Here is a 72,089-nt window from a genome sequence, read left to right on the forward strand (position 1 = left end):
CAAAATGTGTCTCAAGGAATTTTACAACCCATTTTTATAAAGCTTAACGAGATAAGCTATAATTAAATAAGTACTTTATTGTCACAGGGCAGGCTTGGCCCTCGTGATCTAGCCTAAGCAAGGCAAGATTTGAAAGACCAAATTCCTCTTTTGTACTCACTCTGCCTTTCTGATCTGTTCTTTTTTTAAAAAGCAAGAAAAAGGAAGGCAGTTTCAGATTAGAGGGAAAATGTTCCTAAAGAGGTCTTTACTGTAATCACCAAAGGTTCCCAAACACTTTAAAATGTCACTGAAAAAATATAGATAACGTCACTTCAGAAAACTAGCTTTTATGTAAAAAAAAAAAAAGAAATAAAGAATTCTTCAAGAAATCTATTGATTCCTCTTCTTTTAGGGGGAAGGGAATGTATTTGCTCTTTAAAAAAATTGCATCAAACAATGTCAGGCCAAAATTCAGAGCCCTAGAAAGATTATCCACACTAGTCATTTCAAGTTTACTGTATTCTGCTACTTTGTAACTCTCTTGTTTACCTAATTAGATTGTAAGAATCTCCGACAACAGGAATAGTCTTAGGCTTCTTTGCAGTCTCAGAAACCAGCACACTGAATTTTGTACATGACGTGTGCTCAGAAATACTAGTTACTGGATCTGAAATTGGGAGAGGTAAGATTAAATCCCAGTTCTACTCTTTACTAGTGGAGTGTGGGTTGGTTTAGTCACTTAAACTCTATGATCCTCAATTTCCTCATCTGTAAAATGAAGATGAAATAATATTTGTACTATGTGCCTGCCTTTATTAAGCACCTACTATAAACTGTAAACATGTTAGATTCTGGGGACATGAAGACAAATGTGAAGTTTTCCTCACCCTTAAGAAACTAGTATTTTCCTATGGGGAAAGAACAAGGGCACAGATAAATAAATACAAAAAATCATACAAAGTGCCAAAGAATTTGGAGGACAGAGGATGTAAGCACAAACAAGCAAAGGGAGAAGGAAATGCCTTCTGCAGGAGAGTTGACTCTTGAAAGGAGCTAAGAATTTCAAGAGGAAGAGATGAGAAAGGATTTTACAGACATGGGGAACTGGTTGTGCATAGGCACGGAGGCAGAAGATGGAGTCTTCTTTATGGTGAACAGCAAAGGGGCCAGTTTGACTTAAATCTAGAGTATGGGAGGGTGATCAGTTCAGAAAAATTGTTTGGAATCAGATTTTAAAGGAATTAGATGCCCAGGTCCTTTGTATTTTTCCTTAGAGAAAGGAAGGAATAAGCATTTATTAAGCACTATGCTAAGTGCTTTACAAATATTATCTTATTTGATCCTGACAACAATCCTGTGAGGTAGGTGCCATTATTATGCCCATATTACAGTTGAGGAAACTGAGGCAGAAGCAATTAAGTTACTTGCCCAGGATCACACAGCTGTTGAGTGTCTAAAGTTGGATTTACACCCAGGTCTTCATAACTTCAGGTTCAGTGCTCTATCCAGTGGGCCACCTAGCTGCCTTAGAAGCAACAGGAATTGTTAATAAATTTTTGAGCAATGAGAGTAATGTCAAGCCCTTGCTTTAGGAATATAATTTTGGCAGCTTTATGGAGGATGGCTTGGAAATGAGAAACTAAAAAGAGGGTGATCAATTATAAGACTATTGAAACAATACAGGGAAGACTTAATGAGTATCTGAACAATAGTGGTGATCATATGAGCAGATGAGAAGGCTCAGATGTGAGAAAGACTGCAGAAGCAGAGGAAGTGAGAGATGGCAACTGATTAAAGTTAAGCATGAGTACAGAGTTGAAGATGCTTGCATTGTTGCCAATCTGGGTGAATGGAAAAATAGTAGTATTTACCACTGAAAAAGAGAGATTAAAAGAGGAGTGGGTTTTGAGGGGTGGGTTATGTTTTGTACAACTCTTTGTTCTTTGATTGGTCTCTTGGAACCCATGGTTTTCTTCAAGACTTAGCTCAGTGATCTATGTAAGGCCTTTCCTAATTGCCCATCCCAACTCACATCCCTCATCATGCTGTGCATGTGTTTTGTATATATTTATATATGTTGGTTGCTCCATTAGGAAGTAAACTCCTTGAGGGTATGGGCACTGTTCTGCTTTTGTCTTTATATCCCTAACACCTAGCATTCTCTTCCAAAAGCTCAGAAATATTTTGAAGGTAAGTTTCTCTCAAACTGTGGCTACAGAACTCCATTCTCCTTAACTAGACTGTACTAAGTATAGAACTCTTTGCTGAGGTGTGTGCCTTTTGACCTCTTTTTAGAATAATTCTATTGATTACTTCTCTTTTTCTGAATTCTTTGCTGCTCTGTTAATTCTGTTGACTCTTCTCAGCTTTTTGGCTAAAGTGAGTCTCTCGGTTCAGTCAGCAACTAATTTGTGGCTAGAAATTAATTATAGGATGTATCATATACCTGGCTGAGGTAAATCTCTCTAGGGACTCATTTTATCAAATAGAAAAGGAATTAAGAGACATCATTAAGGCATCTTCTTTAACTTCAACCCAGCAGCCACTCTGTTTTATGCAGAAAAGAAGAGGTTGTGTTATGAAAGAAAATTCTACAAACTGTTCTGTCTAAAGTGGTAGGGTTGAGGAGGAGACTCCTGATTGATTTTCTCCTCCAGACTGGAGTGTGCTGGTAAATGTTTAACAACTGGCTCTTGTGGTGACAGTTGGGGAGGGCAAATTTATGTGACATACTATAATGTTTAATCTGCATTATTAATATTTTCTCCATTATTCTCTTAAGTCTAGACAGTCACCAAAAGAATAAGTCAATTCCTGATTTGTAACATTTGACAGTTTCTGAGATGTAAATGCCCACACTGAAAATTTTAAAATCCCATCTCAGAGCCAGTATGAACTGACTCCATCATCCTCTGTCCCCAGATTACTAGATTAAACTATAGGATGTAAGAAACAGGAAACAGTGACAACAAGGGGTTATGGTCTTCAAGAAAATGTAAGGAAATATTGACATCATATTGCTACTCTAGGAGGAGTGAAGAAGAATCAATCTCTTGATGGAATATTAGGATGACTAGGCATTGTTTGAATGAACCAGCCATGTCCCTGGAGGCTTTTAAAAAGTAACTCTCTAAGGCAAGATTTTTCATCTATTTTCTGTCATGGATTCCTTGGTAGTCTGGCAAAAACCTATAGATCTTTTCTCAGAATGATGTTTTTAAATGAATAAAACAAAATATATGGGATTCCAAAGGAAACCAATTATAATGTAAAGAAGTTGTCAAAATATTTTCAAAGACAAATTCATGGACCCCAGGCTAAGAACTTCTGCTTTAAGGAGTAAGTCAAGATAGCCGGCTTTTCATACTGTTTTCTCTCTCTCTCTCTCTTTTATTTTCTTTCTTTCTCATGGTTTTTCCATTTTGTTCTGATTCTTCTCTCACAATATGACTTAAATATGTTAAATTAAGTATGTATAATATGATTTGACATGTATAGCCTGTATTAGATTGATTGGGAGGTGGGGGGAAGGGGAGAAAAGGGGGAAATTTGAAACTTAAAGTCTTACAAAAATGAATGTTGAAAACTATCTTTACATGTAATTGGGGGAAAATACTATTAAGTAGAAAAATAAATAAAATAAAAAATAAACAGCTGGCTTTTAGAATGCTAAGGAAATTGGGGAGTTTCTTTCTCCTTCCCTTCCCTACCAAGATAGAGTTTAGATAAGTAGAATTGAAATGTGAGTCAAACAAGTTAGCAAGAGGAATTGCGAGAGCCCTGGGCATCAAGAACTGAACTGCAGAGAGAAGGCCCAGGGAGCCTAGCCAAATGACCCGCCTGGCAGAGATTCTGCATCCAGGGAAGTACCATGATGATATCACTACAAGAGAAAGAAAAGCGTTGGGAGAATGAGTTGCTTTGGCCACGTTTCCTAAATGTGTGCCCCTTTTCAAGAATGCTATGCGTATCTGTGGTAGACCACATCTCACATTTGAGAGGATGGGAAAGTTTTGTTGGGACTTGAGGTAAGTGTATCAACTGGCTGATTATTAAAGTTAAACTCACTGGTAGAGGCTCCTTTGCAAACGTCTTTGAACAGTAGATCCAACTTGAACCTAGAGTTGTTAACTTCTGGGAGACCCAACCTGTAATTGCAAATTAGGGTTATCATTATGCTGGCCAGAAATTCCAAGAGAGGCTATTTACGTTTTTCTGACTTTATCAACATGTCACAGTTTTCTCTGTCTCTTTTTTTTCTCTCTGTCTCTCACCTTTATCGAAGCACTAGAGAGCTTTATTCAGTCAGGAAGAATTAAAGAGTAACAGGCAAGCAGAGCTGAAAAGAACTCAGAAGAAAAATAGTTAACAGAAAAATTATAGGAAGAAATCAAATGACATGATGACCCAACAAGTATTTGTTAAGTCTGTACTATGAATCCAATACTGTGTTAGACACTGGGGATACAAATGCAAAGAATGAACCGGTTTCTATTGGTGATAAGCTTACATTGTTAGGGAAAAGACAAGTACATATAAAAATACGCATAGCATAAATAAAAAGTTTATACATAGGTGTATGTGTTTAAACATGTTTATAAAATATATAATATTCACATATTATATATAATAATATTGTTGTATTGCATATTACATATGCTTAATAGGATGTATACCACATAGAAACAAGTATACACACACATATATATACAAACACAACCCTATTAAACAGGAGATATTTGTGGGATAGTAAAGCCTTAATGCAAAAGATGGCACTTGAACTGCATCTCATAGGAAAAGAGGGACTCAGAGGCACAGATGAAGAGGGAGAAAGGCAATGAGATGAGAGATGGAATATCCTGAACGAGAAACAGCAGAAAGGCTTGTTTGAATAGATCACAAAATGCGAAAGAGGAAGCAATGTCCAATGAGGCTGGAAAGTTAGTTTGGGATCTACATGTTGAGTAAGGTTTTAAAAACTAAACATATTTCTTGATGCAACATGACTGAAGACCAAAAAAGCTTCATTGCAACTGGTTAAGAAAATTACATAGACTACAGAAAGTTTCATAGTTATTGGATGAGAATGCTATCTGAGAAGAGATATGGGAGTTCGCAGTCAGAGAGAGCATTACAAAGCATAGCCCTTCTCTTGATGCAGAGTTATAGCTAACTCACCTCAGCTATGCGAACAAATACAGAGAAGGGAAAAGCTGACAGAAAAGACAGAAGAGGCTTATAAAGTAGAAAAAACAGGATTTAGAATACTTCAAAGGACCAAGCTGCATTCACCGATGTAGTGCTTTTTAAAAAAAAAAAATCCATGTAGAAAATAGAGAGAGTAGAATGGACATTTTAATTTTTAAGTAAAAAAAAATATGCCATTTGATGTGCTTGGCTATTGTAGCATTAGCTACAATTTTTACCTTCCACCACCCAAATTCCCACCCAACCAATTAAGGAAAATTGAGGAAACTGAGGAGATTAGGATGGCAAATGGTTAAGTGTGGGAATTAAATGAACCACACTGACTCCATCTTGTTACTTAATTCTGGAGTCAGCTCTATTTCTATTTCTATTCAATTATAGGTCTAGTTCAAATTCTGTCCTGGGAGAAACTTTATTCAATTATGGGAAATTGGGAGAAATGAATATGGGAGACCTTATTGCATTGTTTGAACCTAGTCCTACATGGCTGAGAAACTGGAACACCTCTACCTGCAGTTTAGAGACTCTTAACTAAGAACCTTGGTTATACCGACCAGAGAAGCCCAATCAGACTCAAAGACTGATGAAAGAATTTTTTTTTTTACAGTTGTACATTTCAATCAACCTGTATGTCTTATCTGAAAACTAGCCTCATACTGATCAATCAGTTATTGTTCCCATGTTCCTTTGATTATTTACAGATACTTGAGAAAGTGGAACATCTCCTTTTCTAAAACCAGAGAATTACACCTGTTTGTTCTCCTCCTCCCAACTTGGAAAGTCCCTAATCTCTCATCCAACTAGAAATCAGATTACCTAATGTGGTATTTTTCTTTTTAATTAATTGACCTTATTTGATTGATTGCTTTTAATGTATAAAGGTCTATTTCCCCCAATATTCAGGGTCCAGCACTAACCTGAAGACATCTGGTTCCAATTTGTTGGGCCATTGACGTGCATTGCTTTAATAAATCGATAAGCCCAGAACATCGAACCCTTGTTTTTCTCAGCCAATGGAAGATGGACCTGTCCTTTAAAAGCTGGTTTAAAAAGAGTTGCAATCTGGCCTCTCTAGAAGCTGTTGTAAAGAATATTAGGCAATTCTGAAAAGTCAAGTCAACAAGCAGTTGTTAAACATCTGCTATTTGCCAAGCACTGGTGGTTCAAAGAAAAACAGAAGATAGTTCCTGCTCTCAAGGAGCACATACTCTAAAAGTGGAAACAACACGTAAATAACTGTAGACTAAATAGATGGAGATATGTGTGTATCTATATACACACATGTGTGTATATATTTACATACATATGTGTGTTTACAGAGGTGTATATGTTATATATTTACACACATACACATGTGTGTTTAGAGTTGTATATATTGTATGTGTACATATTTGCACAGTACACACACGTGTGTTTAGCTATAGGTGTGTGCGTATATGTTTACATGCATGCATACATGTGTATTTAGATGATAGATTAGATAGATAATTGATAGAGGGAATGCAGTTGTATTAAGGGCGATTGATAAAGACTTCCTGTGGAGGGTGAGAACTTATCTGGGACTTAAAGACAGCAAGGGAGGCCAGGAGGTAGAAATGAGGATGAAAATTCCTGGCATGGTGGGTGGGTGGGAATTCAGCTCCAAAAAATTCATAGAGTAGGGAAACAGAGTTGATGAACAACAAGAGCAGAGAGCAATGTTTGGCGGTGGCAGTGGTCAACAACTCTAGGTAGACAGCAGAAAAGACTCATTGCTGACAGAGAGCAATGGATAACAATTCCTGAAATAAAGAGCAATGCTTTGTGGGGAAATAGGCTGACAGATCAGTCAGGTAAAGACAATGCAAACCTTTGAAAATTCCCTGTGCACGTGATCTTGTCACATATGTCCTCTATTTGTGCATGTCTTTACATAGAAACACCTACTTTATCTCCATGTGGAGATATCCCATATAAAATTCCTATGAGTTGGTATAGTGGATAAAGTACTAGAATTGGAGTTATGACTGTCTTTGCTATTAACTGAGTATTTCATCTGGCTGACTGGTGAAAAGCAAAACACTTTGATGGGAGCTTGTGAGCCGTAGTCTGGAAGATTTAGTCCTCCAAATCATCTAGACTCTGGGAAAGGGGACATTAGAGGGCTGCAAGAGGTCAAATGAAAGTTGTTTTGTTTTTTTTTTAAATATATGAGAGAGGTCTGAGTATCTTTGTGGAAAGTGTGGGTGAAGTCAGTAGATTAAGAGATATTAAAAATTAGAAAGAGAATGGGGATGGTGAAAGAGGAAGACTGAGAGTTGTTCTAAGTTTCAAGTGAGATATAAAGGTAAGTAATCTATTTGTGACTTAGTATAGAAGTTTTATAGAGGGCTTGAAGGTCAGAGGATAGACAATGTGAATGGAGTTATACATTTTCTTAGTAACTTCCAGATTTAAACCCTGGCCTGGCAGATTCTAAGCCCAGATCTCTGTTACTACATCATGTTGCCTCTAGAAATTTCTACTCATTGGATTTAATGGATCATAGGTCTATAATGTTAAGAGGTAGAAGAACCTTAAAGATCATCCAGTACAATTTCTTCATTTTACAGATAAAGAAATTGAGGATCAGGATGATAAGGTTACAATGGTGGTAAGCAGCAAAGCTAGGGTCCCTGCTCAGAACTTGGATTGTGACTTAATGTTCATGTGTCCTCATCTGTAAAATGTGCAAGTGGGACTAGATGGGATAAAATGTCCCATCGAGTTTCAAATCTATGGTCTTATAATCTACTGAGAAGCCTAAAAAACATCAATGGAAATTAAAAATAACCAATCATTTCTCATAGACAGAATTACCACCCCCCACCCCCACCTAGGTATGGATAATGTTCACTCAGGAAAGTAAATGCAAACAATTTTACACAATTTTGTTCTTTTACTATTTCTTACAAGTTTATTTCTTTGAAAACATACTGAAGTACAAGACAGCTAAAATTATCGACTGAACTAGGCTGCACAGATCATACTACCCTTTTCAGGAGGTAGTGTGGTATAGTAGAGTAAGTATTAAACTTGGAGTCAGGAAGATATAGGTCCAAATCATGCCTCAGAAACTTAGTAACCTTGTGGCCTGGGCAAATCATCTAAAATTTTTTAGCTTCCATTTCCTTATCTGTAGTCATAAGATCATTGATACAGAGCTGGAAGGGACTTCCCCACTCATTTATTGAAGAGCCCAAAAACCTTCACTATATAGATGAAGAAACTAAGATCCAAAGAAGTTGTCCTTCTTCCTAGGTCAGACAGACAGCCAATGACAGATTCAAATCTGAGTTATTCGATTCCAGAACCAGAACCTCTTCCCTCCACACCCTGCAAGCAGCTTCTCTACTACTTAGCTCTAAAGGCTGTTGTAAGCAACAAATAAGATTGTGTAATGCAGATCTGGTGCACAAGGAGACTCACTCCTTTTGCTCAGACCCCTATTTTATTACATGTGTAAAGGAGTCTTGCAAACCTTGGAGCATTCCACAAATGTCAGTCATTATTTTAATTCCCACATGTCTCACGTGCTCTTTTGTTGCCATGAATGGGACTAGAAACTTTATGATATGGACACCTGGCTTGCTATATAGCGTTGGACTCTTCTGCAAACAGCCTCAGCAGATTCCCGTAATGCTAAGCCAGGAGGCAATGTTTCTAGGGGAAGATAGGTCACTGAGGCTCCATCTCAGGTTCTATAGATACACAAACTCACTTGACTTACTGACTCATTCATTGAGTTTGCTGGTTCCTTCATCTCCTACCATGTGCAAGGCTGAGGATAAAAAGATGAAAAGTAGTCCTTGCCCTCAAGGGGCTAACATTCCACTGGGTAGGAAAACACTTTCACATAGTTAAGTAAATAGAAGCTATTTTGGGATGAAAGGGAGTTCTAACACTTGGAGGGAGTGGGAGACTTTTCTATTGTTAGACTGGAAGCACTTTGCAAGTGAAAAATTTCACTTTCTCTGCTTTAAAAGAGCGCCTCAAACATAAAGCTTTTTTGGTGGTTTGCCTCCTAAGACATCTACTGTCATTTTTATGTTTGTGTTAAGTGAATTATTTCCTCTTTGGCATTTCACCCTTAATTATGGTAATTTACAAGCAGAAGAATAGCCGTGCTTTGGTTATACTGTCCAGAGTTGGAACAAGGCATGGGCTTTAATTCAAAGATTTGACTCAGATCAAATGCCATACTATTAATACCACAGACTACATTATTTTTTTAATTTTTTTATTCATTTTATTTATTACACAGACTAGATTATTAATAATGATAGCTGTCATTTACTTTTAGTGTTGAAAGTTTAAAAAGTGTTTTACATACATACCATTTCATTTGATCCTCAGAGCGACCCTGTGAGTTAGGTTATTGGTCAGTCCTATCCACTCTCTGTGACTTCATTTTTGGATTTTCTTGGCAAAGATACTGTAGTGGTTTGTCATTGCCATCTCTAGCTCATTTTAGAGAGAGGAATTGAGGCAGAGTTAAGTGACTTGCCCAGAGTCACACAGCTAATAACTATCTAAGGCTGGATTTGCACTCATGAAGATGAGTCTTCCTGATTCTCAGGTCAGTGCTTTATCTACTGTGCCATCTAATATTGTCTTTTTTACAGATGAGAAAACTGAGGCAAAGTAACTTTCTGAAAGCTACTCAGGAAATGTCAAAGGCAGGATTTGGACCCAGATTTCTCCTGATTCCAAGACCAGCAACCTTTCCACTAAGTAGTTCAGTGGATAGAGCACTTAGGCTGGAGGCAGGATGATTTCAAATCTATCCTCAGGTACTTAACTGTGTGATCCTGGACAAGTCACTTAATGTACCTCAGTTTTCCTTATCGATAAAATGAGGGTAATAAACAACAGCCCCTACCTTGCAGGTTGTTGTAAGAGGATCAAATGAGATTATGTTTGTAAAAGGCTTAGCACAATATAGAAATGCATATTTCCTTTTCTCCACATTACCATGCTCCTCATTACAAAGTTACAATCAAACTCCTCCTCTACTTGACCCTCTCCTTTCTGCCAAACTAGTGGCAGCCCAGGCTAATTGTACATAATATGTACCCTGGAGGAAATAAGCAGCCTCTAGAGTTCTTGAGTGCTGGCCCTGAAAATTCTAAACCTGTAAAATGAAAGTAAATGTCACATTTCCATACAGTTGGGAATGAACCGTGACATGTGCCAACCATCCATAAATCTGAGGGGAGCTGCTGAGATAAATTTAGCTGAAGAGCTGCTTGGAATCTTTCAAGGATTGTTTTCATTTGCAGGGTATGCTGTGCCCTCCCCAAACATTTTCAGGACAGGAAACCAGAAATGTAGCTGAAAAAGATGGGAAAGGCAAATTGGAATTAAATTAGTCTCAAATATCAGGTATTTGTAGAAGCTACTTACTGCACAGTCCATGAACCTATGAGGAATCTTTGAAGGCTCTTACTTTCCCTCATGGGAGGGGAAGGGGCAGTAAAGGACAATTTAATTTAATTCTATAAACATTTATTAAATTGTCACCTCAGTACAAGGCATTATGGGAGGTACTAGGAACACCAAGATTTGATTGTTTGCTTAAATAGTCTCTACCCTCAAAGAACTTATATTTTGGGGGAAGGGGGAAGAGAATGGGAAGAACAGACATTCCTAAAGCAAATGTAACTGAGTGACACCCCTCTGAGAGTTGTGCTCATGCATTGACACCTTACTGATTGGATTTTGTGGACTGGAATTGCCTCCTAATGATTTATTGACTAAGGCTCAGAAGATGTACTCAGTTATATCCTATCTGAGTACAGCTTCTCCTATGAAGGTACCAGAGTTTCCGTTCTCACAGGATCAATCAATAAACATTTATCAAGTCCCTGCTGTGTGCCAAGCACTGTCCTCAGTGCTAATAAGTAAGAGGCAGAAGACAGTCATTCTCCTCAAGGATCTTACAATCCTATGGGGAAGACAACATGCAAACAAATATGTATAAAGCAGGTTACACGGAGGATAAATGGGAAATAATTAAGAGGGGTTGGGGAAGGCTTCCTGCAGAAGAAATGTAAAGGAAACCGGGGAGGTCAGTAGTCAGAGAGGAGAAAGGAGAGCATTCCAGGCATGGGGGACTGTCAGAAAAAATGCCCAGAACCAAAAGAGATGGAGTCTCGTATTCCTGGAACAGCCAAGAGGCCAGTGTCAAGGTTCTGAAAGTATATGTCCAGAGAGTAAGATGTAAGACTGGAGAAGTAGGAGAGGGTTGGGTTATAAAGAGTGCCAAACAGATAATTTTGTATTTGATCCTGAAACCAATAGGAAGCCACTAGAGTTTATTGAGTGTGGTTGGGGGTGGGGGTTAGGGAGTGGAGTGTGTGTGTGTGTGTGTGTGTGTGTGTGTGTGTGTGTGTGTGTGTGACATGATAAACCTGTGCTTTAGGAAAATCTTTCTGGGATGAATGGAGGATGAATTAGTGATGAGAGATATGAGCTAGGAGGACCCACCTGCAGGCTTTTGCAGGAATGAAGGAATGAAGTGTTGAGGGCCTACACTAGAGTCATGGCAATGTTAGAGAGGGAAGGAGGTGCATTTGAGAGATGTTGTAAAAATGAAATTGACAGGTCTTGGTAACAGCTTGGATATGGGACAGTAAGAGATACTGAGGAATCCAGGATGACTCACTCCTAGGCTTTGTAAAAGACTGGGAGGATGGTGTTGCCTTCCACTATAATAGGGAAGGTAAGAGTGGGAGAATGTGGGTGGAGGGGAAGGGATAATGAGTTCTGCTTTGGAGATATTGTGTTTAATATTCAGTCTGAGGCAGCTGAAGATGTGAGATTAGAGATCAACAGAGAGAATGAGGTAGGATAGATAGATAGGAGAATCATCAGCAGAGATAGCAATTAAATCCCTGGGAAAAGTGTAAAAGTAGTACTGTATATAGAGAGAAGAGAACAGCGTCCTGGACAGAGCACTGAGGGACCCTGGTTAGAGGGTATGAAATGGAGGAAGATCCAGCAAAGAAGACAGAGGCATGAAAAGATAGGTAGAGGAAAAAAAACAGGAGAGGCTGATCTTGCAACCCTAGACAAGAGAGGATCAAGGATGACAGAGTGACCAAAAATGTCAAAGGCCAAAGAGAGGTCAAGGAGAATGAGGACAGAGAAAAGGTCATTGGATTTGACAAATAAGAAATCATTAGTAACTTTGGAGAGAGCAGTTCTAATGAATTGATAAGATCAGAAGCCAGACTGTAAGGGGGCAAGAAACAAGTGAGAGGAAAGTGAAGGTACCCATTGTAGGTAGTCTTTTAGAATTTAGCTACAGTGGGTAGAAGAAATAGGAGATGACAATGGGAATGGAAAGATCAAGTGGAAATTTTTTCAGGATAAGAGAGACATAGCCATGTTTGCAGGCAATAGGAAATGAGCTAGAAGAGAGGGAAATGTTGAAAATAGGTGAAAGAGTAGGAATTACAGAGGGGGGAAATTTGTAGGAGACATATGGAATGGGATCAGAATATTGTAGCTGGAAAGGATAAAGAGATGATAAAATTCAACCTCATTTGATAGATGATGAAACTGAGGCTTGCCTGGTTTCTTCCTACTTTCCTAGTCTTCTTACATCATGTTCCCTTCTAAGTACTATACTACTCTGTATTTGTCCACCATGCCTCAGTAGCCCCTTCATCCTGAAAGCTCCCTGCAGCGCTGGGATTCACGTTTCCCCACCACTCTTTTCTCTGATTCCATGGTTTCTCTTAGAACCTCCATCTCAAGAGGGCACCCAGACCACCAATCTCTTCATTTCTCATCACTATGACGTTCTCCAGAATTCTCTGTCATGCCCAAGTCTAGGAAAGTCTTACTCTCCTCCCTTACTCCCCTTTTCAGCTTCCTTTTATGTTTGTCCTCCCCCTCATTAAAATGTAAGCTCCCTGAGGACAGGGACTGACTTTCTTTTTTGCTTGTATTTTTATCCCCAGGGCTTAGTATGGGATCTAGCACAAAATAAGAATTTAATATATATTTGTTGACTGCCTGATATCCTGCCCACTTTCTTACGTGGAGGTGATGGACTTGGCATAAAGAATTTTTACATAGCCAATCCAAGAATTTATTTTGCATATTTGTTACAAGAGTTTCATTGGTCTTTTTTTTTATTGGGGGTGGCATGGAAGGGAAATAAAAAATATATTTGTATATTGAAAAATATTTTTAAAAAGATTTCCCTTATCAGGGAATTTTTTTCTCTCTTCAACTTCCAGACAGTAGTAGAAGACTTCTATCCCTTTCTTCACTTCTACCCCCCTCCCCCAGAGTTTCAGCTTGCAAAAGAAGCACATGATGGTGAGTTCATGGATCTCCACCCCCAGTTATCTTCTGCCTTTCGATTTCCTTATCTGAGTGAAAGTCAAAGACTCAGTCCTTAGCATTAATATTTAAAATTTTGGAGGTTACAATGTAATTCTGAGTTCTAGGAACCCCATATTCTAAAGCCCCCAAAACATTAAAGTTTCTGAAGTCTAGAGTCAGTCATTGACCTTCAAGAAGGAGATGTACTCAGCAACTGATTAGGAGAAGGGAGTTGACTTCCCTGAAACTGAAGGACGAAAGCTACAACATGGGGATTATGAAATACAGGCCTCTTCAGTTCTCCATAATATTTCTCTGAATTGCTTGGACAGTACATGTGAAAGGTGAATGAAAAACACTTATTCAGCAGCCCACAAAGTGTTTTTGCCATCTAAAATCAGAATCTAATAGATTACTTGAATTCTTAATACTTCTATATTTGTACATAGACTCTTGTAAGTCCTTACTCTCTTATTCATTTTGCATGAGTTTTCCTGACCTATGTCTTGCCACTGGACTCAGACGACTCTAGAAGAGAGAGTGAGGCTGATGACTTTGGACAGTACTCCTTCACTTTAATCCAATTCATTCATGTCATCGATCCTCTTTGAAAATGAAGGACAAACAACAATCTGTAAGTAGTAGTAGCTGTCACACTAGGAACCCAAGCAAATTTCCAGTTGAACAATGCTGCCATGTCTATCTATCTATCTATCTATCTATCTATCTATCTATCTATCTATCTATCTATCATCTATCATCTATCTATTTATCATCTATCATCTATCTATCTATCATCTATCTATCTATCTATCTATCTATCTATCTATCTATCTATCTATCTATCATGTGTCTATCATCTTTCCTTCTCTCCTTCCTTCCTTCCTTTCTTCCTACCTTCCTTCCTTTCTTCCATCTTTCCTTCCTTCCTTCCTTTCTTCCTTCTCTTCCTCCATCTACATGGGGAATCATGTCCTTACAAGTGGGTACTTTATCCAAAGGAATATAAATTTTGATCCCTTAAACCTCACAAGATATCTTGGGGTTTGTGGATTAGATTTTTTTCTTCTCTGCTTATTCTTTCTTTTAAAAAATTGTGACAATTAACTCTTGTCTCATGCAGTTTCGTTTATGATCTTTTCAAATAGAACTCTTGAAAATCAGGTTTTGATAAGGCTTATTGGAATTCAAATGGAACTACTTGACTATGCCTTTAAATCCAAATCACTCTGGCTGTCACTGACTGGACCAATAATTGGTCCCAGATCAAACTTCATTTGCTCATTGCTTGGGTTTTGATAACTCAGAGTGAATGTAAATAGCAATTGTTTCTGTTCTGGCCAAAAACCATGAAGGCCTTCCTCTTCCAGACTGATTCTTTTGAGCAGGAAAATGAGTTCATCTTTTGCCTCAGTTTTTATCTAGTCTTAAATCACTGAATGGGTGTTGCCTCAGACAAACTGAGACCTAGAAAAGACTTTAGTTTAAAAAAGGCCCAAGTCTGCCCCAGTATTTGAAGTTATCTCCAGTCGTCCTGACCTATATCTTGCCACTGGACTCAGATGACTCTGGACGGGAAAGTGAGACTTTGCATAGCTCTGCCTTGCTTAAATCCAATTCACTTGCAAGTCAAGACATCACCCTTCTGATGTCATTGGTCTTCTTTGAGAATGAAGGATGAACAACATTTTGCATAGTTGGTAAATAAAGACTATTCCATATCTTACATCCATATTGTACATTGAGTGGCTAGATGAGAGGTAAGAAACCCACATTTGGGGCAGCTCAGTGGCCCAGTAGCTAGAACTGGGAGTCAGGAAGACTCATCTTCCTGAGTTCAAGTCTGGCCTCAGACACTTACTAGCTATGTGACCCTGGGCAAATCAGGTGACCTCATTTACCTCAGCTTCCTGATTTATAAAATGATCTGGAGAGGGAAATGGCAAGCCATTCCAGTATATCTTTGCCAAGAAAACCCCAAATAAGTTCATGGAGAGTCATCCATAACTGAAATGATTCAACAACAATAGCAAGGCAGGAGCTATAGCTTGAGTCAGATTTCCCATGAGTTTTACTTCAGGGTGGGGACAGTGAGTCAAACATATTCTGACACCCCTCCCCACCATGGAGACCCTATTCCAGGATTAACCTGAGATCCACATAAATTCAGGATAGTCTTGGGGGCAGATGCTGTCCAGGGTGCTAGCAAAGCACAAGTTGCTTTCCTTCCCATTGAATGTAAACTCCTTGAGGGTATTTTTGTCTTTGCATCCCCAACACCTAGCATAATACCTGGAACACAGTAAATACATGCTCACTGATTAATTAAATCCTTAGTTAACATACACAAAAGAAGGAGAACAAAGAGAGTACAATATGGTGATATGATTGAGTGAGCCCTTACCAAAAAAATCATCAGGAAACTTCCTGTGTGGCAACAATCAGGTTTGGAACAAATTTTAATGAGACATTTTGTAGATCTCAACTGTTTTCTGAGTCAAACAAAACAAAACAAAATCCTAATAACTATGCCTCTAATGTACAAGTTCATGATGCCCCCAAAGATTTGTCTGCTGTGGAATAGGGACTAGACCCATGAATTCTTTGATAAGGAACTTCCAGGTGATAAAACTCCCTCTACCAATTGCCTAGAGTACTCAAAAGTTACAGGGCCATCTCCATTCCTCCTGATCTATATCTTGCCTCTGGACCCAAATGACTCTGAAGGAAAAAGTGAAGCTGGTGATCTTGCACAACCCTCCCTCATTCAAATCCAACTGATTTGCCAGTCATGGCTTCACCTCCCTGATGCCACTGTCCTCCTTCAAAATAAAGGACAAACAACAACTCAGGTGTTACATGACTTGTCCAGAATTGCATAGTCAGTATGTGTTGGAAACAAAAGAATAAAGATCTTCCTAGCACAGAACCGTCTTTTGTATATACAGTTTTAATGTGGACCTGGAGCACTGCTTTGACAGGAATCATTGTGGTGCAAGAAATAGAAGTATGTTGCTCTTAGAATTAATAAGACCTGACTTTGAATGCCTCTTCTAACATTTACTGTCAAATTTCAAAGTGCTATATAAATGTCAAAGTGCTAAAGAAAAAAAAAACAGTCTATTACTGTCATTTTTTACATTGCACACTGGTAAATGCCATAATCTGAATCTTAGATTAAATTAGAGATACTGTTGGGCTTCTTTTGCCCTATGCCCTCCCCCTTACCTCTGTTACAAACTGTCTCAGTTTCTTTTTTCCTTTCCTTAGAGGCTGCTTGGCTCTTCTCCTGAGGATCTTGGCATGCAGATATTGTATCCGGTCCCTCTCTACTTCAGGATAGAATGACCCAGACACTAGGATTTTAAATTGCATCAGGATGGAGGACAGTAAACCCAGCACCACCAGCATCAGGATGATGACACTTAGTGGGATCCACGTTTTAGACATAAAGAGCTCAGGTTTGGGGATGCAGTTGGGCTCAAACAGAGATATATAAAAGGAAGAGTCACTTATGATGTCATGATTTCCCTTCACCTAAAACACAAGCAAAGTCACATTATAAATACCTACTGTATGCTAGACATTGTACTAAGTTTAGAGTTTACAAAAAAAAAAAAATGTTATAATAATCCCTGCTATCAAGGAGCTCAAAGTCTATTGGGGGATCCAACTTATAAACAACTACAAACAAACAAGATATATACTAGATAATTTGGAGATAATCTCAGAGGGAAAGCATTGAGGGGGATCAGGAAGATGTTTTGCAGAAGGTGGGACCTTAGCTGAAATTTGAAGGAAACTGGGAACTGGGGCATGGGAGGCAGAATTTTAGGCATGGAGAACAACCAATGAAAATGTGTGGAGTTGGAAGATGAAATGTTGTGTAAGAGGGAACTTCAAGGAGTCCAGTGCCACTGGACTGTAGAGTATGTGGAGAGAAATAAGACTGGAAAGGAAGAAATAAGCCATATTATGAAGGGCAAAAAGTCAAAGCAGAGTTTTAGTGTAGAAAGTGGTGGATTTAGAATTAGGCCTGGATTTGAATTCCACTTACTGCTAGTTAGTATTGATTACAGGCATGTCACAATCTTTTTGAGGCTCTGTTTTCTTATCTGTAAAATGGGTTTAATACTACCTACAGTGCCTACCTCATAGAACTTCGAGGATGCAAAGACATAAAATATGTATGTTATGTCATATATATGTTTATAGCACTTTGAAAACTTCAAAGTATAATATAAATGTAATAATAAATGGGGTTTTATTCTTTAAATCCCATCTGGTTTTGATATCTACATCTCTTCTTTTTCAAAGCTATAACTTCGTAAAGTTTTGCCATTCTTAGCTTTTATTTCTCACGTTTGATTAAAAACTTGATCCCAAAAGAAGAGATTGTTCTCATTTGGATCTGGTTCCAATAAAAGGGGGGATTAGATTTTATGTAGCTCCTCCCTGGGGAACCAGCCTTTCCATCTAGACAGGAATATTCTAGTCTAATATAAATGATAAGAGACTAAAATATCTTCTGAAACAACATTCTGTGACCACAGAAGATGACCAGTTTGTTGTTAGACACTAAAATATACTCCACAATAGAGTCTATTTTTCTGATGTTTCTTCCACATTTTTTTTCTGGAGGTCTTTAAAACTAGAATAATGTTTTGTGTTTCTGGGGTATATTCTGGGCTAGAAATAGTTGCCGCCTTGCTGATTGAAGCAAAAAAAAAAAAATGGATGAAACAGGTACCATCCCAAGGTCAATGTGAACTAGTTAATATTGGCCCAGAATAAAGGAGTTGACATTGATGGTCATGTAATGAAGCCAATAAGGATAAGTCAGGTTTGTAGATTCAGCTTTTCTCCCTGACCTAAGAAAGTCATTTAATCTCTCTGTGGATTAGTTTTCTCATTTGGAAAACAGGAATTAATGGACCAGATCCTACCCATGAATAACATATTCCAGTTTAAATGAGGTACCTTGGGGCTTGAGAATTAATCTCAGGGTAGTGTGATGTTTAGTGAGGTCCTCAATTACTATCCCAACACCCCAATACTCTTGTGGCCACAGACTTTGTATGCTATCCTGATCATACTCAGGAATCGACTTATTCCTCTTGCCTGTTTAGACATAACAGAGGCACTGCAGGACCCATAGAAATGTGGTAAAGAGGATTACTAGCCTGTTGTCTAGGGAAGAAAGCAAGGGAAACAATTTCAGTGGCGTATCCCTAATTAACAAATTAAAAATGAACCTTTGCAACTAAATAGGTAAGTTTAGTTCTCCTGAGCAAATATGCCAGTTCTTTCCCACTATTGAAATTACCAAAACACCCTGACTTAACAGCTAATGAGAAATCCTGCAATAAGAAATCAGCATGTGGCCAATTTCGTGGTGGTGCAGTAAGCATTTCATCAAGGCATCTAAGCAGGGATTTGAGAGTTGGGAAGTTGGGTTATAAATGAAGTGAGTAAACGCTTTTGTACTTAACTCTTTCAGGAAAGCAGAGTGATTCATTAAGTGTTCCTCAGCCACTACCCTAGGCCAGGGCATCATTTCTTTTCTCTTGGACTAATGAGTCAGGCTTCTAGCTTGTCTCACTGATTCAGATCTGTGGATCCATCCTACAGACCTGGAACATTTCATCTTTAAAAGCATAGTGTTGCTAGCATGGTGTTGCTAGCATGGTAACCTTGGGCAAGTCACTTTCCCTATTGGGGTGTCCATTTTCTCATCCGTAAAATGAGGGAGTTTGAACTAGATGATCTCTGAAGTTCTTTCCAACCTTCAGCCTATGATCCTATTCAACTGTTCTTTGCCAACCAATGTGTTTGAAAAATTGTAGGGGACCTGCTCACATAGACCATGTGAACAAACCGCTCAATAGATTCAGACATTTAGCACCTATGAAGAATCCAATGGCAAAATCAAAACAATATTAACAAGCTCTGTCTTGCTGTCCCATTGGGAAGCGTCCCATTTCCCAATTATTTCCATTACTGTTCCTTCCTTGTCACTCCCTATCATTCCCTGTCCTATCTTGTTTACCCTCTGGCCTGTTTCATAATGCCTTGCCTTCCCACTCCTCCTCACACTGAAGTCTCTAAATTCTTCAGGCTTTGAGCTCCCACCTTTTTTATTTTCTTTCTGTATCCAGGGGTGCGTGTGTGTGTGTGTATGTGTGTGTGTGTGAGTGACAGAGACAGACAGAGACAGAGACTGTACTGACTTTGGCCTTAAGGAAAGCATTAACCACCAACGGAAAACATCACTGCATTCATAAACACTCCTAAATTTAAGCAGCCAAAAAATGAATCTGATCATAGGCTGAAAAATGTAGGAGAGAACCATGGAAATGGTACTTTGTCTCTCCTTTTCAATTCCATTACGTAGGCTAGTGTCTGTATTTATATCCTGCATAGCAAGCATTTTAAAGAGCATTAGATGTTTCCTGTTTAAGTCTAAATAGTCCCTCTTCTCAGATCTGTTCCTTGCTTCTCAGCAGGTACATTGCTCGCTCTCTCATTTACTTAGCTTTTTCAAGCTGATTACACTGAACACCACCCCACCCCCTCCCTAGGCCCAAGGAATTAGCTAATTATAAGGCACCCCAGGGCTCCTGGTTCTTAGAGTAAGTTCCAGGAATGACGGAGCCTCTGTTTCAACTTGCAACCAACACAATAAAATTCAAAAGAATTTAAAATAATTGTATTTAGTCTGGCAAAAATAAGATTCCTCTCTTCTATCTCTGTTTCCCTCTTCTCTTCTACTTTTGATCCCTCTCCCTTTTCTTCCTTCCTCTGTTCCTCCCTTCCTCCCTCCTTTCTTTTCTTCCTTTATCTTTCCTTTTTTTTCCCTCCTCTCTTTCTGTCTTTCTTTCCCACTATCTTCTCACTATTTGTTCTTTCTTTTCCTTCTTTCTCCTTTCTACTCACATCCATTTAATGGATCCTCTCTCCAAACAAATCATGTAGATCACCTGAGGAATCTTCCTCTCCCATGAGGCCCTCCAAAAATCTACTCCTAGGCTTAAGGTCCTGTGGTTCTGCAAAGCATAGCTCATGGATTCTCACTGATGTATGTACTTCTACTAAACAGCCAAAAAGTACATTGAGTTCAGAGCAAAGGCAATTGATGAAGTAGCATAATAGTAGCAATAGAACATTTTCTACTGTGGGATTTGGATCTAACTTCTCTAACTCCAAATCCAGTGTTTTCTTCAATGTACTATACTGCCTGTAATTACAAGTCAGAAGTCAAATACTATCCAAAAGGAAAATTTCAGCTCCTATTTGAAAAGTGAAACCTATCCTGCTTCCAAATTGATCATAGAATCACAGATTTGAGTTAGAGGGGTCTTGGCACAAATTTCTTATTATTTCATCCAAGCTTCCTTCTTTTGGATCATAGGATTGTAACTCTAGGGTTGTGAGGGACTTCAAAGGGCACTTTGTTCAATCACTTCATTTTACTGATGAGGAAACTGAGGCACAGAGAGGTTAACTGACTTGCCCAAGAATGGTTATTGTTTAATATTCTTGATCAGTTTACTTACAAACTGCGAGTTACTAACTGTGTGATCATAGGCAAGTCACTTAAACTCTCAGCCTCAGTTTCCTTATCTGTAAAATGAACATGGATCAATCGATCAACAAGTATTTATTAAGCTACTATTACCTATACTGGAGATATAAGTACAAAGAATGAAATAATCTGTAATCACTTTTCTGAGGGGAGAGACAACGAGGACCTATAAAATATATATGCGGCTTAAGAGCAAAGTGAATAAATTCAAATATATTCAATGCAGTTAAATGCAAGGCTGCTTAGGAAGGAAGAGTCTAGTGGTTGAAGCATCAGGCAAGTCTTCATGCAGAAGGTGATTCTCAAGCAATGCCTTAAGGGAAGAAAAGTAAGGTAGAGGTAAAGAGGGAGTACATTCTAGGCATGTAGAACAGTGCAAAGGCAAGAATTTGAAAGGCAGAACGGCATAGATGAGGACTATAGAAGATCAAAATAGTGTTTGTTTCATACAGTGGTGGGGAAAGGTTAATATAAGCAAAATTAGAGGCAACAGTGAATAGAGCCCTAGAGTCTTAGAGAGGAAGCCCTGAGTTAAAATTTGTCCTTGTAGCTTACTAGGCTTATGACCCTGGACAAGCCCCTTAACCTTCCACAGCCTCAGTTTTTTCATCTATAAAATGGAGATAATAATAGTATCTGCTTCCCAGGGTTGTACGAGGATAAAATGAGCAAATATTTGTTAAGCCTTTTGCAAATCATTATATGAATGCTAGCTATAATTATATCCTACAAAGGTGTGTTATTGTCATTAATATGAATCTGTTCATTAGAATTCCTTCTTACCTTGCTAGGTACAATTATCATTTAAACCCTGGAAGAACCTACCTTGAAAACTTATTTATTTGTTTGTTTAATAAAATTTTTTTGAAGGAAACTAATTTAAAGGAACTGTGATTAGCTTAAAGTCACATAACCTAGCTGAATCTCTGGGTCCAAATGCAGTAAGAATGTAATTTAGTGGAAAGCACATGAGACCTAGGGTCTGAGAGCCTGGATTCAAATCTTGCCTCTCTTACTATCTGGGCAAGTCACTTACTTCCCTTCCCTTCAGTTTCCCCATCTGTAAAATAAGATTTTGGGACTAGGTGACCTCTATGTTCTTTCCAGTTCCAAATCTATGCTCCCATCATCCTCACTTACCTCATCATATAGTTTCAAGTGAACCTCCATTCCTGGCAAGTTTTGGAGATGTTTGTTGACTGAAGAAATGAGCTGATACAGCCCATAATCCATGGCTGCAAACATGGCCCAGACATAAAGATTAGTCAGTATGGGAAGGAAAAACAGTCCAAGGCTTCTCTTCTCCTTAGGAGTCAAGCAGATGGAAGGAATGAGAATATATTTCTTTCTTTCCTGCTTATTGAGTGGAAGGACGCAGGACCTTTTGTGATGCCTCTCACTTTCATCAAACTGAATGAAATGCCTGGTGATGTAGATGTTTTCAAATCTACAGCTACGAGGGCCCAAGAAACGCTTCATGAAGAGTCCTGTACTGCGGAGGACTAGAGCAAACCCAGTGATGGTCAATAGCCCTTGGCCCAGGGAAGATACCACCTCTGTGACAGTGGTTACATGGTCTATCACACTTAGGATTTCTCCTTTGGTGTCATTTAGTCTAATCTCAAAGGCTTTGCTGGGACTGAAAATAGACATGGCCAAGGTGTGATTCCAAGAGACAATGTCTTCAAGCAGAATGACATCTGTGACAAGACTATAAAGCCACTGAATTGCTTCAATGTATTTGTTCAAGAGAGGAAAATGGATAGTAAAGCTTTTGATACTGAGGTTGCAGGTCATCCCTTCCAACAGGCCTTTCAGGTTATGGAAGATATTTTTCACATGGCCAAATGTCACAATCCCTGTTCCAGCAGCAATCAGAGCATTTCTGCCTTCACGTAGTCCACAAGAGAGAAAGAAGAGAATAGCAAAGCAGCGTATATGCTTGGACCAACACAGTAGGGTTGACATAATAATCCATAAAGGAATGAAGAAGATTGCCAAGGATGACAGGAACCAATACAATCCAAGATATAAGAGCACAGTTGAGATGAAGCCAACCACACAGCAAACTCCAAAATGCTGCAAGAAACCCTTCCATCCAGGGCTCCTTGGAGACAAATAAAATCCCCAAAGATATAAGAAAACTTCAATGATTGAGGTCCTAACATTCATGCTGCACATAATGGTGTTGTCACTGATGGAGTATCTGGAAATAAGAGGGAACAAAGGTCATCAGTTGTTTTTGAGTGTAGGCTGTGGCTGTGGTGTTTTTATACTTGACATCACCACCAAGTGAGTTTTATATCACTGACATCCCCAATCAAGGAGTCTTCCAACCTCTGCTTGACTATTTCCAGTATTTTACCCATCACAGTTATTGCTGCCAATTCAATTTTATTCAATTAAAGTCAATTAGCAAATGTTTATTTAATCATCAACCATGTACAAGATGAGAAGGTAACTTGTCACAGAGGAGACAAATTGGCCTAGGATTCAGAAAATCCTGGGTTCAAGTCCTATCTCTGACAGATATACTAGCTGTGTGAGGAGTCTGAGTTAAATAAGTTATTTAATGCCTCAGTTCTTTAGACAATACTCTATAATAATAAGCTAAAGAATAATTTGCTTTGATAGAGGAGGTTTCCTCATAGGGAGTTTTTTACACCAATAAAATGGCAAATCTGTACTAAAAAAAGTTTAAGGCACTATTCTAGGCATTAGGGAAACAAAATTTAAAAAAGAAAACAGTGGCCATCCTCAAGGAATTTACTTTCTATTAGGTGGGAGGGAGTGGAGATTACTACAAAGTACATATGAAATAATTTCAAGGAGACAGTGGAATTAGGAGGTTAAACATAGACCTTGGACTTGAGCGGTGCTTTTAAGAAAGCTAGGGATTCCAAGGTAAGGAGGGTACGCCTTTCAGGAATAAGAAACCACCTCTAAAAAGCATAGAGTGATCATGGATAATGACTAAACAAATACTGATACATAAAAGTAATATAATATTACATGCAATAAGAAGCAACAAATGTGAAAAGTACAGAGAAGTATGAGAAGACTTACATGTGTCCAGTGAGAGTGAAGTAAGCCTGATCAGGAAGGAAGGAAACAAGTATTTATTTAAGCACTTGATATCTGCTCAGCACTTTACAAATATTATCTCATTTGAACCTGTAAGGTAGGGGCTAATATTATTCCCATTTTACAGGAAAGGAAACTGAGGTAGAGCAAGGTTAAATGACTCATTCAGAATTACATAGCAAATTACATGCCTGAGGTAAGATTTCAGGTCTTTCTGACTCCAAGTCCCGTGCTCTAGCCCCTGAACCACCTAGCTATTATTCTGAAGTATAAGAGCTGTGACAAACCCAAGATGAGTTAATAAGTGGAATTTTCCATCTCGAGCATGATTTTGTCTTTGATAGTGTTCCAACAGGGTAGTCCATTCATATGGAAAATCATATAAAGAGTATTTAAGCGCAAATGGCCATTTTAGTTGTTCCACCTAACCAACTTGTCTCCCTCCCCTAGACTACTGCAGTGACCTCCTGAAAATGCTCCAAGGAAAACCTGAACCTTTCTGTCATTGAGTCTTTCCTGTCTTTTGCTGGAGCTGGAATATGCATTATGAATGTGCTCTGGGCTGCTGCCATTCTGTCAGTCAGGCAGATTTGGTTTTGTGATGCATTTAAATAGCCTTGGGGCTAATTTGGAACGGAACAAAATAAATTGTGAGATTATTCTCTCTTGATTGACACTGAAAATATCTAATGAGAAAGGTACCATATGTACCAGTATTTTAATGAGGGTTTTGATCAATTTTTAAATGCTCTTAAATAAATCTCATTTCACATCAAATCTTGTGGAGCTGGATTTTACCCAGAGATTCTGACTTATTCGGCCATAGCATGGGGGTGGGGTAGGGCAGGGATAAGAATCTAGTCTGCAGCTGGAGGGAATAAACTGTTAATCTTCAGAGTGAGAGCCTGATTTTTTTTGTCGATATGCTCAGGCAGCATGGGAATAACGAGGGAAAGAAAAAAAAATATGGAAAAGTTTTAGGAACAATTCTGTAGAAGCTTACCTAGGAATGCATGCATAGGACCAGATGTTCCAGCTGTGTTAAATTGAATAGAAGCTTCACTTCATTCCCACAAATAGCTATTAAGTATGTGCTGTGTGCAAGCCACTATAGTAGGTACTGAGTTTGGAAGAAATAAAGAAAAGGACTCTGACCTCAAGAAGTTTAGAAGCTACTGGGATGGTACAGATTATACTCAGATAAGTAAATTCAAGGTAATTTAACGAAAGAGTACTGACAACTGGGAGAATAAAGGAAAGTTTCCATGAGGAGGTGGTATTTGAGTTGAATCATGAGGAAAGATAAAGGTTCTGAGAGCAGTATTGGTGGAAATGCATTCCAAACAGCTTGTACAAATGGATGGAGGCTAGAGATGTCATGTAAAATATAGTTCAGTTTGGCTATAATTTAGAATATATAAAGAAGAGAATTGTGAGCTAAAATCCCCTTTTATTCTCAGTTTTGAATTGTGGGAACTGCTGATAGTGAGTTACCAACCTTGGCTTCTAGCTCGTCATGCTAACAAATTCAGTAAAGAAAGCAGCATTGAAACAATAAAACATTTAATTGGGGACAAAAAATATACAGTAATTAAAGGGGATTTACATATATTCTGAAATGAGTCCAAGGTTTGTCCATTTCTCTCCCATTCACACCCTCCAGTGTATCTTGAGAACTACAGGAGAGGCATGCAGCCAAAGTAGATACCTTATTACGGAAGGCTTCAGGCAAAGGGCTAAAGCTGTGTCTTGTCTTGGTGTCTTCTTGTCTCAGGTGCTACTCATAGATAGAACTAGATGGTATAATAAAGTGGTGTCAAACAAATAGAAACAGATCACTATAGTCTGTATTTACTTAGAAAACCACAAATTAACATTATCTACATTTTATTATATTTTTACTTATTTGGCTAAACATTTCCTAGTTACATTTTAATTGATTCTTGACCCCACTGGAGTTTTATGGTTTAACACTTGTGAGGTGAGGTAGAGAATAGAATGTCAAACCTGGAGTCAGGAAGACTAGATGTCACATTTTGCATCAATCACTTACTTAGCTGTGTGAGTCAGAGCAGTCTGTAAGAGTTAGATTCTTCATTTGTAAAATGGGGAATAGTAACAGATCTACTCCACAAGGCTATTGTGAGGACTAAATGAGATTTTATATATATATGCACACACACATATATATGTATACCTACATACACATATGTGTGCATGTATACATGGATGTATGTATACACACACCTGTGTGTATATATATGTATATACACAATACACATGTGATATATAATAAGTTAGATATATATTTATATAATGCTTTGGAAATCTTTAAGTGTTATATAAGTATTACAGAAGGGTGACATAATCAGACCTATGTTTTAGGAAAATCATTTAGCTACCATTATATTCCTGTAGTTTACCCAGCTACTCCTAGGTTCTGATTAATTTCCCAGATTGGCCATCTGTTTTGCCTGGTCAAAAACTCCAGCAGACCCTTCCATCAATCAGACAGCTAGTCGATAAACATTTGCTATAAATAGGCACCAACTAAATACCAGGCGCTGTGCTAATGTCTGGGGATACAAAAAGAGGCAAAAGATAACCCCTGTTTTCAAGAAACTCACACTCTGATGGGGGAAACAATGAGTCCACAATATGTATGAACAAGCTAAATTTAGGATAAATTAGAAAAAATTAAGAGAGGGAAAAACACTAGAATTAAAAGCAGTTGGGAACGGCTTCATATAGAAGTTGAGATTTTAGTTGGAACTTGAAGGAAGAAAGGGAATCCAGTAGGCAGAGATGAGGAGGGAGAATTTTTCCAGTTTGGGGGACCACCGGAGAAAATGACTGGAGCTAGAGATGAAATGTTGTGTTTGAGGAACAGCACGGTGGGCAGTGTCACCGAGTCAAAGAGTACCTGATGGGGAATAAGATGTAAGAAGGCAGGAAAGTTAGGAGAGAGCAAGGTTATGAAGGCTTTGAATACCCAAATAGGATTTTGCATTTGATCTTGGATGTGATAGGAAACCACTGGAGTTTGAGTTAGAGGGGTGACAGAGTTCACCTATGTTTTAGGAAAATTACTTCACTGGCTAAATGGAGTATGTTAGAGTGGGAAGAAACTAGAGGTGGTCAGCCACTAGCAGCAAAGTGGTAGCAGTATCAGATGAGAGAATGGGGCATATTGGAGCTCTGCAATGGCAACAGATTGAATATGTCATGGTAAAAAATAGTGACGAATCAAGAATAACACCTGGGTCTTCAGTCTGAAGGGCTGGGAGGATGGTGGTGGCCAGGTTTAGGGAAAAAGATAATGAGTTCCACTTTGGACATGTTGAGTTTAAGACGTCTACTGGATAGTCTGGGATGTCTGAGAAGTAATTGGAGAGGCAAGATTTGAGATCAGCAGATGAGTTGGGACAATAGGTAGAATTGAGAATTATCAGTAAAGAGATAGTAATTAAGTCCATGGGAGCTGAAGAGATTGCCAAGTGAAGTAGCACAGAGGGGAAAAAAGAGGTCTCAGAATAGAAGTAGGACATCAAACTTCTTGGCAAGAGAAATTTCTTCCTCCAACAGTTTCACCTAGAGGAGGGAAAAAGGAGCAGCCTTCCTCAGTTGCTGATGGGAAAACCTCTTCTCAACTCCTTCATGCACTACTGCCCACCTTTCACACAGAGATTCTTGTTCTTCCTGAGAGTAAAAAAAAAAAAAAAAAAAAAAAAAAAGGAGGGGGGGAAACAGCAGAGGGAGGGGAGCTGCAGAAAACCTGGTTCTTGAGCACCAAAAGCTGAGCCTTCTATTAAGTTGGATCCAGATTCTAGAAGACCTTAAACACAAAGCTGAGGAGTTTTGTATTTCATTCTATAGGCAAAAGGGACCCACTGAAGGCTCTTGAGCAGAAAATCGCCTTTGTCACACTTGAACCTCAAAGTCTATTAGCAACCTTGTAGAGAATAGATTAGAAAAGAGGGAAACTGAGAGTAAGGAGATAAGGAAGCTACTGCAATAGTGTAGGAAGAAGTGAAAAGAGACTGAACTAAGGCAATGACTGTTGGAAGTAGGCAGATGGGAGAGATGTTATAGAGGTCAAATAGACAAGAATTGTCCAATGTTTGAATGTAGGGGAAGGTAAGGAAGTGAGATAAAAGTAAGGACGACTCAATTTATGGAAGTGGATAATTGGAAAAAGGGTGGCAAAAGAAAAAGAAACTTGGCAGAGGGGTAGGTGTAATCAATAAAACATTTATTATGATCACCCACTATGTGCCAGTCATTGGGCTAACTGAGGATACAACTAAGAAAGGCAATTTTTCACTCAAAGAGCTTACAATCTGATTGGCCTGTGGGCTGGGGAACAGGCTGAGTAAGACAGTAGACGAAGGAAGCTGAAAAGGAGAGGGAATATAGGGAGAAAGATGCTAAATTCTATTTTTGACATCTTGAGTTCGAGGTGCCAACTGGACACTCAGATAGTAGAATCTAACAGGCAAGTTGTGACAGGAGGCTAGAGATCAGGAGGGCTTAGGGCTAGCACTATAGATGGTGGAATCTTATGCAACAAGATAGTTGAACCTATGAGACCTAATGAGATTACCAAGGGAGAGAATATAGAGTGAGAAGAGAAGAGGGCCCAGAATGGATCCTTGAGGGACACCCAGGTTTAAGAAGAAGCATATAGATAATGAACCAGTGAAGAAAAGAGAGGAAGGACAGAAAGGAGTCACAGAAGGGTTCAGCCAGGGAAATGTGTCTAAATATATGTTAAACTACTGTAGAACAAGTATTAGGAAAAGTACAAGATGCTCTACAATAAGGTCCTCCTACCAATCATGGGGATAGGCCATATTGTCATAGAAGAGTAGGTACCACAATGCCACTCCACTGAGATTTAAGGGAGCAACCGGGGTGGGGGGTGGGGGGAAGGAGTAGAGGAGTTGAGTAATTTCTGCTGTCATTAAGAGAATATAAGGGTATTCCCATTAACTTCCAGCTACATTTGTGGTTCCATTAATGTTTCCTTTCTTCATGAACTAATGACATTCTCTTTCCTTGAAGTTCACTCTCAAATATACCAGTTGTCCATTATTTCTTGATTCTGAGGAGTCAACATTCTCCAATAATAATAATGTGGGGTAGACCTGAAGAGCTAGAAGGATGGTATCTCCATTAAGACATAGAGTTCAGAGAAGTAACAGAATATTTACATAGCCCTTCAAAGTTTGCAAATCACTTCACACTCATTATCTTGTTTGAGCCTCACAACAATGCCGTGAAGTAGATGATCAATGTTAGTGTTCCTACTTTACAGGTGAGGAAACTGAGGCTCAGAGGGATTCAGTGGTTATGCAAATGGTAAGTATCAGAGGTAGCATTTGAACCCAAGCCTTCCTAACACCAGATATAATACTCTATCCTTTCTCCCATTCACCCATCAAATGATTTTGGACTTGATTTAGGGGTAAGCTGTCCATTTTCTTTCTTTATTCCTTCATTTATGATTTACCCTAATCCATTCCTGGATTTGTTCCATAGTTAGAAGAATACATCAATCAATCAGTCCATCAACAAAATTTGTTAAGTGCCATTATCTACCAGGCACTGTGCTAAGTGATGAGGATACAAAAAAAGGGCCAAATATAATCCCTGCTCTCAAGGAGCTCACATTTTAAGAGGGGAGGTAACACGCAGACAACTAAGTATAGATAAGACATAGATAGGGCAAATTGGAGATAATCTCAAGGGGAAGGCACTAAGATAAGGACTTAGAAAGCCTTCTTGCAGAAGGTAGGACTTTACCTGAACAGTGGTTTGAAGGAAACCAGACATGAGGAAAGAGAATACTCCAGATAATGGGGCATAGCCAATGAAAAAAGTATGGAGTTAGGAAATGGAATTGTCTTATTTGAGGAAAAGCAAGGAGGCCAGTGTCCCTGGATCACAGAACACAGTGGACTATGTAAGGTTTAAGAATACTGAAAAGATTAAAAAAAAAGAAAAGTTGGGACTTTAAAAGCCCAACAGAGGATTTGATATATAATCCTAGAGGTAATGGGGGCCACTGGAGTTTAATAGATGTGTGTGTGTGTGTGTGTGTGTGTGTGTGTGTGTGTGTGTGTGTGTGAAATGGCCCTACTTGAGCGTTAGAAGATTGATTTCACAGTTTAGAAGAGAATGGATTAGAATGGGGAGAGACTTTAGTTATACAGATCAAGCAACAGATTACTGCAGTAGTCTAGGGAGTTAGAGTCTGCACCAAGGTGTTGGCAGTGTCAGAGGAAAGATAAGTGTTCAGAGAGATTTTCAAAGGGTAGAAACAATGACTTTTTGACAAATGATCAGATATTGGGAGTGACAGAGAGAGGGAGAAGTTGAGAATGACACCTTGTTGTAAGCCTGGACAACTGAGATAATGATGGTATCTGATGGTAATTGGGAAGCTAATATCCTTCCCAACCCACTCTTAATGCCTGAGTGGGAAACTGATGTTTCCCATACATTGTCCATTTCAAACAGATCAATTTAAGGCATAAACTCAAATTCTAGTCTTTCTGTTACTAGTTAGATAGGGCTAGGTACTAGATGTAAAGTTTCTTTTCTACAGAGGTTTCCAATTAAGAATACTCCCTCTGTCAATGCAGGCTGGAAATCTCTTTACATTTTGTCTTCTTTTGGAGTTACCTGGGAGCACTGAACACTTGGCTGAATCGTCAAACAGTATGTGCCATAGTCAAAACTCAAACCCTCATTTTCCTGGTTCCAAAACCTGTTCCTTATCCACTATACCACACTGCTTCTTACTGACAGGAGCTATTCTAAATAGGTCATCCTGTAGGACTTTGTCTAGAATCCAAGTAGTTTTCTTTGAGAAGGATCAGAATTCCCAAGCACTCTTTTATTTTTACCAAGGAGCAAAATTTCTGAGAATAAATCACACAATTTTATTTGTTTGCTAGGAAATTAATAATACATGTTCTGGCTCCCTTTTTCCCTCTATTGCTTTCATTTTTAAAAAACAATATGCCATAATATAGACATTTCTCAGGGAGCTTGAAGCAGATTTATGTGCATATTAACACTTTAACATCCTGTAATAAAATCTAATAACAATTAAATAAGATATACGGTTGCAATTTTGTCCTATAATTGGCACATGCTGTCTCAACAAGCATCAACTTCAATTTTATATTCCTTTTTTTCACACAGAAAACAGCATGTCTCAAATGATAGGTAAGATATTTCCTGCAAAAAACAGGTCCTTCCTCATTTTGGTCTTAAGTCTATGCTGTGGTCTAAAAGGCAGAGCCTTGGACCCTCTTCCCCCACACCAGCCCCTTTCTCTAATCCACAGGCCGCTCTTCTCATCTGCTTTTAGCATTGAAATTCTTGAGTACTTCATCGATCCATTCATTCATTCAATAAGCAATTATGAAAGATATTATGAATTATGAAATACATGTGTTAGACACTGCTTGTCACTGGTGGGAAAAGACAAAAATCAAATAGCCCCTGCCCTCAAGGGCATTCTTCTGAGGCAAAATTAACTGTATCCACAGAAAATATATATACTAAGTAAAGACAAAGCAACATGGAATTGTATACTAATAACTGGGGTAACAAGGAAAGACCTCAGGCTAGAGATGGTGCTTGAGCTGAGCCTTTAAGGGAGCTAGAATTTGTAAAGGATGCAAGGAGAGAATATGTTCCAAACATAGGGGACAACTTGTGTGAAGGCATGGAAACTAGAGATAAAATATTATGTAAGGAGAAGAGCAAACTAGACAAAGGGGAAACGAAGGGAAGTAATGTGTGGTAAACATGGCAAGATAGCTGGATGCATATTCGAGAAGGGTTTAAATGCCAAATGGTGACTGACCTCTGTTCCTCATTCGTCTGGTTTCAATTTTGGTGGAGTTTGGATTGTTCTCAACGATGATCCCTGGAAATTTCCAGGGATTCCAGGAACTCATTGACTTACTATTTGGGCTCTGGGAGATGGTAAATCTCCTGGTTCCAAAGGACTTGTAACTTTCATATGTTGTGGAAAACCCTTGATCATCACCTTCCCAGCGACAGTGACAAGGGGGTGGGATTCTTAGTCAATTAAAAGAAGAGAGAGCTTCCAATGGGTTTTCTCTTGCTTGAAATCTGCTGTGTGGCACACAGTATACTCTCTCTAGACTTCCTGTGAAGTAGGTGAGGAGGCTGCTTCCCTCTCCCAGGCACCCGATGTCCCTCCACTGTTCCCCCATGAAATATGGACTCAACTTCTTGAACATGGACCTGGAACCTGGGCTACCTTTTCTGCTTTGTGTTTTCCTTCCTTGAATAGGAATAAGTTTAGGCTGAATATGTTCAAACTTTGAGATGTTCTTCTGAGTTCTAGAAGTCTGAAGGTCCTGGATCCAATGATTGACAGTGCTCGTAGCAGAAGTAGATTCTGGGAGAATATGGCGCTGACAAGTGAATTAACCTAAACCTGGCTTGTTTTTTTTTTATTTGTTTCTTTTTGCAAACAAAAATGTTCTTTGAGTGTTTTCAACAGTGAAGAGTCAAGGAAAAATAAATGTAAACTGCCTAATTAGCAGTCTTGCAAACAGCTGTATGGTCTAATGGAGTTTGTCTTAACCTCCCAGCAGATTGTATCAGTAATTATAAGTTAAATTACTGAATCCTTTTTTTAGTAGTTCTGTAAGTGCATACTGTAAGATTTTTACATTTTTCTTTCACATGTTTTTTACCATTTCCTTCCTCTTTTTAGGAAATCCTAGAAATGAGCCTTGACTTGAACTAAAAGAATAATTGTTCTTGGGGCACCACAATAGGGGTTTAGTGAGTCAAAGAATGTGAGAATAGGGAACCTAGTAAATCACATGCCTAAATACAGTATAGGAAATGGGCATGATATTTCCCTTCCCCCTACCCATTCTCCTCCTCTGGGCCCAGCATCTGTTTCTCCACATTGTACAATAGTAGGGTTGAAGTGCCCGTGACACTGATCTATTCTTTAGAGGTATTAATGACGATATTGGAAAGGGATTGCTGGGAATCAAAGTGTCTATTAAATCTAGTTCTCAGTTTATGGTTGTTTTGGAGACTTTGGACTCTTTCCCTGGAGACCTTTACCAAGAGAGAAGATGCTGAGTCCTTGCTCTCCATGCACAACAGGCCTTTGGTTCAGCCTAGTGTCAGGATTAAAGACTGACTTGGATGGTCTTGTCTATATAGTCCTATGATTCTATACATTCCTCTCTTAGTAATTCATTTTTGCTGACTGTCCTGGTATTTTCAATTCTTAGAACAGCTTAATATAATAATAAAATAACAACTGCCAGTTAGTGTTAAAAATTTTCAAACTGCTTTACAGACATTATCTCATTTGAGTACGTGACTGTTCTTTTTTTTCTCTCCAGATATCTTCTCAAATTCTTAGACAAAATTCCCAGCCAAAGCCCTTGACAGGCTTGTGAACTCTAATGAACATTGTTTTGCTAGTTCCTTTCCAAGAAGTTTTGTCAACAGATACATACATGACAAATATTCAGGCCTTTTACTTATTTCCCCATCAGAAATGTGGGAGAACAAACTTCTCTGACCTCGTTAAAACTGCAAATTAGCTTTTGCTTATCTTATATATGTAGCTCAACTAATTTCTTTCTGTCTTTATATTTAAATGTAGTTAAAATTCCTTTGCTGAATTCTTTCCGCTCATCACTAAAGATGTGGTTTTAGAGTGGGCAAACCTCTCAGTTTGATAGAGCAGGCTATATCCTTTATGGATAGGGGGTGCAAGTGGAAGTAGGGGAGTAGGGGAACCCCACACCTTCTCAATATTACCTATGGCTTCTTGGTCTGATTCCAAATGCATTTCCTCAACATCAATGAAACACTGATATTCAAATGTAAGTGCAATAATTATTTATTTTTATAATAATAATAGCTAAAATTTTTATAGTAGAGAAGGGAAAATGTACTCATCTATACTATGTGCCAGGCACTATACAAAGCATTTTACAAATTTTTTTTTATTTGATCTTCACAACAGCCTTGGAGGTAGGTGCTATTATTAGCAACTCCATTTAGCAGATGAGAAAATTGAGCTAAAGAGAGATTAATTGACTTGCTTAGAGTAACACAGCTAGTGTAACTGAGGGTGGATTTGAACTCAGGTCTTCCTGACTCTGGGCTTAATTAATACTCCACTTCATTACCTACACAATTGCTTCAAATGTTTTAAAGTTTGTGAAGCACCACACTCATACATATATTAAATATGTGTATATATGTATCTATACATGTATATATATGTACATGTATACATATATAAAATATCATTTGACCTTTTCAGAGATTTACAAAGCCTTTTCCTCACCACTATTCTATAATATATGTTTTATAATATCATTATATATCTTTTATAGATGAAGAAAATGAGGTTCAGAGAAGGGAAATTCTAGTGAGGTTGTATATCATATGGCTAAGTCAACTTCAGGTTCAGAATTTTAACCTAATCTCTCCATGTATTTTCTGCTATACCAAGTTGCTTCTTCAAAACATAAATATATGTTTTTAAAAAATACTTCCACTGTTTCGTAATAACCTATGTATATATATATATATCTGTTAGGCCCTATTAATGAAGCTGACTGTAAAGAAAAGAATCTCAGTTCTATATTTTTCTTAGCTATTTATAATTATACTTTTTTCACTGATTTGCCCTTTCATTTTTCTGACTACCAGTTTGCGTATTTACTCCAGGCCCACTGGCTTAGCGTCCCTTTCAGAGAATCACCACCCCCAAACTGGACTTTATCCTCTGGAAAGGTAGGAGGTAAGGAGAAAGGGAGGATGTGAATGTTTATGTTAATGTTAGAAACCAACACATAGCAGCAACTTCCAATTGGAAAGTGGAAAAGTGCCTTAAGCCATAGAAAAAATACAAACCTATGTTTATTTGGAGATAAGGAAAAATAGTGTGTGTGCATGTGTGTGTGTTTATGTGTGTGTGTGAGTATATACATATGTGTATGTGCACACACACACACACACTCCAAGCTCTCTCTCCCTCCCTCCCTTTCTCTCTCTCTCTCTGTATATGTGTATATAAATATATATGTGCATGTATATGTATGTATATATGTGTGTGCATGTACATGTGTGTGTATTTGCCTTTTGACCCTAAAAAAGTTTATTCAAGACTACTATTCCTTTTGCCTGGACTCCTTAAGTTCTTCTCCCCACCCCACCCCCACTCTCAAACTTCCTCCTACACCCATCTTCTTTTATCCCTTCTGATTTCTTAAGATCTTTAGAAAAAAAAAAAAGCAGATGAGGCACAGTCAGTTACTTCTCTGACTACCAGCCTTTCCAACTTCCCTTTTTTCTTCTTCCCCAAATCTGTAATGTTTATTTTATTGCTTCCTTAACCAGAATATCCCTTACTCATTTCACCCTTTAAATCTTTTCCTGTTCATAAAATCACAGCATCTCAGAGTTGGAGGGGCTTCCAAGGCGACCTAAGCCAACATCAAGGTGGGCTTCCTTTTTCACCCTTCCCTTTCAGTCACTGCCAACCAGAAATATTCACCAACTCATCCCTCTTGCCTTTGTCCTGGGACAGAAGGAAGCCAAGATGCCCCCTTTTTAGCTCCTCTCAACCTCTGTCTCAAGAAGCCATTTGCTGGCCTCCCTAGCATAGCTTTAGTTTGACACAGGAAACAATTCCCTCTCACATCTGCGCAGTCCTCCAAGCCAGCATCAAAGCTAGCTGACAATTTCATTTTTCTTTCAAGGGTAGATAGCTATTATACAAAGGGAGAAAAAAGTGTCTCTTCACAGTGTGTGCAAAAGTAGCAAGGAATAAAAAAAGAGAATAGTGAGAAGCGGACAGACCCTAGATGAGAGGCATTCAAAGACCTGAAACATGTATCTGTGTAGAGCTCATGTGGATCAGAGGCTTTGTCTCTTTTTAGGCAAGGATGTGCCGTGGATAGGGGTAGCAAAAATGAGCAGGCTGTGTGTCTCCATTCAGTGCATTTGAGCAAATAAAAGAAAGTTACCGGCTTCAGATCTTTGTTTTTCTTGAGAGGTTAAAAATGTTGGTACCAAGAGTCCATGCTTACTGCAGAGGGCACTAGGGATTCACAGTTCTTCCAAAGCCCAATGCAACCAGCTTTCTGAAAAACAAGGAAGACCAAAAACTCTTTGGCAACATACCACCTATCTGCTAAGCTAAGTAGCTGAGAATTCTTAAGGTGAGCACAAAATGCCTTAGTTATAGGATCAAGATGGTGGTTGAAACAAATGAGTCTTTAAAAAAAAAAATAATTAAAGTGCCCAGATAAATGGCTACCCCTTAAGGACTTTGTAGAATTTGGAATATTGAAGAAGTAAATCAAGGAGGCTGCCCCTGAGCTGTCACCCATAAAAACTATACATTCCCTTTTAATGAAAGAGCCAAATGAACAAATCCTTCTTTCTGGAAAATTACTGGGTCAAGTGACCTTGCAAGAATACCTCTTGTCCCCCTCTCCTTCTCTGGGAACTGTATCTATTTGCCGATTCATTACAAATTAATAAAAATAAATATCAGTTCTGGTTGCCACTTGCGCCAATGTGGAAACCAATGGCTTCTATGGATAGTGCCATAGACTTAGAGCTGAAAGTGGACATTGAGTCCAATTCCTTCATTTGGTAGATGAGACCCAGGAAGCTGAAGAAACTTGCCTACTGTCACCCAGCTAGTAAATTATACAATAAGGATTAGAACTCAGTCACTTTGACTTCAAATCCACTACCTTGTACACTGTAAGCAGGAATATATTTGTTGTGACTTTAGGGACCAGACCTTACCTATGCCTGAAACTATCTCCCTCTTCATCTCTATCTTCTGGCTTTCTCCATATCTCAGCTAAAATCCTACCCCTGCAAGAAGACTTTCCTAGTTCTTATCTTGGTGTCTTCCCTCCAAGATTATCTACAATTTATCTGGGCATATGGTAGGCATTTAATAATGTGAGTTGATTGATTCACTGGCTGCCTGACAAAAATCAGAACTTGTGATCTTGTCAAGATCACAAGTGGACACAAAAGAGAAAGCCATCACCCCCCCCCAAAAAAAAACCAACCCAACAACCTACTAATCTTATAGAATTGCTTGTCCACTTGGTTCTAATTTGAACCAACTACCTTCTTTTATATATGTATATATATGTGTGTGTGTGTGTGTGTGTGTGTGTGTGTGTGTGTGTGTGTGTGTGTATAACTAATCAGTGGGATCCTTGTCCCTAAAACATGCTTGGCATCCTCTGCCTGTCTCCAAACTCCAAACTTCATGGACAAACTGGGTGAGCCAGCTCCTACCAGTGTGTGACAGTATGAGAGCCTTGCTTTCCACTTCAGAGTTGTACAGTTATTCTACATATTTTTGATTGACAAACCACATAGTGAAGAAGGGGACTTTTGATTGGCTAAAGAGCCAGAACTGGGTGTAATTTAGAAGGTACTAACCACCATTACGTAGCTCTTTCCTGCCTGGCTGTGTTCCAGTGAGGAAGGGCTATGTTTGAACAAGGCCTGCTGTAAGCATCTGAATAGGGAGAGGTGACTAGTTCCAGCAGCCTACTTTCCCCACTCATGTTGACATGAAGTCATGAAAACATGCATGTGTGGTTGCTTCTGTTGCTGCCATGTTAGTTCTTTCCTGTTGAAGGTGAAGGAATAAATGTTAAAGATGAAATTAATCTTTAGGCTTTGACCTTGTGATCCTCAAAATGTTGAAAAAGTGAGCTGCTGGACAAAATTTGCTGGCAGCTGAGCCCAGTGAAGAGCAAAGGGCCAAGCAACCTACTTGACCCAGCGTATGCAGTCGAGAGACAAACTTCATCTACTGGCTATGAAAAATTCAGAAGTCATTTTGGTGGGGGAAGGGATAAATTCTTGGAAGTGACTACTTTGATTTCAAGCCCATTTTAGTCAGGTACCAAGGTGATACAGGGTGGAGTGTGGCTATGGTATTGGGAGCGTATGTGCTTTTGTTCTTCATATGTCTTCTCAGTAAATATCCCTTCATAACAGCTAATTGATGCTAATTATTTAAAAGAAACTGGGGTAATCATCTAACAATACTTGAGAAGAATCATTGAAATGGGCATCCAAACATTAAAAATACATCAACCCCTCAGGGATAGCTCTAGAACCCTTGGGGGAGATGTAACGATGTAAGATTGATCTAAGAGGCCTGACTTGTTAATGTGAGTGGGACCTGGGATTAGGACCCTGAATTTATGCAGGCTATAAAAGTTTTGGTTTTCTCTTTTGGTTGTTTCTTATACTGCAGTCATTTACTGGTAGTCATTAAAATTAATTATAATCATTGTAATTAATCTTAGTTCTATTGCCTTTTAATTTTTGTTCAAAGGCCAAAGTCTCCCATTGCATCCTGGGCTGTCTCCAGTTACACTGATGAATATCTGGTCACTGGATCCAGATGGCTCAGGAGGAGAAAGTGAGACTGGTGACCTTGCACAGCCCTCCCTCACTCAAAACAAAGTCAAATGCAAGTCATGTCATCATTTCTCTGATGGCGTGGTCTTCTTTGAAAACAAAGGACGAACACAGCAACATTATTGTAATCATATCATATGTATATTTGTTTTTCTTCTGGTCCTTTATTTATTCTGTGTCAGTTCATATGAGTCTTTCCTTTATATCCCAAATTAATCAACAAACTTTTATGAAGTAACTCTTATGTGCCTGACACTGTACTAGGTGAACTGTCAATGAGTTTTGATTCTAACAGAAGAGATGACAAGTAAATATAAAAATGTATACACCACACTAATTATTATGTACAAATATATATGAAGTAGTAAAATACAAGATAATTTGAGAGGAAGGATAATAGCAGTTGGGAGAGAGTACCCCAGGGTGCATTTTAAAGGAGGGGAGGGATTCAATGGGGCAAAAGCAAAAAGAGAATGCATTCCTGGGAGGAGGATGGATAGTGTAAAGGCACTTGGATAAGAGATGGAGTGCTATGTGTGAGAAACAGAGAAGAGGCCAGTTTGACTGGAATACAGAATACTGGGGGGGGGGAGGTATAATGTGCAAGGAGACTGTAAAGTTAGACTGGGGACAAGTTGTATATGACTTTAAAAGCTCTACAGAGGAGTTTATATTTATCCAAGAGGCAATAGGAAGCTGGAATTGGTGGAGTTAGTCTGATTTGTGCTTAATGAAAATTACTTTTGTAACATATCCGATGGATTGAATGGTGAGAGGTTTGAAGTGGAGAGACCATTCAAGAGGCTATGGCAATAATCTAGGCAAGAGGTAATGAGAACCTGAACCTCATGAGTGAAGAGACAGATTAGAGAGATTTGAATACAGAAATTATGTGACTATGGAAATAATGCTAGGATTATAAAACTGGAAGTTTGGGAAAATAGTGATGCCTTTCACAGGAATAAGGAATCTTGCAAGACAGGAAACTTAGGAGGGAAGATAACCAGTTACAGTTTTAGATATATGGGGTTTAAGATTTTTGCCAGAATACTTAGTTTGAAATGTCCAGTAAGCATTTAGTGATGAAATACAGAAACTATCTAAAAAGAATGCAGCTTGATAGATTGGGAATCATGTGCAGAGAAATAATAGTCAAACGCATGTGGGCTGATAAAGTTAAGCTAGAGATAATAGAGGGAGAAGAGAAAAGGACCCAAGAACTTTGGGGAGCACTCATAGTTAAAGAGGATGATGATGAGACAGCAAAGGAGACTGATAACTTACCTGAACTCATTCCTCAGTGATTAACGTACTACTATCCTTCCTTTCTTTCCCCATCCCAGTGATTCTAAACCCCCAGCTGCCACTGTGCAAACCTTATTCTTTGTTCTCCACTGACTACTCCTCTGTTCCTATCCCCATCAACCCAACCTCTCAGATATCCCCCTCTAAAGCCACCAATCTTTTCCACTGTGCTCTCTGGACTATCGTCTGTGTACATTAAAAAAAAAAAATCTAGCTTTCATCTTAAACCTTTTCCTTTCTTGATTTCTTCACCCTCTTGCACTCCCTAAAATCTGGTTCCCTACTGATAAATAGCTTTCTTGCAACCCTAGTCAGCCCTGGTTCATCTTTCACTCATGTCTCCACATTAACTCATCATAGTGGAGGAATTGGAATAGTCCTTTCTCCATAGTGCCACTTCCAAGCTCTCCTTCCACCACCATCACTTAGTAATCTCTCTTCCTTTGAGGTTCATTCAATCCATATTTATCAATCAATTGAGATTCTGTTAGCTGTTGTCTATAGAACTTTAGGTTAATCTTTACTTCCTCAAAGAGTTCTATGCCTGATTCAGCTTCCTCTCATCCTAGGTAACTTCAGTATACATATTGCCACTCCCTCAAGCACCCTAACTACTCATTTGATCAATTTCCTCATTTGCCATGACCTACTCCTCCACTCCACCTCAGCTACCCACAAAGACAGTCATAAACTTGATCTTGCCTTCACCCACAAATGTGCCACTGCCATGTTAATGAACTCTATAAGTCCCTTATCTGATCAAAATCTATTGTCATTCATATATTCATCCAATAGTCAATAAACATTTATTAAGCACCTATACTAAGTGCTGGCAATATAAAAGAGGCAAAAGATGACCCCTGTCCTCAAGGAGCTTACAATCTGATTCTACATCTCTCTCTGCCTTACAACCCTAAACCCTGTTTTCCATTGTCACCGGGACCTCTCATCCCTCAGTTCTTTCTTTGTCCATCTTTGCTTTCATCCTTTCCCCATCTTTAATCCTTGGTGAATCAGTTTTATTTTCCACCAACCTTTTCTCCTGAATCTCTTGTTTTTTGATCCTATTAAAGATCTTGCTCTGCCAAGATTCAGCTTCAAATTAGATACACTATCCACTGCCTTAGACCCTACTCAGGAGCTGCTGAATGAAGCTGGAGAAAATCATGAAAACATGCTGACCAGGTCCACTACAAAATTATATTATACCATGTCAACTGGGCCGTCTCTAAGACAAGAAAATCATTTTACACATTACTGATCAATTCACTATCCCCCTCACTACCTGAATTTTTACAAATCTTTTCATTCCTTCTCAAACCTTCCAAGGAGCCCCCTCCTTCCACCCTCTTGGTCCAGTAATTGATAAAAATTTAATTGATAAAATTGAGGCCATTCCCAAGAGGGAACTCTTCTGTACCTCCTCCTTATCTCACCTAACTCACATGCCTCCACCACTATTTCTGTTGTCACTCATATCTCACAAGAAGAGTGAGCCTTTTCTTGCGAAGGCAAACTCTGCTACCTGCTCAAGTAATCCCATTCCATCCTGTATACTTCAGCAAACTGTCCTCTTCATCATCCACACTTTCTCATCTCTCCCTGTCTACTAGCTGTTTCTATACTACCAAAAAACTTGTTCATGTCTCCCTTACTCAAAAAAAAATCAGAGGTCTATCCATCTTCACTGATTATTGTCCAATATCTACACTCTCTTTTATGGCTAAATCTTTAGAAGGTTGTCTTTGATTGATGTATCCATTCCCTTTCTTTTGTTCTCTGCCCTCTGACTTTTGACTTCATCATTCAACTGAAACTCTTCTCTCTCTAGCTATCAGAGATCTCTTCATTACCAAATCTCATGAGCTTTTCTCAATTCTCATTCTTCTCGATCTTTCTGAAACTTTCAACATTGTCAATCATCCTCTTCTCTTTGATATTCTCTTCTCTCTAAGTTTTTTGTAACAGTGCTCATTTCTGGTTCTCCTCTTACTTGTCTGACTGTTCTTTCTCAATCTTTTTTTTTGCTGGATCTTCATCTAAGTTAAATTGGCTAACTGTGGATGTCCCCCAGTCTCTGTCCTAGGCCCTCTCATCTTCTTTGTCTGTAGTATTTTGCTTAATGATCTCATTAGCTCCCAGAGATTCAACTATCATCTCCATGCTGATAATTCTCAAATCTAATTGTCCGGCCTCACTTGACTTCTGACCTCCAACCTCACATCTCTAACTATTTAATGGACCTCTCAATCTAGCTGTCCCAAAGACATCTTAAAATTAACATATCCAAAACTCAACTCATTATTTCTCCTCTCAAATTCTCTCCTCTTCTAATTTTCCTATTTCTGGCCACAGTACTACCATCTTTCCAATCACTCAGGTTCACAATCTAGGTCTCCTCCTTATTCTCTCAACCCTACCCCTCCTACCCAATCCAACGAGTTATCGTCTTGTTGTTTCTACCTTCATAACATCTCTCATATATGCCCCCTTCTCTCCTATGACTCTGCTACTATCCTGGGGTGAACCTTTATTACATCATGGCTGTACTATTGCAATAGCCTTCTGGTTCATCTCCATGCCTCAAGTCTCTCCCCATTCCCGTCCATCCTCCCCACAATTGTCAAGTTGATCTTCCTAAACTCCCTACCCCTCCTTATTCTATAAGGTCCAGTTGCTCCCTATTGGTCCCAGGGTCAAGTATAAAATCCTCTGAATGATTTTAAGGGCATCTATGACCTGACCCCTTCCTTCTTTTCCAGTCTTCTTAAACTGTAGTCTCTTCTATTTACTGTTATCCAGTAACACTGTCCTACTTTCTGTTCTTTACATAACACACTTCATTTTCTGATACTGGGCATTTTCATTCCTCATGTCTGGAATGCTCTCCCTCCTCATCTTTGCCTCTGGGCTTTCCTGGCTTCCTTCAAGTCTTACCTGGAGTCTCACTTTCTACAAGAAACCTTTCCAAGTCCTTTTTAATTTTAGTACATTTCCTCTGAAATTATCTCTAAAATATCCAATATTTATCCTGTTTATACGTAATTATTTGCATAGTGAGCAGTTTCAGTTCAGTGATTAGGTTAGAAACCAGAATGCAAATGATTGAATAGTAAGAGAAGAGAAAGTGTAGACAATAAATGTAGCCAGTTTTTTCAAAGAGTTTGGCTGAACCAGAAAGGGAAATTTGAGATGTTTCATTGAGGGATGTTTGAGGGAGAAGTAGGTTCTAGGATGGGGGTAGACTTGTGTGAGGGCAGTAAGGAAGAAACAAATTGATAGGAAAAGGGTAAAGATTTATGAGGGAGATGATTGAGAATATAATCTACTGGAGAAGACAGGAGGCCATGAGATAAAATGTACATTTAGAGGGTTGGCCATGGCAGGGAGAAAGGCCACTTACTTGTTAGAGATTGGAGAAAGAAGGACAGAGTAGGAGATGAGATCAAGGGATTTTGAGATGAAGTCAAAGAGAGAAAAAGCATCCCAAGTCCAATGACCTCAATTCTTTCAGTAAAGTAAGCAGTATGGTCCCAAGTGAGAGATAGAGAGGGAGAGACAAAGGCAGAGAGAGGCTTGAGAATGGAAGAGGAGGTTTAAAATCACTTTTGTGGGGAATAATACAGGGTATCAATTAGGGAGCACTAAAAGAACTGCTTTACTATAGTGAGGGCCCAGTTCAAGTGGGATAATGTGAATTTTTCATGTAATCCATCTTCAAAGTTTTGAGAATCTCTTCAGTTCTGTTCAGCATCTCATGTGGAAGAGTGAAGAAAGTAGATGGTGTGAGTAATCTGGGGCTTAGATCTGGCAAAAGAAGAGCATAGATAGAGTAAGAAGGCAAGTGATTGGAGAGCAGATAGCAGTGTAAAGCTTAAACGATAACAATTAAATTGAAGTTGGATAGGGAGAAACCAGAAGTCAGAGCACATATAATTGTCTAGGAAGATACTGAAGGGAATGGAAAGGAGATCTCAGAGTGTGAAGAATGGGTGTAGGAAACACGGTGAGAACTGGGATGATGGGAGGTTATGGTTATGGAAGTGAATGTCAGTGTTTCTAAATCAACAAGTGAAACACTCATGGTAATAGTGAAATCTACTGTGTGACCATTCTTATACATGGCTAAATTTGAGTGAAGAAGTAAGTCACAGGACTTGAGAAGACTGAGGAAATGAGAGGTTAGGGAGCTTGAAGCACATCTACATGGAAATTAAAAAGCTTTAATACACACTCACTATGGAAAATGCTATCCATAACCAGAGAAAGAACTACAGAGTCTGAATGAAGATTGAAACATACTGTTTTCTTTTTATTTGTTTGGTTTTTGTTCTTTCTTTCTCAAGATTTTTTTCCTTTGGTTCTGATTCTTCTTTCACAACACGACTAATGTGAAAATGTGTTTAAAACGATGGTACATGTATAACCTATATCAGATTGCATCCCATCATGAGGAGAAGAGCGAGGGGGGGAATTCAGAACTCACAATCTTACAAACGTGAGTGCTGAAAACTAAAAATTAAGATTTTTTAAAATCTAGTATAAAGACAGAAGTAGGAGAGTATAAGAAGATGCTGAACTCTCTGAGAAAGGAGAGAAAATGACTTGGGGGTTGATATATTTGAACTACCATCAATTTTGATGACGTAGAAAATTTTAATTGAGTGGCTTTCAAAAAGGATAAAAATTTCTGTGGAAAAGGCAAAGCATAAGTCTGGAAAAGTGACAATGATGAGCAAGGAGTATTCTAACTATCCCTCCAGGACCAGTATGATTGGGTTGTGTGTGAACATACAGCCACTATTAGAAAGGATAAACAAAGATGCAGGCAGACAAGTCTCAGTAAGTGCTAATAGATGGAAAGAATGTGAAAGATATAGGTCTAACATGAAGTCTAATTTATTCACTATGGAACAAGAATTCCAGAGGGCACTGTGGAAGGGGTGAACAGAGTTGAATTGGGACTAAGAAAGATAGGATTGAGAAGGATGGGGATGAGAGAACATGAGAAAGAACAGGGGACAAGTTTTTTCTTCATTGGTCAATATTTATATATAAGCACAGAGAGAGAGAGAAATAGGAGAAACTATAGCGGGTAGCAGATCAGTAGGGAAGCTCGTAGGCTCCAAGGGCTCTTTCAGAAGGAGCAAGGTGAGTCTTTTCTTCACTTAGAAGACTAGTGGAGAAGTAAGGGATGTGGGCAAACAGGGAGGGGTTGTTGTGGTCATATTCCATTCTAATCACATAATCACAATTTATTCACCCATTCCCTGGTCAACAGGCTTCGTTTTGTTTCTAATTTCTAGGTACCTTTTCATGACCTCCATACATTTTATTTGCATCTCATTTTTAAATGAAAAATGAGAGGGAAGAGTGGTAAAAATAAACTCTGTAATTTGGAATTTCACATTCATTTTTGAGAAAGAATATCAAAGCCCTGCACCTGTTAAGTTGGACAAAAAGTGGAGATAATTCCTGCAAACTTAGGCAGACTTTTGCAGTTTGAGCTTGTAAATTCTTTTCTCTCTTCAAGCCAAGATATCTAACGTGATCTCATATATTGATTGAATTCTCCAAAACTTTTTTTTAAATCGTTTTCGCCTTGGGAAAGTCAGCAAATATCTTACCTTGTGAAAGCAACTTTCACACAGAGAAGAAAGATTAATGGGAGCTCCTGGATAAACAGAACAGAATTTGCTCAACAATTTGGGTGATGGTTATAAATCGTAAAGCAATGTGATGCGGTTGCTGCTGGCACAATTTGGAAGATTTTCTGTAGAAAAGTATATAAGGTCTTTATCTTTACTCCTTTGAGGCCGGCAGGCATGGAACCAACCATGGTCTCTGAGCCTCAGACGGCTTGCATATAAGATCAGATTCTGGAGCTAACTAGTTTGGTGACTTAGACATGTCACTTTGACTCCCAAGCCTCAGATTTCTCAGCTATTAAAAAAAAATAGATTAAGACCTTTTAGGCCATGTACTTCTCAGGGTTTGGAAGAAAGATAAAAAAAGCTGAATGTGAGCATGCACCCATGTTACATTATAACAGTAAACACAAAGGAATAGGATCAACCAGTCAAGCACAGTCCTTATAGCTAACAGGAACCATTCATTTAAAGGAACACCTGCTGTAAGTCTATAGGAAAGCAAAGAAATGAGTTATTTTTACTGTACAAATAGTACAGGTAAATAAGGAAGATGCTTTTGTTTGATGGTTGAGCCTAGAAATGTTGGGGTTTGAATTTTCTAGCTAATAATAAAATAAGTCACAATAATAACTAAAATTGGTCATCGCTATCCTTATTATTATAAAGGGCCTTAAATGCCAAAGAGAAGAGTTTATATTTTATCCTGGAGGTTATAGGGAGCTATCAAAGCTTTTTGAACAGGAGAGCAACATGCTTAGACTGGTGCTTCCAACTTTTTACAGGCTTTTACAGATATTATCTCATCACAGGTCTGAACTTCTCTGCCTAAGAAACTTCGATGGCTCCCTATTACCTCTAGGATAAAATACAAATTCTACTGCTTGGTATTTAAAGCCTTTTGTAGTCTGGAACATATTAATCTTGTCAGGATGATTACCATTACTCTCCCTCATGCACTCTAAGTTCCAATGAGACTCATCTACTTGCCATTCCCCCATAAAGAACATTTCATTTGTTGTCCTCATGCCTTTGTTAAGATTGTTTCCAAACAACTTAGAATGCTCTCATTTCTTACTTCTGCCTGTCAAAACACCCTAGAAGACTCAATTCAAATGCTATTTCCTACATGAGATCTTTCCTGTTTTCATTCAGTCATTAATCCTCTTTCCTCCCCCCAAATGACTTTTCATTACTTTGTATAGTGTCTGTACTACTTAGTTGTCTGTGTCTTGTCTCTTCCTGGTAGAAGCAAACTTGTTGAGGGCACAGATTGTTTTGTATTTGCCTTTAAATCCCTGCTGCTACTAAATTGTAGAAATTTACTAAATTGTTTTTAATTGAATTGAATGTAAACATTATATTTATTATTATGCCCATTTATAGATAAGAAAATTGAGGATCAGACAGGTTAAATTACTTTTGTGAGTTACACTTCTAGTATCAAAGGTAGTATTTAAAGATCATTTCTTTAACTGGGCTAATAGAAAACTTTACCTAAACTACTGGTTCTCCTCTTAATGTATATTTTTCCTCCTTCCAGAAACTGAAACCATTAACAAGTGAGACTTAAAAACAATCTGGCTGTGAGCTGTCAAAGCCAAGCCTTTAGATAGGTCCATAATATATAATTGTTTACTTGTCCTCTTGGTGCTAACCATTAATCTGAATGGATTCCAAGATGATGTATGTTGAGAAAGACTGATTTAACTAGTTTTTGGATTCACTTGACTGGCCACATTAATCAAGAGGCTAACTGGTGTGTGTGTGTGTGTGTGTGTGTGTGTGTGTGTGTGTGTGTGTGTGCGTGCGCACATGAGCATGTGCGTATGTGCATGAGCATGCATGTGTAGATGTAGCCCAAATATACCATAGAGAAAACACTCAACATTCCAAATAAATGAAGCAAATGTTTCCTAATAAAACTGATGACCTCTTCTAAAGTGGTCTGTTGATGTTGTGCATCCAAGTTTTCAAGGCAGGCAAGACAAAACACAGTCAGGGACAAATATTCTGTTGAAGTTGTACTTACAGCTTCTTCTTTGTGCCACATAGTGGATCTAGAGGTAGAATTCTTGGCTTTAAATCCTGGCATAGTTCTCATTTGTGTAACTATGCAAGTCCCTTCTCTTTTCAGGGCTTCAGTTTCTTCATCTCTAAAATGAAAGGGTTGGATGAGTTGATCTCCAAGAATCCTTCCAGCCCAAAATACTATTACATACCTATTATCCTTTCAAGTCCTTGTAACTCTTGTTATAGTACTGGAAAAAGGAACTACATATGATCACATTCACATCACTATGAATCAACTTCTTGATTTCCCCAACCAAATGACTAAGTCATTTTGGTTTTGACAAAGAAACATTAGAGTATAACTCATTCGGAGGACCTCCAAATCATTTACTCCCTAGCCTCTTCCTCCACCTAGAACCTATGCATTATATAAATTCAAGGAACAGATAATACAGAAACCTGACTTCTGAAAATTTAAAACCATAGGATCCTAGAATTAGAAGATGCTCCAAGAGGTCATTTGCTATATTCTATGCAAGGCAGGAATTGGAGACTTTATTGGAAAGTTATAGAACAGACCCAAATGAGAAGATAAGTGTATATTAATACACATATAAAGATAGAGACATAGATGATATATCATATTCACACACATACATGTACACACATACAGGTGTATGTGTATGTATATGCAGATATATATGTATATGTATGCATGTACTGTAAGGAGAGCAGCAATTTCACTATAGAGGAAATTTCCAATGAAGATAATCTCTCTACTAATTCATATTGGTAGTTTCTCTGTAATTCATGTTCTTAGAAGGTTGCCTGAGGCACTGAGGGGTTACATGATTTAGTTAGCATGTGTCAGAAACAGGACTTCAATGAAGGTGCCCCCAGATAATGAGGGAAGATCTCCATTCATATACCATGCTGCCTCACCTTGGTCAAACTACAAATTGTCTTTGTTTTTTTAAAGGTAAGTAGGTATAAGAGGTGGAATTCAAACTTAGGTCTCTCCTAACTTCAGTTCACACACCTTTTTTTTATCTTTCTGGGCTATTTACAGCTTGGTGAGAAGGAAGGATCTGCCAGCAAGTCTGACTAGGAAATTTGAGAAAGAGGACTCCAGACCCAGGGGTTAAGGAGTGGGGGTAGGAGGGAGTTTTACTGAGGGTAATATATAATGGTAAGACTGGTCCCAAAAAGGCTGTATGTTTCTAAATTTTGCCCAACGCTGGTCCTGGCTAGGGGGCAAACATCTTACAATGATTTTTAAATTTGTCTTATTTTGTTTTTAATAGATCTTCATCATTATCTTTTGCTTTCCACCTACAGTTTTACCTGTGTGTTTTTCTACCACTGTCCCAGGAGTCTCTTCACACTGGAAATGCCCCTACCTTTGGGTCCCTTTCTTTGATTGGTATATTCCTGACCAGGACCACCTTTCCAGGAAGTGCCCTGGGCCATGTATAGTCGCTTCTGCCTCTTTGGATTCTGCAGACTTTCCCATCTTACCCCCACATAGGTGCCTCTCCCTGATCTTTGCTTTTCAGTTTTCCTTTATGCCTTATCTTCCTCTGTTAGGAGGTAAATTTCTTGAAGGTAAGAACTATCTTTTTAAATTTCAATTTCTATTTACAGAATTTAGCATTGTACTTGACACATAATAAGTGCTTAATTCATACTTTATCAAATGATATGATCTATACAAGTATCTCTCTATTTCTCCTGTTAGAGCCATCTCTTAAAAGAATTTTTAAAAGGAAAAGAAAAAAAGTTCCATCAAAGTCATATTGAAAAATTGAACATTGCATGCAATGTTCCTTATATTCCACCCCTACATCATCAAAGGAAGGAGTAAGGGTATCTTGTCGTATCTCTCCTTTCTATTATAATTTCACAGTTTTCAGTTTCAGTTTTTTCCTCTGTTACTCTTTGCATTCTCACTGTTGCAATAATTGTGTATATTGCTTTTCTGATTCTTCTAGTTTAAACATCATCTCCTGATAATTAAACTCTGAACATCTCCCATTGTAACAAATCTTAAAGTCATTGCTCATTCCCTTGCATTGAATAATATTTATTGTGTCATGTGTATATTTACATACATATGTACATGCATATAGCCATACATATGACGATATTAATTTTGAAAAGGTGGATAGTCTTTATTATTTTAAAACTAAATGACCAGTAGAAAAAACAAAAACACAGCTCTGACATTTGAAACATGTATGTCCTTGGGTAAGCTTCTTTATCTTTTTGGAGACCAGTTTCTACCTCTGCAAGATGACAAGGGTGGACTGGATCCTCTGAAATAGGGTGATCATTGTATTGCAAAATAGAAGGACTACAGTGTAATAGAGTTATTCAGGCAGAGGGAAATGCTATCCAACCTCCCAAGAGAAGAAGCCTAGGTAAATCAATCACTGAAGTATTTATTAAATTTTATTATGTATCAGGCACTAAGCTAAGCCCTAGAGACACAACTACAAAAAGCAAGATAGTCTCTGCCCTTAAGGAGTTTATATTTTAATATAGGATAATGGTGTATATATAGGAGAGTGATCCTGGTGGGATGTTTTTTTCTTGAAAATCACAGGAAATGGTGAATGGCATTATAGAAGAGTCGATAAGTCAATAAGCATTTATTAAGCATCTAGTATGTGCCCAGGAGGCACAGTGCCAAGTGCTAGGGATACAAAAAGAGACAAAAAATAATATCTACCCTAAAGGAGTTTACCATTGAATGGGAGAGACTACATGCAAGCAAATACATACAAGGCAAGTTATTGTAATGTTAGTGGAAGGTTAATGGTGGGTGGGGGGAAGAGTTAAAGATCTTCCCCACCCATTAATAAACCTCAATACCTTTTGTTAATTTCTAATGAGGCACTGATTCTCGAGGGTCCTGATGTCCTCTGACTCTGAAAGGTGTATATATACTCTGAGGTGAGGTTTTGTTTGGGGTCTTACTCACTAGAACTGTTTATTTGGCCAGATGAGACTCATGGGAGACACTAAGGAACTCCCTAGCTTTGAAAACCCATATGTTTATGCTTCTCTCTCTGGTTACTATGTATGTATGTATGTAATGTTCAGACATTTGGATCTGTCTGTTGATCTGTGATGTATGTATTGCTGATGGTCTAACAGCTGGAAGCCCTGTCTGTTGGTTTTTATTTCTTTGCTTATATTTTCTTTATTGGTATATGTGTTTGATTAAAGTGACTATTGGCCCCTCAAAAGTTACTTTCCTTTTGGAAAAGCAGATCTAAGAACCAGTACAGCAGGCCCTCCTGTGTATGCTAGGGTGCTTGCTGTTACAGTTATATACAGGATAAATATGAAATAAATAAAAGAGGGAAAGCACCGGACTTAAGATGGGTTGGGGAAGGTTTCCTGTTGGAGGTGAGATGTTAGTTGGGACTTGAAGGAAATCAGAGAGGTCAGTAATCTGAGCTGAGGAGGGAGAGCACTCCAGATATGGGCTTGGGTGGGAGTGGGGAGCAGCCAGAGCAGAGAGATGGAGTGTCTTGTGTGTGGAACAGCCAGAAAACCAGTGTTGCTGGATGGAAGAGAATGTGTTGGAGAGTAAGGTAAATAAAGTAAGACTGGACAGGTAAGAATGGGTTTTGTTATAAAGGACTTTGAATGCCAAATACCACTTTGTATTTGCTACTGGAGGCAATGGGAAGCCACTGGAATTTATTGTGTAGGGGAGTGATATAAATGGATCTACATTTTAGGAAAATCACTTTGATGGCTTCATGGAAGATGGATTAGGGAAGGCAGAAACTTGAGACAGGTAAACCCCATCACCAGACAATAAAAAATAAAAAATAGTCCAAATGTGAGGTGGTGAAGGTTCTGTAATAGAGTTATGGCAATAGCAGAGGAGAGGTATAAAGGGGTATATTTGAGAGAGAAAAGTGAAATTGACAAACCTTGGCAACAGATTGCCAAGTATACGTGGAGTGAGACATAGTGAGGAATTGAAAGTAACACCTAGATTGCAAGCCTGGTTCACTGGGAAAACAGTGATGTCCCAAACAGCAATAGGGAAGTTTCAGAGGGAGTGGGAAGGTGTATGGAGAAAGATAATGAGTTCAACTTTGGACATGTTTTAAGTTGCCTACTGACCATCCAATCTAAGATGTCTAAAAGGCTGTTGGAGATGTGACACTGGAGGTCAGCAGAGAGTGTAAGGCAGTATAGATTGATTTGAGAATCATCAGCATAGAGACATAAATTAAATCCGTGGTTGCTGATGAGATCATCAAGTAAAACAGTTCAGAGGGAGAAGAGAGCCCATGACAGAACCCTAGCGACACCTATGGTTAGATGAAGTGGTCTGACTGAGTATCCAGCAGAGGAAACTGAGAGGGAGTTCACGGATAAGTAGGAGGAGAATCAGAAGAGAGTGGTGTCCTAAAAATCTGGAAAGAAGACAATATCGAGAAGGAAAGGTGGTCAACAGTGTCAAAGACTACAGAGAGGTCAAGAAGAATGAGGATTGAGAGAAAGCCATTGGATTTGACAGTTACTGTTAATTTTGGAGAGAGAAGTTTTGGTGGAAGGATGAAGTCAGAAGATGGATTGTGGAAGGTTAAAAAGAGAGTGAGAGGAGAGAAAGTAGATGGTTTTATCCACCTTCCATCCAAGGATTTAGCCTCAAAAAGTAGAATTCTAGTATTTGAACCCAGATCCTCAGATTTAATCTGAATCTGAGAAATCCTGGTTTTCTTTCTAATGGAGAAATCACTTTTTTTTTTCTCCCTTGAGGCAAGAAACAATTTCCCTTTTGAAGATCATTTTGAAATGATTTTTCTTCCAATAAAAATTGAACGGGTAAAGAAGAAAAGGTTAAGTAAGACTAAAACAGATATTAAAGACACAAAATATTTTCTTGCAAACTAGGTCAGACAAATTATTTATCAAGTGAATTGCTTCTCTTCCCAACCAGAGTCTCTTCTCCTTTGCTCAGTGGCTAAGCCCTGGAATATCCCAGTAAGCCACATCATTAGCCTAGGAACAACATGAATGCATGTCATCCAGCATTATTTTAAAAGTCACATTTTATTGTTGTTTCTGTTTTTTTCTGTTGTTATTGTTACTGACAGGTAGATATAACAAAGGCAGGGATTTAGACCTGAAGGGCAGAGCTAATGATTTTACTTTCTTCCCCTAGCTTTTTTTCTTACTCAATTAAAGAGTTTGCCAATAAAAGAGGATATTGCTAGTGAAGGGCGCTCTGTGGTACTAGCCGCCATAATTTCTGTGTCTATTTTTGGGTTAGAAACCCCAGATATTTTTTGGGGGGGAAGAACAGGATGTCCATCAAGAAACCTATTTGATAGAAAATCTGAGTTTAAATACAGCCTTGAAACTTCCCATCAAGACGATTTTCTAGGAGCCTATTTGTGAGAGAAGGTAATCCAGGTGCTGTAGATTAGAACTTGTCCAAAACTGGAATACACTAGTTGGAGAGGTACTCAGTATATTCTCCATCCTGAAGGTCTTCATGGAGGGTTCTAGATGATCACTTATATGGACTGCTAAAGATAGAATTCAGTCTTTGAGTAGGCATTGAACTGGATTATCTCTGAGTTTATAATTGTGGTTGTCCAGTTGCATCTGACTGTATGTGACCCCACGGACTTTTGTTCATGGGATTTTCTTGGCAAAGATATGTCCCCATTATGTCCCCATTTTATGGAGGAGGAACTGAGGCAAATAAGGATTAAGTGACTTGCCCAGGGTCACACAGCCAGCAAGTGTTTGAGGCCAGATGTGAATTCAGATCTTCCTAACTCCAGGTGCAGTGCTCCACCTACCTGCCCTTGATGGAGTCAGCAGGATACCCATGTCTAATCATTCCAATAACATTTGAATGTTCGCTATACTTTGTATGGGATAATAATAGTTCACATTTCCTTTAGTTTTTCTTCTCAGCAACATTGTGAGGGGCTGATATAAATATGATCATCTCCATTTCATAGGTAAGAAAACTGAGGCTTAGAAGGAATCTATATACAATAACCATAGTATTTATATAGTGCTATAAGCTTTGTGAAGTGCTTTACAAATATTATCTCATTTTGTTCTCACAACACTGCAAGGGGTAGGGACTTTCATTATCTTAATTTTAAAGTTGAGAAAACTGAGGCAGAAAATAAATAGTACAGTGATTTGCCCAGGTTCACACAGCTACCAACGATCTGAGGATGAATTTTAATTCATATTTTCTGATTCCAGGGCCAGTGCTCTCTCTAGTGTGCCACCTAGCTGTCTAGGATACTCATAACAGCTGGTAAACGCTGACCTAGGATGTGAACACGGGCCTTCTTATGGTATCTAATTATTAATCTTCCCACCCAACAATACTGCAAACAATAGATCAAAGCTTCAACCCTGTCATTAGTCTCTGCTTCTTCCTCCATGGGGGTGGAGAGGGAAAAAAAAGCTTTAATGGAAAATATACGCACACACATATACATACGTGTATATGTTTATAGATAGTTTCAATGTCTGGGTTCTGTGTTTCATTGACCTTCTCCTTCCTTTGGTGTCTTCTTACCATGAAGCTCTGTCCTTCAGGTAACCACAACATGATCCTGACTTATCCTTGGTTCCATCTTGTCCCAGGTCTCCCAGTCACTTGAAATGAATCAGTTTTTATCACTATAAATGAAATATAAAAACAAAAACCAATGGACAGTTATTGAGTTCATAATTGGTTGCATTCTCAGGTGGCCCAACCCCGCCTTAGGTGTGAAAGGAGATTTAGGAGTAGACCTTTCAGATAAAATGTATTCAACGGTACTAGGTACTGAGGATGTAAATAAAGTCTACTCCCAAGGAATTTACAAGGGTGAAAGTGCAAATAACATATGTAAATCAATACCATACAATGGAAACTATGATAACTGCAAAAGAAAGCTCCAGGTAAAATGCAAAATTATCAGGAAGGAAAGATTAATTCCAATTGGGAGCCTCAGGGAAAGTTTTATAAAGGATGGGCCAACTGATTGGGCCTTGAAGGAAGAGGGACTTTAAGAAAAGGAGAGTGAGTGCACTCAAGGTGGATGGGACAATATGAGCTGAAGCCCAGGGAAGAGAGAGAGCAGCACATGAAGGAGGAGAAGGTTGCGTTGTAGGGAATATGAAATAGTATAACATGAGGCTGTAAAGGTCCATCTGCACCCAGATTATGGAAAGCATTGGATAATAAGATCAGGAGTTTATACTTTACTCTAAAAGCAATAGAAAGTTCATGAAGGTTTTTAGGTAATATTAGCATGTGTGTGTGTGTACGTATATACACACACATACACGATACACATTCTCTTCATATACACATACATTATACATATACACATACATACATATATATACATATATATATTTTGAAAAGTGCTTTACAAATATTCTTTCACTTATCTTTTCAATAGCATTGGGAGGTGGGTGCTCTTATTTCCCCCAAATTACAGAATAGGAAACTGAGGCAAAAAGCAGTGAAGTAACTTACCTAGAATCACCTAGCTAGTAACTGTCTGAGACTAGATTTGAACACAGGACGTCATGACTCCAGGCACTGCACTCTACCTGCTGCCTCCATCTAGCTGTCTCTAGTAATGAAATGAAGTGATCAGGGTGCTTTGTTAATTTTGCATGGGCCATGGTGTAAAGGATCAATTAAGAGAGAGAAAGAGGATAGAACAGAAGGAGGGAAACTAGTAAGGAGATTATAACAATAGTGTAAGTGAAAGGCTAATGAGATTATTAACGAGGGTTGTGATGACATGAGTGGAGAAGGAATGGGTAGTGCCAATAGGTTAGCAGCTGAAGAGAGAGAGACAGAGACAGAGACAGAGAGAAAGACAGAGAGAGAGAGACAGAGACAGAGAGACAGAGACAGAGAGAAAGAGAGAGACAGAGAGAGAAGTAAAACAAAATGGAGAAGCTTAAAAATATGAGTGACAAGAATTAGTATGCTTTTACAAATGAAATAATTTTGCTTTTGATTGCAATATGAAATCTAAGTAATTTGTTATTAGTATATAATTTTTAAAAAGTCATGGCTTTATAGGCCTTTGGGCATAGTTCCAAATCGCTCTCCACGATGATTGTATCAGTTTACAACTCCACCAACAGTGCATTAGTGTCTCAGTTTTCCTACATCCCTTCCAATACTTAACATTTTGCTTTTCTGTCCTATTATGACATAGTATCTAAGAATTCTTTTAAGTTGCATTTTTCCAACCAATAGTGATTTAGAGCATTTTTTTCATGACTAAAGATAGCTTTGAGTTCTTCTGAAAACTTCATTTTTTTGATGATTTATCAATTGAGGAATGACTTTTATTTTTATAAATTTGACTCATTTCTCTATATTTGAGAAATGAGGCTTTTATCAGAGAAATTTGCTTCAGATTTTGTTTTTATAGTTATGATTGCTAACTGTATTTTCCTCCATTCTATTTTCTTTATTTATTCTGTTCTCTCTCTCCTTTCACTCTGTCCCTTCTCAAAAGTGTTTTGCTTCTGACTTCCCCCTTCCCAGATCTGCCCTCCTTTCTATGACTCCTCCCTTTTTCTTATCTCCTTCCCCTTTTACTTTTCCTGTAGGGTGAGACAGATGTCTATACCCAGCTGAATGTGTATCTTATTCCCTCTTTGAGCCAATTCTGATGAGAGTAATGCTCAAGCACTCCCTGTCATCTCCCTCATCATCCCCTCTACTGTAAAAGCTCTTTCTTTTCTCTGTTATGTGAGATAATTTGGGGCAGCTAGGTGGTGCAGTGTATAGAGTACCAGTGCAAGAGTCAGAAGGACCTGAGTTCAAATCTCACCTCACACACTTGACACTCACTAGCTGTGTGACCTTAGGTAAGTCACTTAACCCCAATTGCCTCATCCTAGGTCATCTCCAGTCATCCTGAAGAGTATCAGGTGACTGAATTCAGAGGGCTTTGGAGGAGAAGTGAGGCTGGTGACCTACACAGCCCTCCCTCACTCAAAACAAAGTCAAGTGCAAGTCATGTCATCATTTCTCTAATGGCATGGTCTTCTTCGGCAAGGAAGGATGAGCACACACATATGTCAGATAATTTACTCTCTTCTTCTTTCCCCTTTCCCTTTCTCCCAATATCTTCCTCCTTCTCATCTCTTAATTTTTTAGATATCATCCCATCATATTCAACTTATACTTGTGCCCTCTCTATATATCCTCCTTCTGTCTAATAATGAGAAAGTTCCTATGAATTATAAGTGTCATCTTCCCATGTAAGAATGCAAACAGTTTAACCTTATTAAGTTCCTTATGATTTTCCTTTCCTGTTTACCTTTTCATGCTTCTCTTGAGTCTTGTATTTGAAAGTCACATTTTCTATTCAGCTTTGGTGTTTTTATCAGGAATGCTTGAAAGTCCTCTATTTCACTGACTGTCTGATATGCTTCTTAAAGACAGAGTTTATATCATTTTCATCTTTGTATATTTGCCAGAGAAGATATTCAATGATTTTTTTGAATTGTTGTTGAGTTGTTTCAAACACTTACTTCAGAGAGATTTGATTGAATTCCTTATTTATTGGATATCTACTTTGTGCCAGGTACTACCAAGTTCTGGGAATAGAAAGGCAAAGGGTTGTCCTCCAAGAGCTCACATTCTAGTGATGTAAAGGTAAATAAATAAAGTCAATTTATAAGTAAAATAAATGGGGCAGTAAACTGTAAGATAGATAAACACTACACACAGGATGGTTGCTAGCACAGGCTCACTCTTGATTTGGTCAGACAGGAAAGACACTAAGAAGGGGTTAATAATCTTACTTTATTATAATCTAGTTTTCTCAGAAGAGGATTACTGATCACAGAGCACAAGCTCCTGCAGCATTTCCTAATCACCCTTCTCACAGGGGCCAGTGAGAAACAGGGGGAGGGGCAACTACCCTTACATCTCGATGGGGTCAGTTGAGACAGGCACAACTTGTGCCTCCCTTAAATCCCCTCAAGTCTCAATGGGGAACCAGTTGAAGCTAAGACAAATTCCTCCCCAGTCTTGATGGGGGCCCATCAAGGCAAGCACAGCATTCCAGTTTGTGCATTCAACCCTAAGGTTCTCCCCAAGCCTCACTGGGGACCAGTTGAAGCACACACAGCATTTGTGTATTCAACCCTAAGGCTTTCTTATTCGCTGTCTAGTGATTACCTGCTTTATAGGCCAACAGACAAAGAAGGCACATTGCCAGCAATAACCTCACAAGTTTATATCACCCTATCCCTGTATTTCACTGCGCAGCTGCAGTGAATGTTTGTATTATTTACCATTATATAATGCTGCGCAAGCCTGGTGGAGATGTTTTGAACTATAACTGTGGAAACTCATATCTAATACCTAGAACAAGAGATTGTTATGGCTAGAAATCCTGGAAAACTGAATTCTGAGAAATAATAACAAAAATTCACTTTACACACACTAAAATCCACCTTACTCACACTAAAATTCACCCTACCTACATAAACAAAGCAGAAATAAAACATAGCTCACATTCTAGAGAAGTAAAGACAATGTATCTCTACAGAAAGCTACATAAAGTAATTAGGGGAGGAAAGAAGCACTCATACCTGAAAGGATCAGAAAAGATCCTATATTAATTAGAGGTGATACCTGAGCTGTGCAGTGACATGTCTTAACCCTAACCCTTTGGGCCTTTGTGGAGCCTAGACCTTGTATTCTGGTCCCCTACCCACACTATAGAGTCCATCTCCCTCATGTTCCCCTGAGGTTCCAGCCTTCCTCATATCCTTCCCACTCTGGTTTTGGTCTCATGGTCCCTGTTTCTTGACTAGATGAGAACTAATTTGCAAGGCAGCCCGATCTTATTTGACTAGAAAACATCGCGTTCCAATGTTTGATATTTGCTGCTGATGTAGGCTCCTGTGACAGATGTGATTCTGCTGTCAGTGCGGGTTTTCTTTCCCAGGCCTCAAGTGAACCTAGAGAATGGAAAAGTGGTGTTCAGCTGGGAATTCTCACAACTCAGCTCAGACACTCCTTATCGACTCTGAAAGTGTGTAGTCAGGGAACTGGGCTCCTAGAGAGAGGTCTTCCTCAAATAAACAGCTGCTGAGCACAAGTCACCAAGAAGCACTGGTGGTTAAGAAACAAGTGACTCCCTCACAACTGCCCATTCAGAGTTGTTGCTGCAGTTGGGAATTCTACACTTCAGCTGGAAGGGTCCAATGCCTTCTCTTCTTCTTGGCCCCACCCAGTCATGCAATGGGTCTATGAGTACCTCCAGAAACAGAGTAGAACCCACATGAAGAGGAGGAATTTATGCAAAAAGAATAATTCCTCTTCCTTTTCCTCCCACTTTTAGCACAATGGAAGTACTTGCAGCATTAAGTAGGATTCCCAAACTGAAAACTAATTAAAATCAGCCATGATACAGCTCATCCACGAAAAGCAGTGAACCTCTGTGAACGAGACATTTGGCCCAAGCCATTCCATCACTGGCAAACTGGCAACCTAGCACCAAATGAAATACGTTTTTGCAAGTTACAAAATGGAAATGACAGGTAGGACACACAAGCTGTATGTGTCCTGCCCAAGATTCTCTCTGGGAGCCTTAATAAGAGGTATTTTATGAGTGAGAGACCACAAGTAAGGGGGTATGCTCTAAACAGCTTTGAGTTCACCTTAACAATGTATTATAAGCTGCATCATCCTGGGCAAGTCACTTAACCCTGATTGCCTCACTGTGAAAAAAAAATGTATTATAAACCTTCCTTAGACTGCTTTATATTTTCTACCAGGACAACTTGAAGTATTGAGTCCCATATGTTTATTTCCCTTTGGGTTAAGATACGTTTCCTTTCATTTGCCCTAAAATGTACTCCTCTGTGGGGATTTCTTGAAGAGGACCATGATCACCACCTATATGGCTTATTTTTAAAATAGCTTTTCCTTCTCTTGAAGAGGCCTTATCTTCTTATTCTTATTGTATTCAGGAGCTTGTTCACCCTAACTCTTTCCTTGGACCCTGAAGATAGGTCTGAAGTTGGATGCTTTCTAATTCATTTAGGGTGAGGTGCTAGAAGGGTAGGTGGATCGTGACAGGCAGTGGTCAGAAGCAAAACAGACTTTTGAGGAGGGACAGGTAAAAAGGAGATATAAAGAGGAGAATAAATAGGAGAGAGATAGGATAAAGGAAAATAAATACACAGTTAGTAATCATAATTGTAAATATGAATCAGATATTCTTAACCATAAAATGGAAGTTGATAGCAGAGTGAATTAAAAAACAGAATCCAACAATATTTTGTTATAAGAAAACACTTGAAGCAGATGGATACACACAGGGTCAAGGCAAGGAGTTGAAGCAGAATCAATTATGCTTTAACTGATGTAAAAAAAAAGCAGAGATAGCAATCATGATTTCAGACAAAGCAAAAATAGATCTAACTAAAAGAGATAAATGGGGAAACTATATTTTGCTAGGAGGTATCGTAGACAATAAAGTAATATTAGTACTTAACATATATGCATCCAATGGTGTAGCATCCAAATTCTTAAAGGACAAGTTAAATGAATTCCAGGGGGAAATAGGCAGTAAAACTTATACTAGTGGGGGATCTCAACTTTCCTGTCTAGATAAATTTAACCAAAAAATAAATAGGAAAGAAAACAGAGATAAATGGAATTTTAGAATAGTTAGATATGATAGCCCTCTGGAGAAAATTGAGTGGGAATATACAGGGAAATAATTCTTGTCTCAGCAGTACATAGCACCTATTAAAAAAATTGACAATGTATTAGGACATAAACACCTCATGATCAAATTCAGAAAAGCAGAAATATTAAATGCATCCTTTTCAGATCATAATGCAAAAAAATTACATTCAATAAAGAGGCCTAGATTAAAAATTATTTTGACACTAAGTAATTTAATGCTAAAGAATGAGTAAAAGAAAAAATCATAGAAACAATCATAATTTCATTAAAGAGAATGACAACAATAAAACAACATGCCACAATTTTCGGGATACATCAAAAGTCGTCCTAGGAGAAAATTTAGATCTCTAAATGCTAACATGAATAAAATAAGGAGTAGATCAGTGAAGTGGACAGGCAACTAAAAAAATACTAGAAAAGGAACAAGTTACAAATCCTCAAATAAACACAAAATTGGAAATGCTGGAAAACAAAAGAGAAATGAATAAAGTTGATAGCAAGGAAGCCACTGAATTCATAAACAAATTCAGGAGTTGATTTTATGAAAAAAATTTAAAAAGAGATAAACAAAAAAGTAAAACCAAATTACCACTATCAAAAGTGAAAAGGTCAGTAAAGGATAAACTAACAAACACAACTATTAAGAGCTAATTTGCCCAATTATATGCCAAGAAATCTCACAATCTAAGTGATATGAATGAATACTTACAAAAACACAAGTTGCCCAGATTAACAGAAGAGATAATAGAATACTTAAATAAGCAATAACAAATAAGCCATCAATGAGGCCACAAAGAAAAATTCCCCAGGACCAGAAGAATTCACAAGGGAATTCTATCAAACATTTAAAGAACAATTAATTCCAATACTACAAAAATTATTTGGAAAAATAGACAAAGAAGGAGTCCTACCAAATTCCATTTATGACACAAATATGGTGCTGATGTCTAAACCAGGAAGAGCAAAATCAGAGAAAGAAAACTACAGGCCAATTTCCCTAATGAATATTAATGCAAGATTTTAAAATAAACTACTAGCAAGAAGATTACAGCAATATATCCCAAAGATGACATATTATCACCAGGTGGGATTTATACTAGGAATGCAGGGCTGGCTTAATATTAGGGAAACTATTAAATTGACCATATCAATAACCAAAACAGGAGTCATATGATTACGATAAATGCAGAAAAAACTTTTGACAAAATAGAACACCCATCTCTATTAAAAAAGACTGGGGAGCATAGGAATGAATGGAGTTTTCCTTAAAATAATAAATAGTATCTATCTAAAATCATTAGCAAACATAATGTATAAGACAGACAAGCTAGAAGGCTTCCCAGTAAGATCAGTGGTGAAGCAAGTAAATCCATTTTCACCATTATTATTCAATATCTTACTAGAAATGATAATTGTAGCAATAAGACAAGAAAAAGAAATTGGAGGGATTAGAATAGGTAAAGAGGGAACAAAACTATTACTCTATGCAGATGACATGATGGTATATTTAGGGAATCCTAGAGAATTGACTAAAAAATCTACTTGAAATAATAAACAACTTTATCAAAGTAGAAGGATATAAAATAAGCCCACATAAATCATCAGCATTTCTATATATTTTCCACAAAGTCTAATAGCAAGACAGAAAAGGAGAAATTTTACTTAAAATAACTATAGACAATGTAAAATAATTGGGACGCAACCTGCCAAAACTAAGCTTGAACCTTTTTTTTAACACAATTACAAAACTCTGTTCACATGAAGTTAAATCTAAACAATTGAGAAAATATCAATTGCTCATGAGTTGGCTGAGTCAATACAATATAAATGACAAGTCTACTTAAAGTTATTTATTTATTCAGTACCATACCAATCAATCTATCAAAAAATTGTTTTACAGAGCTAGATAAAATAATAACAAAATTCATCTGGAGGTAAAGAATATCATGGGAATCAATGAAAAGAATGTATAGGAAACTGACCTAGGAGTACCAGATCTCAAATAGTAATTACAAAGTAGTAATTATCAAAACAAACCTGGTACTGGCTAACAAATCGACTGGTGGGTCAATGGAATAGATTAGGTATACAATGCACTGTTGTAAATGACCATAGTAATTTAGTATTTGATTAATGCAAATATTTAAAGTTTTATGACAAGAACTCTCTAACTGCCAAAAAGTGCTGGGAAAACTGGAAAACAGTTTGACAGAAACTACTTATGAACCCACATCTCACACCATAGACCACAGTAAGATCCAAAGGGGTGCACATTTAGATGTAAAGGTTGATATCATAAGGCAAATTAAGTGGGCATTGAATATCTTACCTATCAGATCTATGGACAAGGAAAGAATTTACATGACCAGACAAGAGATTAGAGAGCATCATGGTAAGCAAAATGGATAGTTTTGATTACATTAAATTTAAAAGGTTTTACGTGGACAAATCTAATGCCGCAAAGATTAGAAGAAAAGCAGAAAAGCAGAGGAAATTTTTATAGTGAGTTTCTCTGATGATCTCATTTCTCAAATATATAGAAAATTGAGTCAAATTTATTAGAATACAAATCATTTTCCAATTGATAAATTGTCAAAGGATATGAATAGGCAATATTCAAAAGAAGAAATCAAAGCTATCTATAGTCATTTGGGGAAAAAATGCTCTAAATATTGACTAGAGAAATGCAAATTAAAACAACTGACATTCCATCTCACACCGATCAGACTGGCTAATCTGACAGAAAAAAGAAAATGACATATGTTGGAGGGGATGTGGAAAAATCAGAGAACTAGTGCACTGCTGGTGGAATGGTGAACTGATTTAATCATTTTGGAAAGCAATTTGCATATGTGACCAAAGGGCTATAAAATTGCATATACTCCCTCTCTCCCTGATCCAGCAATATTATTACTGATTCTGTATTCTAAAGAGATTTTTTTAAAAAAAAAAAAAAAAAAGGAAAAGAACTTATATGTATTGAGGGAACTGAGGGAATTAGAATAACAAGTGGTAATAGGAATTGATTGAATCATACTTACTTTATCTGGTGACTCATTTCCCTTTTTATTCAATTATAAATCTAGTCCAATTTCTGTCTTGTGAGACAATTTATTCAGTTGTGGTTATTGGGAGAAAATTGCCTCTACCTGCTGCTTAGAGATCCTTAAGTAAGGACTTAGGTTATGCTGACCAGAAACCTGGTCAGATACAAAGATTTATGCAAGGAGGTTTCTCACAATTATACATTTTAAATAACCTGTATGTCTTATCCAAAAGCCAGCCTGCAGTAATCAATCAGTTATTGGTTCCATGTTCCTTTGATTGTTTGCAGATACTTGAGGGAAATGGGAAACCTCTTTTTCTGATATCAGGGAATTGCACCTATTTGCTCTCTGGCTCTCAACTTGGAAAGTCTATAGTGATCTTTCTTCCAATTAGAAATCAGATTGCCTAATTTTGTATCCTGGTTAACTATTTTCTTTTAATTAATTTGTCTTATTTGATTAACGGTTTTAAGTACATAAAAAAAAATCTGTCTCCTCCTGTATTCAAGGTCCATCCCTAAGTGGAAGAGATCTGGTCCTGGTGTGGTGAGCAACTGGAATGCATCGCTTAATAAATCAGTATGCTCAGAAGCTCAAACATTTATTTCCTCAGTCATTGCACATTTCACCCTCCACAGTACAAAAGTATTTATAACTGCTCTGTTTATGGTGGCAAAGAATTCAAAAGTGAAGGAATGACCATCCATTAGGGAATGGCTGAACAAGTTATGGTATATAAAGTTACGGTATATAATTGTGATGAAATACTGTTGTGCTATAAAAAATGGTGAATAGGATGATTTCAAAAAAAAACCTAGAAAGACTTATATTTGCTGCTGTTCAGTCATTTTCAGTCATATCTGACTCCTTTTGACACCATTTGGGACTTTCTTGGCAAATATACTGGACAGGTTTGTCATTTCTTTCTCCAGCTCATTTTACAGATGAGGAAACTGAGGCAAATAGGGTTAAGTGACTTGTCCAGAGTCACATAGTTAATAAGTGTCTGAGGCCAGATTTGAACTCAGGAATGAGTCTTCCTAACTCCAGACGTGGCACTCTACCCACTTTGTCACTTAACTGACCTAAAGACTTCTATGAACTGATGCAAAGTAAACTAAGTAGAACCAAAAGAACATTGTACATGGTAACAGCAATATTGTACAATGATCAATTGTAAATGACTAAGCAATTTTCAGCAATACAATGATCCAAGACAATTCTAAAGGATTTCTAATGAAAAATGTTGTCCACCTCCTGAGAAAGAACTGATTGAGTCTGAATCCAGATTGAAGAATACTTTTTTTAACTTTATTTTTAGTGGGGTTTTTAAAGTTTATTTTCTTTTGTAACATGGCTAACATGAGAATATATTTTGCATGGCTGCATATGTATAATCCACTTCAAACTGTTTGCTTTCTCAAAGAGGGGGGAGAGAAAGTAAAAAGAAAGAATTTAAAACTCTTTTTTTTAAAAAAAAAATTGTTAAAATTGCCTTTACATGTGATTGCAAAAAAAATTTTTTAACTTGAATCTATATGCTTTGAGAATAGGGATTTCCTTTAGATTTAGAGTTGTAAGTTAACTTAGAGGCTTTCTCATCTAACGCCCTCATTTTACAGAGGAGGAAACTGACAGATGAGGTATGCCCTCTACCAATGTAAGTTGGTATCTTCTCTGTAACTTAGAGTTGTAGAATCTTGCTCAAAACACTGAGAAATTAAAAGATACACAAGTAGTTTGTGGTGGAAGCATTACTTAAATCTAGATCTTCTGATGCTGACAGCAGCTCTCAATGGACCATATTATACTTATATATTGTTCATTCTAGACCAACTCATAGTTGCTACTACCTGCTGAAAGGTAAAATGTATAATTCACTGATAAGCCACTACTTCAACAACGCCAGTCCATGGAATTTCTTATTCACCTGGCCTTATCTCTGCATTACCATGCACTTTTTTTGGATGTAATAATTATAGAACACCTGAAACCCAAGGTGACATAACCATAGTTTTCTCTTGGATAACTCAGCCATGATTTTGTTTTTTATTCTGATGACAAGGCAGATTCAGCATGGAATGATGAACATAATTATCATATAGTATATTAAAAGGAAGAAGAATAAAAATTATAATCACAGGGCTGAATCTGCACTGGGATATATGAGGTCACTGTTTTCTTTTGGAGTAACTGGGCCACCTCCAGAAATCCTTTCTTCATCTCTGCCATTGCTGTTCAGTCATTTTTCAGTTGTGTCTGACTCTTTGTGACCCCATTTAGAGTTTTCTTGGCAAACATACTGGAGTGGTTTGCCATTTTCTTTTCCAGTTCATTTTACAGGTAAGGAAACTGAGGCAAACAGGGTTAAGTGACTTGCCCAAGGTCACATAGCTAGTAAGTATCTGAGGCCACATTTGAATTCAGGTCTTCCTGACGCCAGGCCCATGATTGTAGCAACTGAATTACCTGATTTCCCCATTTGCAATAATGATAATATTACTAAAGTAAGATTTGCAAAGTACGTTATAAATATTATCTCATTTTATCCTCAGAACAACCCTGGGAGGAAGATGCTGTTATTATCTCCCTTTTATATTAGAGGAAATTGAGGCAGAAAAAGGATAATGACCTGTCCGGTGTCATACAGCTAGTAGTAAGTATTGGAAACTGGATTTGAAGTCAGGTTTTCCTGACTCCAGACCCAGCACACTTATGTACTTCACCACTGAGCTGCCTACAACTATTTCATTGGATCCAATGAGTAACAAATTCCTGCATAAAATCCTAAATAATCACTCTACCTTGTATCTTGAGGGGACAAATATTTCTTAATAATAAGAGCTCACATTTTTATAATCCTTTCAGGTTTGCAAAATTAATTATTATATCTTATTTACTTTGATCTTCAAAATAATGCTGAGGGTATAGGGGTGGGGGCAGCTACCATTATTTTATTTTCCACAGATAAGGAAACTTAAATCCATGGAGTTCATGTGACATGCCCAAGATTTCACAGCTAGTCCAAGGGCAGAAATAGAACACAGGTTTTCCTGACTCTAAGTCTAATATCTATCGATTAGGTCACCCAGCTGTCTAATCATTTCTTTGCCCTATAATGATAACTACATAGGTCTTCAGGGTTTGCAGGTCACTGAGCCTCAGAAGAACCTTATGAAGTGTTATTATTACCCCATTTTACAAATAAGCAAAGAGAGACTGGAAATAGTCAAGTTGTACTTTGCTAGAAATTCACATGACCAGTAAAGTGTCTGAGGCAGAATTTGAACACATTTTTCTGACTCCAAGTCCTGTAATTTATTCACCGTCTGCTACCTTACCAAGGCAATTCTAGTTGATTAAATTCAAGGAAGAGAAAATTGCTCTGGTGATGAAATCTGGATTCAAATTCTAACTCTGTCACTTGCGAATTGCTTGACATAGAGGTTGAATTAAATCATCCATACCTGATGGAAATTTAAAAAGTAATAATTTGATACTTTTCTTTACACTCTTTTAACAGATGATGAAACTGTGATGGAAAAAAGTGTTGTCACCACCTTGGGACCATAGCCAGATTGTACAAGAGCAAGCCTAGCAGTAAAAGTGAGGCAGAAATCCATCATAACTCAGAGAATAAGAAACACAAAACATCCTCTGACCCTTTCAGAGGTCTCGTGGTCTCCCTTCTGTGGAAAATTGATAGGAAATTATCTTACAGGAAAACAGCTTACACAGTCAATAGAATAATTTAAAGGAAAATAGCATTGAGAGAAAACAGAACTCTGAGCTATGCATCTTTTAGCCTCAGCAGACTGGTAGTAAAGTATGCCTCTTGCCCCTCAGCAGATAGGTGGTAAACTATATATAGGTGAGGAAAGAGGCATACATTGTCAGATTGAGCCAATGTGTTACTTTGTTTTACTTCTTGATTATAAGAAAAAATTTGGGGTTAAGGGAGAAAGGCTTATTGGAAAATGAGATTTTTTTAATTTTTAAATTCTATTTAAATATTTAAACTTAATACAATTAATTAAACAAATATAAGTAAATTAATATATTGTATAGCTATATATTACTTTATATATAAATTAATAAATACTATATAATATATTAAATATATTAAAAATAAATTAAATGTAAGTAGTCAAATATAAATTAATAATAAAATATAAATATTCAAATTCCATTCAAATTAAATTTAAATTCTATTTTAATTAAATTCTATTTGAGAAATATTTTGGGACATTCCGCTTACTTTCCTCTATGTACCCCTTTCAAGTTTTTATCATTTGTTCACTCTTATCTTTTTCCCCAGGATTGAACAAAAAGTAAAGAAAACAACAATACCCCCATGTAATTGTCACTTGAGACTTCCCACTGTCCTCCCCCAACAGGGCAAACTTCACATTGGGATTGGGGGGAAAGATAGCCTATGATGGAAAATGTTTAGCAGGAACACAGAAAATCTGATAAGTTGCTACCACCTGCTTTTAAAAGGACCAATGAGATAAGGGCAAAATAATTTATGCAAGAAAAAAGGAGCCAGATCTTGCTTAGCCCACTCTAAGTAAAACAGATAATGGATTTGCTTTGTAACCTGGACACTCAGACAGAGGTCTGGCCTTGCTGGTCTTTCTGAAGGTTCTGCCCCATTCCCATTCACCTCTTGCTAGAGAAATTTATCACAGCATGATCCTTCAGTGTTCTAAACACCAAAGTACTATTGCTAGCCATGAACATTAAAAGAAAATTCCATTTGGATGATTCCAGTGGAAAATGAAACAGGCTTTTATTTCGTTAAAAAAAAAGTTATTGTCTGTAGAGTTGAAAATGTACTAATTAATCTCTTGGATTTTTCTGATTCCTGAGGCCCTAGAACAGGGGTTCTTACTCTGGGATCCCTTAATAAATCTGAGAAGGTCTATAAACTTAGATTGAGAAAAAGTGACATCTGTGTTTTCACTCATTTCTAACTAAAATTTAGCGTTTTTTTCAATTATTGAAAAATATGATTCAATGATGCAGAAAAATATCAAGGCTTTCGGCCCCTGAAGAATGGTTTAATGACACATACTAAAAGGCTAAACCCCTTGGTGGAGGGATCAAACCCCAAACCAGAGAGCCTGAATCAGACGAAGATGACATTAGGAAACATTTAACAAGACAAACAAAAGGACAACAGAAGACAGAATATATGTGGTTTTCTGTATCAATATGTGGCCTGCAGGGTTCCCTATATACATAACTTAGTGGCCCCCCTTTCCAATTTGAGTTTAACCCCATTGTTCTAGAGGACAGAACAGAGGGTAGAAGTGACTTCTGGAGATAGTGTCACAAGTTTGCAGTGTAGAGAAGACTGGAATTGGTATCAGGAGACCTAAACTAGCTACTTGCTGGCTGTTTAACCCTGGACAAATCACTTCTGTTGTCTAGGTTTTAATTTCCTCATCTGTAAAAGGATAAGAAGACTTATGCTACCCATAAGGGCTGGGATGAGGAAAGCCCTGTGAAAGTCCTTCTTTTCCACTCTGCCCTTTGTACCCCCTAACCTCCATGTTCCTATTGAGGGCTCCATCATGTTCCATAGACTAATAAAAGGGAGAAGAGAAAGGGAACAAATGTTTATTGAGTACCTACTATGTGCCAGGCACTGGGCTAAGTGCTTTGGCAAATATTATCTCATTTGATCTTTACAAAAACCCTATAAGGTAAGTGCTATATGATTGTCATTTTACAGTTGAGGAAACTGACCAAGGACACACAATTAGGAAGGCTGGATTTGAACTTGTCTTTAATAACACTTGAGTTATCTTTGATTTCTCCTTCTCCTTCACCAACCTCTCCACATATTGAGGGTTAGAAGGGCTCAGGACTCTAAAATACCAACACTACCAGGTTCTGCCCAAATGAATTTGACTCAAGCCTTCTTTCAGACAAAGCAAAACAAAGTTCATTTTATATTGGCGATATTGGGTAGACTTAAGGAATCTGAGTATTTGCGATGCTTGTATTGGCAAGGAGGCCAGATAGAATCTGAGATAGATTGAACCTGAGCATTTTAATGGAGTCAAGATATATCTTATATACAGAAAGATTGTGGGAGGCATCTAGGGTTGGCCACATAGTAAGAAGAGGAGGGGTTTAGGGAGGTTCTTGATGGAAACAGACAATAGAGGGCTAGGCTGTTAAAGGTAGCAGATATTTGGGCATATCAATAATGAAAGGCTTATGGCCTCAGGCAAATGCCAGATATAATGGGAAGATTCAAGGAGAGTTCAAGGGGGCTCCCAGAGCCTGTACTCCATCACACCTATCTATTCATTCAATCATTTGCCAAGTCTTGTTGACTCTACTTGCTAGTCTCTCACATTTCCTTGCCTTTCTATTCACATAGCTACTGTTCTAATTTGGAACCTCTTTTCTAAACTATTTCAATAGCCTCCTAACTCATTGCCCTGGTTCTTATCTTTCCCCTCTTCAATTTCTCTGCTCATAGTTGCCCAAATACTCTCAGGGCATAGATCTAACCATGTTACTCCTCTTTGCAAAAAGCCCTCAGTGGTTCTCTATTATCCTTAGGATAAATTACAAACCCTTCAGCCTGGTATATAGGATCTTCGGTAGTCTGGCTCTAGCCTGTTTTACTAGTCCTAATTTGTATCCCTTCTCCTCACACACACTACCTTCAAGCCCAAATGGACTATTAACTATTCTTCAGATTCAACATTCCATCCCACAACCCCATGTATTTAATAATACTTTATAGTTGGGTCACTCTGGATCTCACTGATTGGCCAACAATAAGTCCCAGGATAAGCCCCATTTGGTCATTGTTTGGGCCCTGAATGACTCAAAGTGAATGTAAATAGAAACTGTTTCTATTCTGGCCAGAAACTCTGAGGGTCTTTCTTTTTTTTTTTTTTTTTAATGTAATATTGAATTTATTTTATGCTTTAAAAGAAAAGCAAGATTTATGTAGCAGAGATTAATATTTTCATGTACAATCCTCTTTCTGTTCTACTTGTATATGGAAGTACTCATTTTAATTCATGTTTGTTAAGAATTAAAAAGCAGAAAAAATAAAAATTACCTCATACTCATCAGTCAGTCAGTAAGCATTGATTAAATACTATGTGCCAGGCACTGTGCTAACAAACCTAATAATGATGGGAAAACCTATTGTGACCTGTGGGAAAATTGACATGATATTTCACTGCTTTAGGAGCTGTGAATCATCTTGAAAATAATTTGGAATGTGCAAGAAACAGTAGAAAGAGCACTGGATTTGGAAGTGGATGACCTGGGTTTGAATACAGATTCCAACACTCGCTATCCATGTGACCTTGGTCAAGTCACTTAACCTCTTCACATTTCAGTTTCTTCATCTGCCAAATACAGGAAAATGGACTATAAGATGTCTGTGGTTCCCATTAACTTTAAAACTATAATCCTACAAAATAAAAGTTACTAAGTTGTTCATATTCTTTGACCAAAAGATACCATTTCAGAGTCTATATACTGAGGAGGTCAGTGATGGCAAGAAAAGACTAATATGTATAAAAATGTTCATTAGAACATTATTTGTGATAACAAAAAGGTGAAAACAAGAGATGCCCCTGTTATTGGGGACTGGCTTCACAAACTGCTTTATGTATGCAGTGGAATGTTCACCTTCTGTAAGGGATGAAGGAGATGCATCACATTATAGATAAAAAATTTACTTAATCTTGCATAAGATTATTTTGTGAGATTTTGAGGGCATGGCTTGTCTTTTGTCTCTTTTTCTGAAAAAAATATTTGTCTATTTTTTTTTTGTTTGCTTGCTTTTTACTAATTTTTTTTATTTTTAGTTTTCAACATTCATTTCCACAATATTTTGAGTTCCAAATTTTCTCCCCATTTCTCCCTTCCCCCCATCCCAAGACACCCTGCATTCTGATTATCCCTTTCCCCAATCTGCCTTCCCTTCTATCTTCCCTCCTTTCCCTTATCCCCATCTTCTCTCTTTTCTTGTAGGGCAAGATAGATTTCTATAACCCATAACCTTGTATTTTTTATTTCCCAGTTGCATGCAAAAACAATTCTCAACGGTTGTTCCTAAAACTTTGAGTTTCAACTTCTCTCTCCCTCCCTCCCCACCCATCCCCACTGAGAAGGCAAGCAATTCGATATATGCTATACATTTATAGTTATGTAAAAGACTTCTATAATAGTCATGTTGTGAAAGACTAACTATATGTCCCTCCATTCTATCCTGCCCCTCATTTATTCTGTTCTCTCTTTTGACCTTGTCTTTCCCCAAAAGTGTTTACTTTTAATTACTCCCTCCTCCCATTTGTACTCCCTTCTATCATCTCTCCCCACACCCCATTTTTCCCCTTCTCCCCTATTTTCCTGTAGTGTAAGATAGATTTTCATACCAAATTGAGTGTGCATGTTATTCCCTCCTTAAGCCAAATGTGATGTGAGTAAGCTTCACTTTTTCCCTCTCATCTCCCCCCTATTCCCCTCCATTGTAAAAACTTTTTCTTGCCTCTTTTATGTGAGATAATTTGTCCCATTCTATTTGCCCTTTTGCCTCCCAACATATTCCACTCTCACCA

At 38.0% G+C, this 72,089-nt stretch overlaps 1 protein-coding gene across 4 annotated transcripts; it reads right to left on the bottom strand.

Moving 5' to 3' along the window:
* Positions 1 to 8,109: 8,109 nt before the first annotated feature.
* Positions 8,110 to 47,935, bottom strand: DCSTAMP (dendrocyte expressed seven transmembrane protein). 4 transcript variants are annotated; one of them, XM_072603303.1, is made up of 6 exons: positions 47,714 to 47,935; positions 25,926 to 26,010; positions 24,200 to 24,225; positions 22,274 to 23,339; positions 16,777 to 17,085; positions 8,110 to 10,542 (listed from the first exon to the last, which is right to left on the bottom strand). In XM_072603303.1, the coding sequence occupies exons 4-6, from the start codon at positions 23,312 to 23,314 to the stop codon at positions 10,468 to 10,470; spliced, it is 1,425 nt and encodes a 474-aa protein (XP_072459404.1). In that variant the 5' UTR covers positions 23,315 to 23,339; positions 24,200 to 24,225; positions 25,926 to 26,010; positions 47,714 to 47,935; the 3' UTR covers positions 8,110 to 10,467. The 4 variants fall into 4 exon arrangements, with proteins under 4 accessions (XP_072459404.1, XP_072459407.1, XP_072459406.1 ...); XM_072603306.1 differs by lacking the exon at positions 16,777 to 17,085; XM_072603305.1 differs by lacking the exons at positions 24,200 to 24,225; positions 25,926 to 26,010 and adding an exon at positions 36,283 to 36,399.
* Positions 47,936 to 72,089: the final 24,154 nt, after the last annotated feature.

This window comes from Notamacropus eugenii, chromosome 4 (assembly GCF_028372415.1).
Source record: "Notamacropus eugenii isolate mMacEug1 chromosome 4, mMacEug1.pri_v2, whole genome shotgun sequence".
Lineage (NCBI taxonomy): Eukaryota > Metazoa > Chordata > Mammalia > Diprotodontia > Macropodidae > Notamacropus > Notamacropus eugenii.

Excerpts from the sequence above, each read along its gene's own strand:
- DCSTAMP (XM_072603304.1), bottom strand. The coding sequence starts at position 23,314 with ATGTGCAGCATGAATGTTAGGACCTCAATCATTGAAGTTTTCTTATAT. Across the intron at positions 17,086-22,273 it reads ACTTGAAACTATATGATGAG|GTGAAGGGAAATCATGACAT; the intron begins GTAAGTGAGGAT and ends CTTGTGTTTTAG. Across the intron at positions 10,543-16,776 it reads TGAGACAGTTTGTAACAGAG|CTACATTTCTGGTTTCCTGT; the intron begins GTAAGGGGGAGG and ends CATCTTTTTCAG.